At 40.4% G+C, this 72089-nt stretch overlaps 2 protein-coding genes across 2 annotated transcripts; both read right to left on the bottom strand.

Annotated features, from left to right (window-relative positions):
* Positions 1-1525: 1525 nt before the first annotated feature.
* LOC120877446 (cytochrome c) lies at positions 1526-7022 on the bottom strand. The gene is made up of 3 exons (XM_040259758.1): positions 6871-7022; positions 4973-5149; positions 1526-4862 (listed from the first exon to the last, which is right to left on the bottom strand). The coding sequence occupies exons 2-3, from the start codon at positions 5139-5141 to the stop codon at positions 4714-4716; spliced, it is 318 nt and encodes a 105-aa protein (XP_040115692.1). The 5' UTR covers positions 5142-5149; positions 6871-7022; the 3' UTR covers positions 1526-4713.
* A 7953-nt stretch (positions 7023-14975) lies between these two features.
* Positions 14976-56855, bottom strand: CUNH7orf31 (chromosome unknown C7orf31 homolog). Its single transcript, XM_040259759.1, has 10 exons — positions 56578-56855; positions 55720-55877; positions 45737-45913; positions 39659-39730; positions 37505-37534; positions 29769-29950; positions 25409-25497; positions 20011-20185; positions 19625-19716; positions 14976-16012 (listed from the first exon to the last, which is right to left on the bottom strand). Exons 2-10 carry the CDS (start codon positions 55851-55853, stop codon positions 15209-15211), a joined length of 1755 nt encoding a protein of 584 aa, XP_040115693.1. The 5' UTR covers positions 55854-55877; positions 56578-56855; the 3' UTR covers positions 14976-15208.
* Positions 56856-72089: the final 15234 nt, after the last annotated feature.

Genomic DNA, 72089 nt, shown 5'->3' with positions numbered 1-72089 from the left:
GGTATGCCCCAACTTATACCATAGGCAGGTGACTTTAAAGAAAATTAATTAATTTTCCCTGTCATCCCCAAACTGGAAAGACTTGTTATCTCTTGGTCCAGATTTATGACCCCTGTCCAATTCAGGTAGGGATAGTCACAATTTCATTAGACTTATATACTGAGTGAGAAAAGCCATGATTTCCAGAACCTGGGCAATCTTTTTTCTGTTGGAGTGTGGCTCCCAATGCGAAGTTCCTGCACCTCAGTGAAAATCAGTGCTTCTTTCACTTTCTACGGGAGAGGACAAAGGGGCTGGGAATGGGTGTTAGATCGACCATGCTGGAGCATCTGTAGTATCTGGAATTATGTTTTGATGTAACTGAACATTCCAAATCATAGCTGAATTAAGAACAACATTGTTGAAGACAGGGATGGGGGGGTGACCAAAACCTTCCTTGTATTCAAGAAGTAAATTACTATCTGAAATAGGAGGCAAGGTCATCTGCTGTGAGAGCAGGGAGCTGGGTGAGATAAGAAGCCTGAGGACTTCTAAATTAACAAGGAAGATGCAGAGAGAACAGATATAGGGTTTCTGATGGTTTAGTTGAATCAGATATGTTTACAGGCGTATTGATCTACAGAAGTGTGTGATTTTCTCAACCAGTACTCAGATGCATGTGGAAACTTGGGACAGTGTGGAAGAACAAGCAGACTCCACTTGTTGAGGACTGCAGAAGCACGGAGCCAGAGAAAGCTGTCTTTAATAACAAAAGGAAGTGTGGGAGTTCCATAAAGAGGCTGATAGAGATAACTATACGACATCTTCGAAGGCACCATGAGAAGGCAGTGTCAGTACATGTGATACTACCAAGGTAATGTACCCGGGTCTCTGACCTTTGGAAGTAACAACCTATTTACTTAGCTATAATATAGGGACAATTCTCCTGATGAGTTAGTGAGGATGAATACACCTTAACTATAAAGCAATTTGGTGATAGCTGGACGAGCGTTTGGGCAATGTCACGCTGACGTGGGTTACTAACAGATGGTTACAGCTGTATGAGCATAAAGATTTTAGGATGCCTATATATTTTGTTCCATGAATATGTGAAATTTGAATGAGGGAGGTAAAAAAAGTAAGAGCAGTCAAGGGTTATCAAATTCCTAGAGTTGTCAGGACCACTTGAGAACAGAAAGCTAGGAATGACAATTAGGTAATTACTAACCTTGGAAGCAGTAATTTTCCAATAGGTGACTTTGAGGGAATTTGATGAAGATAGTTTTTCAATGCTTACCAGTTAAGAGTTTTCACAGATGGCACTCAGTGAATGCTTATAGCAAGGCTTATGAAGTAGAGATTATTCCTATTCTCCAGATGGCAAAAGAATGCAGTTGTGCAAAGCTCTAAACCAGAGGCCAAGAACTTTCCTGTGAAGCACCAGTCAGTACTTTGGGCTTTGTGGGCCATTCGGTCTCTCTTGCAACTACTCAACTCTGATGTTGCGGCACAAAAGCAGCCCTACATAAGTCAAGTGAATATAGTGGCCATGTGCCAATAGTTTTATTTACAAAAAGCTTTGGGACTGCTTACTAACCCCCACTCTGAACACAATTTTTCCTTTCCCCAAACCCACCATTCTTCATTACAAAACAAATAAAATTAACTAGTCCAATGGTTGTTCTTCAGAGGATGCTGTTCAAGCTACACACACGTATTTAATGGCATGAATGTGGAACACAGGCACAACTCTAATGAGTAAAGAAAAAGAAAACTGCAAGCAGCTCATTCATATTTCTGGTAAAATGGAGTTAGACTAAGGCCACACTATGGTCAGAGTAGCTTGGTTGTGGTTTCAGCTGTCACTCATCTAGCTTTTCTTTTTCCAGTGTAGACAATATTGACTGGCAGATGTTGAGTACAAGAAAAATGGTAACAAATCCAGAGGGGCTAGAAAAGGAGGCAGGGCATTCTCCCCTCCCCTAATTAGGACTCTGTAATCAGGTCAGTGGAGCAAGAGCTGTGATTTTGGCCACTCTGGGCCCAGCACTCCTCAAAGCTCCCAGGCAGGACAACTCCTTTCAACATGTGGAAAGAAAGCAACACTCTGGAAATGGTATGGGCTGTGTCCCAGTCCAGATACTTGCCCCTACCCACAGCATACCTCAAAAACCTTCACAGCTCAGTGTAGGGGTGTTAAAGAACTGGGCCAAGCCTACCCCTCTCCAAACACAGGTATCTGCCATATGCCTGTTCCCTTCCTCTCAGTGACTTGCAAGGTTGGACTAGTAGGTCCTGCTAGGGGCCCAGCTCAACCAAATGAGTAGTTTCCATAGTTCCCTGAGCCTAGTTAAGGTTAATCTCACCTCTCATCTGTTCAGTTGGAATCAAAGAATCTCTGAGATCTCTTCCAGTTCCAATACTGAGACCTCTAATATGACTAAAATAGCCAACTTAACCAAAGCTTGAGCAAGTCAATCTCTTGTTGTGTTGAAAAACTGTTAATGATGTACCACTTACCACACAATGGCCCTATCATTATGTATGTGTGGAAAGATATGCTACATAACAAGACTACCAGTCAAGTTTCTAAAAACCTGGACATGTTTACCCTTTGAGAAATAGAATGTACCTGTTTAGCTTTCTGAATCAACCTGAATGAACCAAGAAAGCCTGGGGTTGTTATGACCAGAGTTTCCAAATAACTCAATCTCCAAATAAGACAACCTAGTGGAAATCTAATTTTTTCTATTATACTTCTGAGTATGTGAACACCATGACAATGGTCTGGGGAACAAAAAGAAATGCAGCCAAAGAAGATCAGTGTGTATTTCTGCACTGAAAAGTGTTAGTTGCTCAGTCATGTCTCACTCTTTGAGACCCCACGGACTGCCAGGCTCCTCTGCTCATGGAATTCTTCAGGCAAAAATACGGCTATGGGCTACCATTTCCTTCTCCTGGGGATCTTCCCGACCCAGGGATTGAATCCAGGTCTCCTGCGTTGCAGGCAGATGCTTTACCGTCTGAGCCACCAGGGAAGCCCTGAATTAACTATAGGAACTTGTAACTAGAGGCCCTTATTGAATATAACTGGCCTAGAACACAACAATTCTCTGCTAACACTGGCCTTAGTTGACTTAGGAAGCATAGAAATCAGTCAATTTCCTGGTCTCCATGTGTTCCCACACTGGTGCAGAACTCTTAGAAACTAACTGCTACGCTGACCTGGATACCACCTGGATTATAGCATGCTTCTGCTTCCCCAAATTGTTTTTGCCCATGTTTTCAGGCTATCTTCTTTGCTTTTTCACATTTCTTCAATGACTGAAAATGATTCACAAGTTACACAGTGCTCTATCAGGCCTTACAGACCTAAATAAACATCCCCATCACTTTTGACAAGGCCTTCTCCCAGTTCCCTTACTGTCACAGAAATGGCTCTCACCACTGGTACAGACTTATTTCCCCCAGTGAGAATTCTCTCAGTATTCTTTATGGCTTAGTTCAAGTTCACCATTCCATAAAATTTCTAGGGACTATACTAAACATGTATGGCACAAACTGTGTATGAATAATTTAGCACATAAACTATAACCATACACTGTACATACCCTAACACTATGATCACAAAGTCTTCTTTCTACATTTGGCATAAATGTTGCAGTGCTCATTCTGGCCAGAGAAACTGAGTGGATGACTGAGGTGTTGTTCTAGGGCAGGCTGTCCTAGAAGACCAAGTAAACACAATCTACCACTATGACTACTAACAATGCTGCCTGTTTGGGCTACTGTATTTTTCAACCATTTTGGTATGCCATTAAATCAAGTTAAAAAAACCACGATCTGTGACTTTGTTTTTTAATTCTTAAGCCTTATATCAGTTTATAAATATACAGTTTACAAATCTGAGCTAATGATATAGCCCCTCTAATCATGCTGAGTTGGCAAAAGCACAATTACCAGTCACCATATACAAGTAGCTCTATAGTTGTGTTTCTGAATTCCTGTTTAGGACAACCCTGAATTATAACTTAGTCTGACTCTGTGAAGAATTAACAAGCAAAGTTTGTTAGCATATCTTGTCACAGAGAATTTAAAAAGCATCTGATCTTAAAGATCATCTACAATATGTGAGGTGCTAAATACTCTTTATTTGATGCTATACATAAACCACACTAAAAATGCCTTTCATTAAGTAAAAGGCTAAATTTTAGAGAATTTTAATTAAATTGGCATAGTTTATAAAACCAAACAGATAAAGTGGACTTTGTCAGTGTATTTTCAATCCTTGCCTTAACAGGCTAACGAACACAACTTGAAACACATGTGAATCCTCCTCTGTTCTATGAGACAGTGAAGGGACCTTTTCAGTATTTAAATATATTAATATAACCAGTTATAGAAATCTAAATATAAAACCAATCTCTTATAGGTTTTGAGAAGGAATGCACCATCTCCCTAAAAAGTTTAATATTCCTTATTCAAGTTCAATCATCTCTTTAGAATGGGAAAAGTGACAGTACTTGTTGAACCGGAATTACTATCAAAATTAAAAAAGCTGACCATATTTGTTTAGCCACAGACCAATCTTATTTAAATCAGGACTGTCCAACAGAATTATTCCATCAGCCGTTCATGATCTGAATTCTAGTGGATGAGATCAATTTAAATATGGTACACATAAAAAGTCATGAGACACTTCTGTTTCATAATAAATAAGGCAGTGGCCAACTATTACTCATTGGTAGCTTTTTTGAGATAAGCTATCAAGTCCTCCCTCTCTCCCTTCTTCTTAATGCCAGCAAAGATCATTTTGGTTCCAGGGATGTACTTCTTGGGATTCTCCAAGTACTCCATCAGCGTCTCCTCTCCCCAGGTGATACCTAAACAAGGAAGGATATATTGTTGAGCATGTCACACTCCTGAAACAGTGTTTACCATAGGTTACATTCATACAGTTTGTGCTTGGGTTAGTTAACAATTCCCCCCTTACCTTTGTTTTTGTTGGCATCTGTGTAAGAGAATCCAGGAGCCTGACCTGTCTTTCGTCCAAACAGACCATGGAGGTTTGGCCCAGTCTTGTGCTTCCCTCCCTTTTCCACAGTATGGCACTGGGCACACTTCTGAACAAAAATCTTCTTGCCCTTCTCAACATCACCCATTTTTAAATCTAAAAATGAAAGATTCAGATTAGTAATATTTTCTCCAAGAAAAAGTACAGTAGATTCCAATCATCAACCCCAGTTACCGACATCAAACTTAAATAACAGGTTGAATTTTGTCTTACTTAGTTCACTTGCAACAGATTCTTTCATATCAAAAACACTATCTGGAAGAACTTCCTTGAAAAACACACCTCTGTGAATATCTATGCATGCTCAGTCACTAAGTGTGTCTGATTCTTCATGACCCCATGGACTGTAGCCCACTAGGCTCTTCTAGCCATGGGGTTTTTCCAGGCAAGAATACTAGAGTGGGTTTTTTCCTCCTCCAGGGGAGCTTTCTGACCCAGGGACGGAACCCACGTCTCTGGTGTCTCCTGCACTGGCAGGCGGATTCTTTACCAATGAACCACCTGGGAAGCCCCTCTGTGTGTATAAGTGCCAACTAAAACTTGGCACTTGCCATCAGCCTATACAAGGATTAAGGCACAAGCGGCTGCAGTCGCTGACCCTCAACACATTCTGAAAGGATTTCAGGGTGGAGCAGGAATGAGGCACTCTGGGCTCTGAGTAACTGGCAAAACTGGCCTTCAGATAGATCTTTTCAGGTTAAGATTTTATGAGCCCAATTCTTCCATCTCCTTATTTCCAGAAAAGCACTAAAATCCTTAATGGTGGTACCTGTTCCCGCTGACTAGCAGCAAACCTCTGGTAAAAGTGGGTTTGACTGCATAGTACTCCCATTCATGAAAATCATATACAATACTGACATTCCCCCCGCCCCACCTCTTCAGAGCAGTTTCTCATCTTCTAGGACATACTCATCGTTTTGCCCCAAAGAAAACTTCACTCACAACTCTCATGTTGTGCACTTTTGACATAAGTGATGAAAGGTTAGAGGTCAGGAAAGCAAAGTGGGAATCTAGTTCAGAGCCATTTCAAAAGATGAGACCAAGGTCACGCAAAGTCACAAATCCAATTAAGTTGAACTGCGATATTAAATCCAAGCGACCAAAATTCCAACTTTTAAGGCCTCATTATCTGTTCATACAATTTAAAGCCACTGCTCTCTGAAGAGAAGACAAAATACACTTTTACAAAAAGGGAAATCTTTCTTGATTCAGTCCGTTCAGGTGACTCTAAACTGCTTTGCTGTGGGTAGGAGGTCAGCAGCCGGCTTTGCGGTCACCCAGGGACCCCCATCATCCAGCTCTGGGATCCCCGGAAGTGACCACGAGGTCATCCATCCAGGCTTGTTTCAAGGAGACTGTGATGAAACCTACCCCCTCGGACGTTCCTCAGCAGGTTAAGGAGGGAAGCGACAGGTGGCCAAGAAATGGCTTATTGGAGGAGCAATCGTTTCTGTTCCTTTGGAAGGAGGACGTGAAGCGCTGCGCTCCATCCCCGCACTCCCGCCCTACCTCGGAGGAAGTCTTGTCTACCATTGCCCCAGCTCAGCAGTCCCTATAACCGAGAACCGGCGTCTTGGTAAGAATCGCGACCAAGCCGCCTCCGAGTTTTTAGAACCTTGACAGACCCCACTACCTAGTTGGGGTCTCAAGCCGTAGCCCACCCGGTTCTGGCCCGGCGCAGTCTAGCTGGGCGCCACTCCCTGCCAGCTCCCTGGCCCCCGCGCGCCGGCCTCAGTCCACCCACGCGGCCCCCATGCAGGCGCACGCATTCGTGGCTCAGTGTCCCGCCTGCTGCGGCCTCCGCGCCCTGCGCTCACCGTTCTTTTTCTGTGCGCGACAGAGAAGTTCCCGCTCGCAAGCCGAACGTCCCGCTTTCTAAGCCCAAGGACACGCCGGTACGTGCCTAAGTACCGGTGTTGGTGCAACCAAACTGGCTCCGCCCTCCGGTTCCCTGACGTGCGTCCCGGCGACCGGATACGTAGTTACGAAGCCGCGCCTCATTGGCTCGGGTCTCCAGGGCTGAGTCCAGACTCTGGGCGCGCGCATGCCGACTAGCATGCTTGGGGGATACCGCGTTGAGTGCCCTTCCTCTCCCGGCCTTTCCTTCCTGGCAATTACGACAGGCCGTTAAGAGGCACGACACCGAGGTTGTGCCGGAAGGGGCTGTCAGAAGTCCTGGCCTTGGTGTGCTTGCGTGTGCCGGGGAGGGTGGAGCGGAGTCGAGCGGTGGATCGATAGCGTTATCTTCTTGTAAGGTAACCAGTCTCGTGCTGGTTGACGTAATGCTCTTTGAGCAGTATGTTTTGTCTGCTCGGAGGGAAACGATCGACTTCGACACACCAGAGGTCTCTTGGCTGTCATCCCTTCAGCTGGAGACCTTTACCCAGACTCGGTCGTATTTCCGCCGCTGGCGCCAGCTGCACCCAACAGAAATAGCCCGCAACCAGGAAGAGTTGGACAGGAGCGCCTGACCTTGTACTTGTTTCGGCTACCCGCTGTAATTTTAGTTATCTTCTTCCAAATCGTCCCTTGATGGAGCAGCTGCTGCAGTTGAGGCAGAGACTGGATTATAGTTCTGGCCCCTCACCTGCTGGCTTCTTTTTTACCACGTGCTTTTCTACACGTGCTTCTAGCGTTTGTGTGCAAAAAGAGCAAGGGGTGTGTGCGACCAGCATCCAGAAAGAAACATTTTTACATGGCTAGCGAATCTTCAACTCTATAGAGGATTTGCCGTCCATCTAACCTAGGTGAAGCTCATGTTCAAGCAAGCTGAAGTGGTTGGAGTCGTTAGAAATGCAAGGGACTTCTGGTGGTCCAGAAGTTAAGACTCCGCGCTTCCAACGCCGGGAATGCGGTTAGATCCCTGTTGGGAGGACTAAAATCCTACATGCCTGCGCAGCAAAGCCAAAACTAAACAAACAAAAAAACAAGTTTGATCACTACAGCTTCCAGTAATTATACTTTTCCTCCACCTCAAGCTCTCATTCAAGACATGCCCAGTTTTGTCACTGGGAAATTTCTTGACTCCTGTCCTTCAAATTCAGCCCCCGAATTTGAATTTTTCTTCCTTTCGCATATTCTGTCAGACTGTGCTGTATTCATTCAGTCAAGTATTTATTGAATACATACTATTTGCTAGGCACTGTCTAGGACGGTGGAGTAAATCAGTGAGGACTTTTTCTCTGGCGGAGCTAATGTTCTAGCATCCTTCCTCCTCCCTCCAATTAAGCAATAGATTGTTATTTAGTTGTTCAGGTGCCTGGGACTCTTTTGGGACCACATGGGCTGTAGCCTGCCAGGCATTTCTGTCCATGGGATTTCTCAGGCAAGAATACTGGAGTGGGTTCCCATTTCCTCCTCCAGGGTATCTTCCCCACCCATTCATTGAACCCCTCCTTGGCAGGCAGATTCTCTACCACTGAGCTATCTGGGAAGCCCCAAGCAATAGATAGTAGTAGGTTAACCTAGATTTATTATCTCTGCTGTTGCTGCTGCTAAGTCGCTTCAGTCGTGTCGGACTCTGTGCGACCCCATAAACAGCAGCCCACCAGGCTCCCCGGTCCCTGGGATTCTCCAGGCAAGAACACTGGAGTGAGTTGCCATGTCCTTCTCCAATGCATGAAAGTGAAAAGTGAAAGTGATGTCGCTCAGCCGTGTCCAACTCTTAGCGACCCCATGGACTGCAGCCCACCAGGCTCCCCTGCCCATGGGATTTTCCAGACAAGGATACTGGAGTGGGTTACCACCCCTCTTAAACCACTGGTCCTATAATTTCTTCTCCGATCATCTGTCTCCTTATATGAATAGATTATTGTTTTCTGTGTCCTGATTTCCCATTTTCCTGTCTCTAATCTCACACACTGCTGCCAGAGCAGTGTGCGTAAAACAGAGAAGAAATCACAACACTTGAATATTCAAGACCTTTTGTGGCTTTTGGAGTGGACCAAGATAGTGTTTTAACTGTAGTACTGAGGTAGGCTCATTTGACTAGCTATCCACGTTTTTGAAAAACCGAGCTCAGTTAACACCTTGCAAATACGTTTGAAGCCAAGTCCTAATGTTGCCACCCATATCTCTTCAAGGAATACTTGGGCCTTAAATAGGTATTTGCCCTAATTCAAATCTTCTGTGTTTGTGGTATCAGAAGTTACTAGTCTTTGTGGGGAGTAGTGACAATTAGCAATACATCAAGTGGCCTAGTGAATTGATTGACATTTCAAATTTATTTCTATGAGGGGGAGAATAGAAAATCAGAAGTCCTTAACACCTTTCCCTAAGGAAATTGAGGATAAAAACTCTTGTTATTGAAAATAGTAGGAAAATAAGAAAGCAAACAAGAGCAAAAATGAACACTTGGCACATTCCTGTAGTAGATACTATAACATTTGTGCTTAATATCCATGTATTCAGGTTCTAAAGAGATTCATAGTGCTTATCATGTATTCAAGATACCAGAGAGAATTAATTGAGAACAGTACTATTCTACAAGTTGCCCAGTTCCATATTTCTATATCTATCTCCATCTTTTCCTATTGTAGTGGCTGGTAAGGGGTATAACTATTATAAAACAAATGCCTTAGAATTCTCCTTCCAGCAGCACAATGGGTGATATATTTTTTTAAATGTTCGTGATAAGAAAAAATCTAGTAAAATACCACCCCGTCAAACCAAAACATCTAATGAGGTTGCAAGAAAATGAGGGAAAAGAAGTCTGGTTGGAGGCAGGGGTGAGGCAGGCAGCAAGAACTGAAAACTGATAAGCGTAAGTTGACTCTAGAGACACCTTGTGGAAGATTGCTGAAGTGAAAGAGCCTTAGGCTTTAAGAACATCTCTAGTGGTTCAGCATCTGGTGGCTCCTTCATTGGAGAAGTTGTGGGTTCGATCCCTGGGTTGGGAAGATCCTCTGGAGAAGGAAATGGCAACCCACTCCAGTATTCTTGCCTGGAGAATCCCATGGACAGAGGACCTTGGCAGGCTACAGTCCGGGTTGTAAAAGATCTAGACACGACGTAGCCACTAGACAACTGCAGAATGGAAGTAAAGCTCATACAAAAGATGAGTAGTGGAGTAGGGAGGGGTCTCAGTTGGCTGAGACCCCTGCATAATGCTGAAGCACTTCAATCTAAAGGATAAAATAGTCTGCTCATTAGCAAAGGGAAGAACCAAATTAGTCTTGTCTGGCTTGGTCTTGGGTACTGGATGGGAGGAAAAAGTATCCTCTGATAATTCATAACCACAGGTCTGCCCACATGGAGGTTTAAGGTTTGATTTATTTTATTACCTGCATGGTCTAAGGAAGCTCTAGCAGAAAAATGAACAAAGTAGTTGTAGACAGGTGATGTGTTCTGGTGTCAGGCAAAAACAAACTCTCAGATTTCCAGAGAAATATCTCAATCAACCCAGGTTCCATGTTTAAGAAATGCTGTGCATGAAGATAATGAAAACCAACAAAGAGCAAAATTAGTCACAAAGGGCCACAGGTGTTGGAATTATTAGATACTGTTGGATCAGTAAAAACTTTACTGAAAAAGAGAGACCTCACATCACTATGGAAAGAAAGCAAACACATTTATTACTGAATAACCACAATATAAAATAGCTATATATAGGTAATCTAGAAGAAACTACCAAATCAAAATAAGACCTCACACAATTTATACAGCTAAACTAATAATCCTTTTATCTCATGCTGCTTTTAGCTAGCATATAAGATGAGGCTTGGTGGCTCAGACGGTAAAGTGTCTGTCTACAATGTGGGAGACCTGGGTTCGATCCCTGGGTTGGGAAGATCCCCTGGAGAAGGAAATGGTAGTCCACTCCAGGACTATTGCCTGGAAAATCCCATGGACAGAGGAGCCTGGTAAGCTACAGTCCATGGGGTTGCAAAGAGTCGGACACGACTGAGCGACTTCACTTCACTTAGGATCAGTAGGGCCCTATTTTCCATTTGGCAGCACTGTGGTCACTTATTATTTGGATTAATGGTAACCTGTTTTCCACAGGAGGACTGGACATCACCGTTTGTGGCCAGATCCTTCTTAGTTTTTTTCACATTATTTCACCCTAAGTTCACTTGGGAATTTGTGGTAGCCATTTGTTTAACGAGTTGTCCTCATCCAAAAGAAAAACAAAACTTATTTTCCTGAGCAATAAATGGTTACACCTGCATTAAGCTCCCAAGGTGAAGCTCTATCTACTTAGGTGTTTACATTTTTTGAGAGACCTATTTACATTCCAAATGGTTAGTGTGAGGATTTAGGCGGTTTAGATTTTCCTCCTTCCTCTTAGAAGGTGAGAGAGAGGGAAAAGCTCTCTTTTTCCATTATGTGTTAGTCACTTCAGTCGCGTCCGATTCTTGGGATCCTGGACTGTAGCCTGCCAGGCACAGTCCATGGAATTCTCCAGGCAAGAATACGGAAGTGGGTTGCCATTTCCTTCTCCACTTTTTCCTTTATAAACAGAGAAAATAAATTTTATTTACCTTTATAATATATAATGTGAAATGATATTTGAAAACATTTAGATAAGGAAACAAAAACATGTGCAACAAACAAGGGACTATCAGAAATAATGTGGCAGATTTTAAAAAGAGGCAAAAATAATTTCTGCAAATGAAAGTTAAAGTCACTGAAATAAACTTCATATATAGGGTAAGCTTTATACAAAATTCAAGGACAAGAAAGACTAAGCCATAGCTAGAACTAAAGGAAAGGATAATGCCTACTGTGATTCTGAGAGGACAGGCTGGGAAATGGAATGAGGAGGAATATAGCATGTGAGTTCTTGATATTTTAGTGACTGGATTATAGATTAATTGATTTTAAAAAATATATAAGTATATGGCCTTCCCCGGTGCCTCTGGTAAAGAATCTGCCTGCAAAGCAGGAGATGCAGGAGACTTGGGTTTGATCCTTGGGTCTGGAAGATCCGCTGGAGGAGGGCATGGCAACCCACTCCAGTATTTGTGCTTGAAAAATCCCATGGACAGCCTGGCAGGCTACAGTCCATGGGGTTGCAAAGAGTCAGACATGACTGAAGCAACTAAGCACACACACACACACACACAATAAGTAAATATGGCCAATCGTCCTGCCTTAAAAACTTGAAAGATGAGCCACAAAGCGCATTTTAAAAGCATGTTTTTTTAAAAAAGGTACAAATGAAAGAATTAATGAAATGGAAGGTAGATACAAAGAAATTGCTAAATGTAATTTAGAGAGCAAATGGTAGAATATATAAAAGAGAAATTAGAGAAGTTAAGACATAAGAAAGATAGTATAAGGAGGTCTATTTAGTTTCAAAAGACTAAAATAGAGAAAATTAGGGAGAGGCCTGTGTTTGAAAATATAAATCTGAGAATTTTCCAAAACTGATGTAAGCCATGAGTTTCAGATTCAGGAAGCACATGAATGCAAACAGGATAAACAAAATCAGCATTAAGACCTGGTGATGGAACATCAGAACTCTCTAGACAAAAAGAAGTATTTAAAATAGATGTAAAAGAGAGATTATCTACTTAAGAAAATTACAAATAGATATATATCACATCTCTCAATAGCAACATTTGAAAACATTTAGATAAGGAAACAAAAACATGTGCAACAAACAAGGGACTATCAGAAATAATGTGGCAGATTTTAAAAAGAGACAAAAATAATTTCTGTAAATGAAAGTTAAAGTCACTGAAATAAACTTCACATATAGGGTAAGCTTTATACAAAATTCAAGGACAAGAAAGACTAAGCCATAGCTAGAACTAAAGGAAAGGATAATGCCTACTGTGATTAGAGTACCTAATCACCTACGTAGATAGAGCTTCATCTTGGGAAGCTTCACCTTCAGAAGTCAGTAAAATAACTGAAGGGTAAACTTACAGAGTCACTGTCCAATCGGCCCCCCGCCCCCACCCCCCGCCCCCCCTCACTTCTTTGCTTTGTTGTTCAGTTGCTAAGTCATGTCTGACTCTTTGTGATCCCATGGACTGTATAGCCCACCAGGCTCCTCAGTCCATGAGATTTACCAGGCAAGAATACTGGAGTGGGGTGCCCTTTCCTTCTCCAGGGGATCTTCCCGGATTAGGGATCAAACCTGCATTGGCAAATGGATTCTTTATCACTGAGCAACCAGGAAAGCCCATCCCCCTCACCTTAGGCATACCCCAATATGTTACATGTCAGAAGATATGGAGAATCTTGTGATTAAGTCATGTGATTGACTTTCTTGCCCCCAGTTTTCCCCAACATTATTTCACCATGTGACTTTTTGTTTCCCACAATACCTAATTTAATGAATATAACTAGTGCTACAGAATAAAATTTGGAAAAAATTCCATAATTTTAGCCCAGAATAGTTTTAAAGAGGGTGTAACCAAATGACATATTGGTCATGAAACAAAAACAAATATTAAATCTCAAAAAAACACTCAGAAATTCCTCATGAACTTTCCATGGTAAACTGTCTAAAACATACCTCTTGGCATATTATCAATAAATGAGTTGATTCCATTTAGCAGTCATATAAATTCTTGGTGCACACCTTCTAAAAATCATGATATTTGGCTTTAGAATAATAGATATCAAGCCATCTGCTATGGTCTGAATGTTTGTATCCCCCTCCCTGAGAATTTATATATTGAAATTCTAACCCCCAAGATTATTAGGAGGTAGGAGTCTTTGGGATGTGATTAGTTTCTGCCTGCAATACAGGAGACCCCAGTTCAACTCCTGGGTTGGAAAGATCCAATTGAGAAGGGATAGGCTACCCCTCCAGTATTCTTGGTCTTCCCTAGTGGCTCAGCTGGTAAAGAATCTGCCTGCAATGCAGGAAACCTGGGTTCGATCCCTGGGTTGGGAAGATCCCCTGGAGAAGGCAAAGGCTACCCATTCCAGTTCTGGCCTGGAGAATTCCACAGACTGTATAGTCCACAGGGTTGCAAAGAGTCGGATACGACTCAGCAACTTTCTCTTTAGTTCATGAAGGCAGAACCTTCATGAATGGGATTCAGTTCAGTTCAGTTCAGTTCAGTTCAGTCGCTCAGTCGTGTCCGACTCTTTGCGACCCCATGAATCGCAGCACGCCAGGCCTCCCTGTTCATCATCATCTCCCGGAGTTCACTCAGACTCGTGTCCATCGAGTCCGTGATGCCATCCAGCCATCTTATCCTCGGTCGTCCCTTTGATTAGTGCCCTTAAAAGAAGCCCAGAGAGATTCCTTGCTGCTTTTATCAAGTGAGGTTGTGATGAGAAGATGGCGGTCAGTGAGGAAGCAGAGCCTCACCAGACACCAACCTGCCAGTGCCATGACCTGGGCTTCCCCACCTCCGGAACTGTGAGAAGGGTGTTTGTTTACATAAGCCACCTAGTTTGCGGTGTTTTGTCATAGCAGCCCAAACAGACTAAGGCACCATCCTTTCTTGCCATAGAGTTCATCAGTTACTAATTAAAACCATTTCTAGATCTTTGCAATAAAATCATTTTTTTCTTCATAAAAGAAATGATTATGTTTCTCTATCAGAAGGTGAAAGGAAAAGAAACATCCAACTTAGAATGTGTGCGCATGCAGAGCATTTTGAGTTTTGTCTTTTCTACTAACTTATTCTGTCCACGTGTTTACATAAAGGAACAGAGCCCACATATTTATTAAGGTAATGTAGTTTGTAGAGCTGTCAGTCCCTCAGTTAACTGGGCTTTTGAATTTTGTCTTTGTACCTAGTGTTATTTTATACAAACATTTACCTATGGGGACAGTGTCCATATATTTATTTTATTAAGTTACTACTATAGTTTGTATAGACATTTGTCAATTATCGGGAATTTGAGTTTTTTTCAAATATTTTTTGTAAAATTTTGTCATACACATTGTTTATCATGATTTTGGAAATATCCCTTGGCATATAATTTGAAAATGAGATTAAAGACTATAAATTTTTCTGGTTCTATTTTATTGCCAAATTGTTCAACTTTTGAAGAAGTCAGAACATCACCTTTTCTGGGTTCTTCTGACCAGACCCTAACTTAAATACCTGAAAACATAAACCTCATTAACAAGCTCATTATGGCTTCTCCAGAAAACAGAATCCAGCAGTGAGGAAGAAATTCTGTTATATTTTTTCTTTTCTTGCAAGAAGCTGGGTTTTGAAGAGAAGGATGAATAGCTCAATTGTAGAAATAATAGGAATTATGGCCATAGAATTGGTGTTTCTTCCCCAAGTGCTCTTTATCCCTGAGGTCTTTATAGTCTTCTAGAACTGATTTATGGAAACGTTTTTGTGCACCAGTTTTTGAAAAAGCATTCTTAAGCTCCAGCAGGTCCGTTTGAGGTTTGGCCACTCCAGCTCTAGGAATCCAACCCAGGATAGGTTTTGTTTCTTCATCATCCTCCATATTCAAGGTCAACTGTTCTTGCTTACTTAAAAAGTGTTCAAAATCAAAAGTTTTCAAATCTGGTTTACTTTGTAAAATACCAGGCTTACTAAGGCTAACAGGATTTTGGTACACATTATACTGATTTAAATGTTCATAGGGAATGTAATGATCTGGGTTACAATAAGGTATAAGTTGAGGTTTTAATGACAGCTGTCTCCAGTACAAATCTTCTGTCTTTTCAGTATCTGTGATTTTTGGAAATGGTTTTATGTCATAAGTATTAGCCAGATCTTTTGTTGGGTAACAGGATGGGAGTGCATAGGTAGATAGCAAGCTTTGTTCTTCCTTAATCTTTTCTTCAGTCTCCTGGTTTTTATGTGTCACATCTGCAGGTATGTTATCACTCAGAGCCATCATTTCTGTAGAACTGGGCACAAAGGTATGAAAAGTACACAGAACTCTAGGGGTACAGTCTGGACAGGAAGATGGTCTTTGCTCAAGAATAGCCTCCAGAGGACGTTGGTTCTGAATCAGTCGGGCAATTCGTCCTTCCAAGGGTCTGGTGGGCTTTAAGGCAGGATGGAATTTTTCTTGCTGTAGTGGTAGGATAAAAAAGAGAAAATCAACTAATTAATAGATCTAACATTGTCAGGATATTGCCACAAATGGCAGGTCAAAATCCATACCCATTTTCACTATCTGAGCAAACACAGGATGGGTTGGATTAAACACTGCAATGTTTACTGATATTTATTTAAAGACATTGAAATTTGGGTCCTAATAAACATGTTTTTATAAGGAAAGGGCACATTTTTACTTGGCTGTAAAGAAAATTTGCCATGTAGGAACTCTTTGCTTTCAGACTTTCCAAGATATAAAAGAACTTATTGGAATAAAACAGGTCATATTTTATGATGATGTCTGTCACCAACACAGACGATGTTAATTAAAAGTTAAGTGTAATTATTTAAATCTCAGCCAAAGCCTTCTTTATTAGACTCAGGCAAGGGTTTTTAAACCTTGGTTGGTTGACTCAGAATCAGCTTTGGAGTTAGCAGAAAATACAATTCCCAAACTTGGTCCTCTGAGATTGTGATGCAGAGGATCTGCAGTAGGGCTTAGGAATCTGCTCTCTTAATAAGCATCTCGAGTGATGCTAAGGCCAGTCATATGCTTGGAGAAACACTGGTCTGACAGGGGTTTGTCACAGCTGTGCTTCTTTTTTGAGATGTTTGACAGATATTGTGTACTTAATCATGTCTGGTAACTGCAAAAGCAATGAGTGTGTTTAAGGGGTTATTAATAGATATATGACTGGGGGGAGGGGCAAGAGGAAGAGGGAGGAGTTGACTTGGAAGGGGCATGAGGGGACTTTCTGGGAGAATGGTAATGTTGAATATATTGATAGAGGTTTGGGTTACAAAGGTGTATGCATTTGTCAAAACTTATGGAATGTACACTTAAGGTTTGTGTAATTGTAATGAATGTATGTGAAGTGAAGTGAAAGTCACTGAGTTGTGTTCGACTCTTTGCGACCCCATGGACTATATAGTCCATGGAATTCTCCAGGCCAGAATACTGGAGTGGGTAGCCTATTCTTCTCCATTGGATCTTCCCAACCCAGGAGTTGAACTGGGGTCTCCCGTATTGCAGGAGGATTCTTTACCAACTGAGCTATCACCTTAAAAGAAAAAACTAATTTAAGTCCAATTAATGGTATGCATTTTTGAGGTTCCCTGTTGGCTCAGTGGTAAAGAATTTGCCTGCAATGCAGGAGACTCGGGTTTGATCCCTGGGTCAAGAAGATCCCCTGGAGAAGGGCATGGTGACCCACTCCAGTGCTCTTGCCTGGAGAAATCCAATGGACAGAGGAGTCTGGCAGGCTACAGTCCATGGGGTCCCCAAAAGTCCACTGAGCACACATGCACACATACACACACACATGCTGAATGTTTAGGATTAATGAAATGCAGGAAAAATAAAGTGAATTTATCGATGTTTGGAGTGATGGCAAGATAGACGTGTAATAAAATAAGTATAGTAAAATGCTACGGTAAAATCTAGACCATGGGTATACAGGTCTTAACTGTAAAATTATTTAGACTTTTCTGTATGTTAACATTGAACATTTGAACATTTTTATAATCTGTTTAAGAAAGAAAACTAAAAATGAATGTGTGACAATGATGGAATTGATAGCAAAGATAAAAATAAGAATGGTGAAAATATAACTCTAGTTTGGAATTAGAAAAAAAAAAAAGAAAAGGACTTGGGAACAGCTTTTTGAAACCTAATCTGTTCATAGTTGGAAGAGTTTCTGTACTGTTATCAACAAATTTGTTATTTCCTTTAACTAATCAGGTTTGAGTAGATACTATGAAAACAAGAAAAAAATTTCTTTGAAATACACTGTTAAATTTATCATGAACAAAAAAGTATATATCTTACTTTGATGGTATCCTTATATGTGAGAAACAGCCTTTATACCTTTACTTTATTCTACAACAAAATATTTCATACACATATTTATCACCAGTAAAACAAACCTTCTCAGACTCCATTATTTATGTTTTAATTAGAAACCAGCAAGATTCACTGAAACTTTCTTTTAAACTTCCAACTATTTAAGGCATATTTTATCTTGTTATTAATAAAAAATTTAGGTGTTATTTACTTATATGATAATTTTGCATATAAAATACTTGACAAACATCCTTTGTATAACTGTACATGTATTTCCAGGTAAAAATGATAAAGCTGCTTCCTGAGGGACTGGACTCTGCAGGCTTAAATCTGTGGAAATCTGGACGGCTGTTGAACACACCTAACACTGTCAGAGTATATGTACAGTCTTCTCTAGCCTTAGAGAATGTTTGTTACAGGTAAAAAATAGAGAAAATTAAAAACCTTTTAGTGAATGATAAAGCACAGTCCGTGGAACTACTTCTAGTGTTATGATTTATTATATCACCCTGAGAAATATTGAAGTATATAAAATACATTTGTTCATTCAGTCTAAAAAGAGTTCATGTTGAAATACCTTAACATTGTTTTTTAGGTGTCTTTCCACAACCTACATCTTTGGAAATATTAATCTTGTTTAAAAAACTGAGTTTTAGAGGATAAAATTTAGGTCCAAATAAAACAACATAAATGTATCCCATTAGGTAATTTTATTTCACTTGCATAATTAAGCTAAGAGATTATAACTTCTATCACTAAAGGGCTTGATCATTTCTTTTAGGACATTTCACATAATCAATTAAGAAATCTCTTGTTATTTGCAGAGAATTTATTGGCTTTTGTTTGTAATTCAGCCAACTCTCAATGATTGTGGATATCAGGAGGAAGCCTTTATCTCTTCAAAAGCTGCGAAAATGTACAAGATATAAAATATGCAAAGATTCACAGGATTTAAGAATCACATTATTACTAGGTAAATGTTCATGAACCAATTCCTCTGTAAATTTTAGCAACAGTAGCATAGTAGAAAATCTGTAAAACAAAATAAAAATAACCCAGTACTGTGATGAAGAAAGGATTGTCAGCTAGCGCTAGTGGTAAGGAACCTGCCTGTCAGTGCAAGAGACATAATGGGACACGGGTTTGATCCCTGGGGCTGGAAGTCCCCTGAAGGAGGGCACAGCAACCACCCCCCCCAGTATTCCTGCCTGGAGAATCCCATAGACAGAGGAGCCTGGCAGGCTGCAGTCCATAGGGCTGCAAAAAGTCGGACACAACTGAAGTGATGTAGCATGCACCCATGTGATGAAGATACGAAAACTTGCTTGTTCTTCAAAATAGTGGACAAGTTCGAATCAATTCAGAATTAACTTCTGAACTGAGTTAAATTTTCCCTTTGCTGGCTTGGTCACTAATGTTCAGGAAGCAAATAAAAAGTGAGTAAAGCAAGAAGGAGCCCAGAACCTAGATGTGTGTGTGCATGCGTACTCACTCACTTCAGTCGCGTCTGCCTCTTGGGCACCCTATGGACTGTAGCCGGTCAGGCTCCTCTTTTAATGGGATCCTCCAGGCAAGAATACTGGAGTGGGTTGCCATGCCCTCCTCCAGGGGATCTTCCTAACAGAGATTGTACCTGAGTCTCCTGCATTGCAGGTGGATTGTTTACCCACTGAGCCACCTGGGAAGCCCCCAAATCTAGACACTTTCCCCCTAAATAACTGAGAGTTGACTGCAATTACTTACAGGCTCTGGGTCAAATCCTATCTGTCCAGTTAACTCTGCTACCTCCTTTTCATGGTAATCATCCAGTTCAAGGGGATTCATGGGCCCCAGACCTTAATGGAAACATCACATCTTATTATTTTGTTAAAGTAAATGAAGAATGCTACATAAATTTAGACCTTTTATAGAAACACTTACCTGTTCCCCTTTGTAATATAATTAGAAATGATAAAAAATGAAAACAAACATAACTTTCCAATTAACCTCTAAGAGGAACTTACCACCCACCTTATTCCTATTGCTACTTAGATTAAGAAAACAGGGGCAAATATTAGAAGATTAAGCTGTAATAGCACTTTTTAAATATTCTAAGTTTGTTTTTTTTACTCATTAAAGTGAACTCATACCTGTAAAATCATGATTATATGAAGTGATCCAGTGGGACTTCTCGAGATTTCTTTGTATGTTGACTTCTTTTAGAGAAGTAATAGGGTCCCATGAATTTAAAGAAGCGTTAGGAGCGAAGGTTTTAGGTGGTTTTGGGTAGAACACTGGCTTGTTTTTCTCAACACATTTAGGAAGCTAGAATATGAGTATAAAAGGTCACTGCTGTTAGCAAAGATCATAATACTTTTCCTTCATTAATTACTAAAGTTCTGCAACTGTAACCTAAACTGTATTTGGAGTTAAACACAGTATTTTTATCAAAGGAGGTCTTTTTGAAAGTTCCTTTACTTTAGCAGGGTGTCTGAAAGTATACTTTGGAGAAATGTAATGCAATTTTATTAGAGAAATAAAGGACTCTGAGGTACAGCCAAAATTGTGTGCCTCCTACTTCTCCTTCCCTGCCTAAAATGACACCATATGATGTTATTTATGAATTTCTGATCAAGGCTAACTCACTGAAATTCAAATAAAAATTTCATTCTGTAGACATAACTGCTTTACAAATAGAGTCAAAAGGAGGTATGCACATAAAAGTGAATGAATGGGTTTCAGTGTAGTCTTTTTGTTTACTTAGAAATTCACTTTTTCTCAGATTGATGATTCTCAATACATATTTACAGAGCACCCACATGTGTAAGGTAGTGGCAGACACATGGATGGATCAGAAACAAATCTTGTCATCGAGGAGTATACTGGCTAGAAGGGGAGATAAGGCGTGAACATAAATGACTATAAGATGGACAGTAACTGCTACAGGAGAAGTTAAGCCAAAATGATTTGGAAGTTCAGAGGAGGGAGAAATTGATTCCAGCTGAATAGGGAAGTGGTGCTGGAAGCACAGGGTGGGAGGAGACAAGAGACCATGTTAGGTGACACCGCAGAAAGTAGGGCTTGAGTGGCACGCAGAGATGGAGAGGCTAAAGGAACAGCAAGAGCAGAGATGGGGTGGTGGTGGGAAGTATGGAATAAATACTTCTTGAACCTTGAGAACTTGTCCTTACAGCCAGACCCACCCTTAACACTTGCAGGTCCTGGGATTTTAGTACAATGAGAGCCCACATTCCATTAATCTAAATAGTTCAATTTGTAAATCAAGCAAACAAACTGTCAAGTAAGTATATTTCATTCTCCTACCTTGATAAGATACTTTCATAACAACTTGGAAAACCAGGTTCAAATTTAAGACTTCTTAGACTATTCCAAGTCTTCTTAGGCTGTCCCAAGTATTGCACTGGGACATGGTGGCTCAGAAAGAGCCAACTGCTAGCCCCTGGCCCCTGACTGCTTTCTTACCTCACTTTCTTACCCTCACTTCCATTCCAAACTATGAGGTGCCTTTTATATGAGGGTACCTATCCCTTAAGTTCAAGTTCCATATACCTATTACCGCCTCTTCCAGCACAGAGCCACCTCTTGGCCACCCATCTGGCCTAGAGGGATATACTAGCTTGGCAGCACTGTCAACCCCTGGGAGGATGGACCTGGGGAAGAGACCCCATAAAGGGCCTGAAACTGGGTTCAAAACCACTTGTCAGGAAATGTGCAGTCCAGCATCAATCTGGGGCAAAAGACTGGGGAGCACGGGTTCAGATGGACACATCCTCTTGTTCCCATAAACTTTCTGCCCCACAAGGAGGGGCACAGTTAGCCAGAGCTGGGCCTTACAAAGCATGGGCATTCTAAAGTTCCTGGGCCTCAGGGCTGCTGCTGCAACTCTGTGAGGTTGGAGGGAACCCCATTTACATACCTAAAGTAGTAATGCTAAAAGTCACTTGGTAAAAATCTGTCTCAAGAAGTATTAAATAACCAGCTCTATAAACCTTTCATGATTATGTGGCCTGCTTATCCAGGTCTAAATAAAGCCCTCTTTATTTCTTTATCATGACTTGCAAAGCCAGCTTGTTTCAAATATTGTTCTGAGGGGCAAGATTAATTCTGTGTTTTAATCTGGCCCAAAGAGTTGATGCTTTTGAATTGTGGTGCTGGAGAAGACTCTTGAGATCAACTGCAAGGAGATCAAACCAATTAATCCTAAAGGATATCAACCCCAAATACTAACTGGAAGAACTGATGCTGAAGCTGAAGCTTCAATACTTTGGCCACCTGATGCGAAGAGCAACTCTTTGGAAAAGACTCTGATGCTGGGAAAGATTGATGGCAGGAGGAGAAGGGGACAACAGAGGATGAGATAGCTGGATGGCATCACCGACTCAATGGACATGAGTTTGAGTGAACTCCAGGAGAGAGTGAAGGACAAGGAAGTCTTCAGTTCATGGGGTGCTGCAGTTCATGGGGTCGCAAAGAGTTGGACATGACTTAGTGGCTGAAGAACAACAATTTGGTCTGTCTAACAGCAGGGATCTACTGAAATGCAATCACAGGCACAGAGGAAGAAAATAGGGAATGTAAAATTTCATTGTAGCCTGAATTATCTTGGGAAGAGTTTAAAGGGTCGGGATACTTTTGAAAGTGGAGAGTTAGCCAGTTTTTAGTGTGTTAGGTAATGTCATACTGCCAGGACAGTAAGAGAGGGATTGCTGGGGGTCATTCACTCAATAGGTATTCATTGGTTGAATATGGGGGCTTCCCAGTGGCTTAGATGGTAAAGAATCTGCCTGCAATGCAGGCAGATCAACCTGCAGACCCAGGTTCGATCCCTGGGTCAAGAAGATCCCATGGAGAAGGGAATGGCTACCCATTCCAGTATTCTTGCCTGGAAAATTCCATGGACAAAGGAGCCTGGCGGACTGTTGCAGAGTTGGATGCTACTGAGTGACTATCACTTTCACTTTAGGTTGAATATACTATTCACAGGTGATAGTTAGGATCTAATATGGAAGGTAAGTACAGAGTAGAAAGGAATTCCAACTTCTGAGATGTTAACCTCTCAGCAGACACTCTAAGTCTACAACAGAGTATGTTAGTTGTTTCAGTTCAGTTCAGTTCAGTCGCTCAGTCATGTCTGACTCTTTGTAACCCCATGAACTGCAGCACGCCAGGCCTCCCTGTCCATCACCAACTGCCAGAGTCTATCCAAACCCATGTCCATTGAGTCGGTGATGCCATCCAACCATCTCATCCTCTGTTGCCCCCTTCTCCTCCTGCCCTCGATCTTTCCCAGCATCAGGGTCTTTTCAAATGAGTCAGCTCTTTGCATCAGGTGGCCAAAGTATTGGAGTTTCAGCTTCAACATCAGTCCTTCCAATGAACACCTTGGACTGGTCTCCTTTAGGATGGACTGGTTGGATCTCCTTGCAGTCCAAGGGACTCTCAAGAGTCTTCTCCAACATCACAGTTCAAAAGCATCAATTCTTCAGCACTCACCTATCTTTATAGTCCAACTCTCACATCCGTACATGACTACTGGAAAAACCATAGCCTTGTTAGTTGTTTAGAATTTGGAATACATTCTCAGAGGAGGAGTGCTATATAAATGGTTGTTACATTCCCAGCAGAGCTGATAAAAATCTATGAAACTTGTAAATTATTTAATAAACATTTACTGAATACCTGATACAAGCAAAACTATGTGCCAGCTTTTAAGTGCCCTGGGCTAGCACCAAAAACTCCATAAATTGCCATAAAATAACAGGAATTAATACAGTCATAACATGTTAAAACAAAGCACTAAATACAATGTGTTATTTTAGTCTTGAGTGGTGGGGCTTACTAAGGTTTAATGGAGAGAAGAGGTCTATTATGGAGACCACTTTGCTCTTTGGAGAGACATTAACACTGGGAACACATTGGATCTTTATTGGATCATATTTCACGTCATTGTGTCAGCACTGTTTTTACATTAAGAAGCCATGATTAGGAACTTTGTCATTTGCATATGAAATGAATAGAGGAGGGAGAGCAAATAAGAGCGGCAAAGATATGTTTCTTTGGTATCTAGTTAGGACTTTGGAACAGAGAAAGTTGAAGGCATCAGAGGATGCATGGTAGGAGGAAGGCTGCCTGGGGCAGAATGGAGGAAAAGCAAAGGCGGCAAGACAGTGAACAGAGAGCATGCCCGTTAGAGAGCACATGGCAGACACAGCGGGAACTAGAACACAGTCTTCCTAATTTGGGCCCCTCTCTGCTATGCAACAGAAACAATGAGGGTTGAGCTGAGCCTTGAAGAAAGAGCAAGTCTGAGATGACAGAGAGGAGAGCATTTCAGGAAGAGGAAGTGGCCATGAACCTGCTCAGGGACCAGCGAACAGAGCCAGGCTGTGAGAAGGAAGGGAGGAGGGAGGCCAGAACCAAAGGGTCAGTGTAGCTCAGTCAAAGCACTGGGATTCACACTTGGGTAAAGGGGTGCTAATCAAAGTTGCCAAGGGGGGTGACACGAGTTACAGCAGTATTTTAACCAGCAGGTAGAAATGAGAGGAACTGGAAGAAGAACAACTTCTCATATTTCTAGGTTACTTTGATATCAATTTTGCCTGAAAGAATAAAAGTCATCTAGTCATATAGATGATTATTTAAGGATTTTTCTTGACATATAATGTTACAAAAAACAAACAGATGCTTCATAGATGACTGTATGACATTGCAGTGACCACACTCTGGCCTGCCACAGTAGTCTTTCCCAGAGAAATTCAAATGTTTCTAGGTTTCCATCATTATTTCTTGCCTCCTTCACAGACTACTAGATGCAAGGACATAATATATGGAAAACACTTGGTATTGCCTCTCACAAACTAACTGGCCAGTGAATGTCAGCTATTATTATTTTTAAATATATATTTTCCTTCATGATTTAAAAGTGTTCTCTTTGTACTATGTGGAGTCATGGTAGAGAGGTTAAGAACAGAGGCTGGAGTCTCATGAGCCTTAGTTCTATGATTGTGAGATAGTTACCAACTCTTTGAGCCTCAGTTTCCTCATTTATAAAATGGGAATGACCATACTAACCTTTTGAGTGTATTGTAAGGGCCAAATGACACTCTATATATAAAGAAGTTAGGATGTAGCAATTTTTAAATAAATGGTGGCTACTGTTTTATTTTTGATTCTGCACAAAGGTACTACTGTAATTGGCACATTAAATTGTAAATCTTTCTGTAAACCTCCCATTTACTCTATGTATATTCGAAGTTACTTGGAACATTATGAATCATAAGAACAGAGTTGTAGAGACAGTGAATGATCTACAGTCCTCATTTATTTCACTTTGTGGGGAACTATTTGTAAATATGGAAATGTTACATAAAATCAGCTAAGAAAACAAAAAATGTGAATCATTGTCAAAATCTCAATGTTTCCATCTGTATAGAAGATAAAAGTAATCTATCTTTTGGATTTTTATAAACATAGAATGCAAAAGCATCTTTTACTTTGTTTTAAACACACATTTAAAAAGATACTTACGTCAAAATACACACGCTGACCCGGCCAAACCAATGCTTTCTTCTTAGAATCCATTGGAAAATCAAGCAGTTCATATCTGTAAGGGTTACCTGAAATTTTCCAGAAAAGCAGACTTTTAATTAATAGGATTTATGGGTACAATAAATACAAACAAGATATCAGGAGGTAGAGAGGAATTCGGGTGCACATTTGAGCTTTATAGTTATAGCTCTGTTTGAACTCTTGCCCTTAGTAAACAGCATGTGGACCACACAGAGCAAGAATGAGTCTCTAAGCCTGGTGCCTTCAGCAGATTGAGGGGGCAGCAGTACTGCTCCTTTCTTGTTTTTTTAAAAAAACATGATTTAAGTAAATCATAGGTAAAGGGATTCTTAGGTAAATCATAAATCTCTTCCTAGATGCTCTTTTTGGTCTCTGAAAGCTCAGCAAATACATTTCTATACTACCTGTTTTAGGTTTTCTCTGTTTAAATATCAAGAAATGGAGTTAGTATGTGCTTATCAAAAGAAGTGTTTAAATAGAACATTTAAAGAATACAGCTTTTTAGGTATTGGTGGTAGCTGGAGAAGCTTTACCAAATACAGCCTGGCTTCCTCTGGTCCTATGATAAACTCCACATTAAAGCATGCTCTGAACACCCATCACCATATGTAATAAGAACAAAGGCTGGCATTTATTGAACATTTACTATAATGTTAGTATTATACTGCTAGTATTGTACTGAGTGCTATGAGGAAAGTACTATTATTTCTACTTTAACAAATGAGGAAATTGAGGCACAAGGAAAATAAGCAATTTTCTCAAGGTCACACAATGAATAAGTGCAATTATTCAAATTTAGGCAATCTGGTTCTAGAGCTTCTCTCTTAACCTAGATTCTACTTATTTCTAAAAAAGAGTTAAAATAAGTGGAAGGGTAGAAAACCCAAGGTAGCACTAGTTCCTGGGAAGGTTTACTTTATTAGGGTTATTAGAATATATTCATCTTTTTAAAACCCCCCAAAGATGACTAACTGGTCAAGGACAGGTAGATGCTTGAAACAGAAGATTAAGGTGGTAACTTATTTCTTCAATCCCTGGTCTACAACTGCACTGAAAAGTTTTTATAAATTCAACACATATTTGTGTGATTTCTTCCTAACTGTATGCATTTCATGTAATTTCAGAATTAACTAATTTCAGTTCAGTTCAGTTGCTCAGTCGTGTCTGACTCTTTGTGACCCCATGAACCGTAGCATGCCAGGTCTCTCTGTCCATCACCAACTCCCGGAGTTTACCCAAACTCATGTCCATTGAGTCGGTGATGCCATCCAACCATCTCATCCTCTGTTGTTCCCTTCTTCTCCTGCCCTCAATCTTTCCCAGCATCAGGGTCTTTTCAAATGAGTCAACTCTTCGCATCAAGTGGCCACTTCAACATCAGTCCTTCCAATGTATACCCAGGACTGATCTCCTTTAGGATGGACTGGTTGGGTCTCCTTGCAGTCCAGGGGACTCTCAAGAGTCTTCTCCAACAGTATGGTTCAAAGTCATCAATTGTTCAGTGCTCAGCTTTCTTTATAGTGCAACTCTCACATTCATACATGACTACTGGAAAAACCATAGCCTTGACTAGATGGACCTTTGTTAACAAAGTAATGTCTCTGCTTTTTAATATGCTGTCTAGGTTGGTCATAACCTTCCTTCCAAGGAGTAAGCATCTTTTAATTTCATGGCTGCAGTCACCATCTGCAGTGATTTTGGAGCCCAAAAAATAAAGTCAGCCACTGTTTCCACTGTTGCTCCATCTATTTGGCATGAAGTGATAGGACCAGATGTCATGATCTTACTTTTCTGAATGTTGAGCTTTAAGCCAACTTTTCACTCTCCTCTTTCACTTTCATCAAGAGGCTCTTTAGTTCTTCTTAACTTTCTGCCATAAAGGTGGTGTCATTTGCATAGCTGAGGTTATTGATATTTCTCCCTGTAATCTTGATTCCAGCTTGTGCTTCATCCAGCCCAGCGTTTCTCATGATGTACTCTGCATAGAAGTTAAATAAGCAGGGTGACAAAATACAGCCTTGACGTACTCCCTTTCCTACTTGGAACCAGTTGTTCCAAGTCCAGTTCTAACTGTTGCTTCCTGACCTCCATACAGATTTCTCAAGAAGCAGGTCTAGTGGTCTGTTATTTCCATCTCTTTCAGAATTTTCCACAGTTTATTGTGATCCACACAGTCAAAGGCTTTGGCATAGTCAATAAAGCAGAAATAGATGTTTTTCTGGAACTCTCTTGCTCTTTCCATGATCCAGCAGATGTTAGCAATTTGATCTCTGGTTCCTCTGCCTTTTCTAAAACCAGCTTGATCATCTGGAAGTTCACGGTTCATGTATTGCTGAAGCCTGGCTTGGATAATTTTGAGCATTACTTTACTAGCGTGTGAGATGAGTGCAATTGTGCGGTAGTTTGAGCATTCTTTGGCATTGCCTTTCTTAGGGATTGGAATGAAAACTGACTTTTTCCAGTCCTGTGGCCACTGCTGAGTTTTCCAAATTTGCTGGCATATTGAGTGAAGCACTTTCACAACATCATCATTCAGGATTTGAAACAGCTCTACTGGAATTCCATCACCTCCACTAGCTTTGTTTGTAATGATGCTTCCTAAGGCCCACTTGACTTCACATTCCAGGATGTCTGGCTCTAGGTGAGTGATCACACTATTGTGATTATCTGGGTCGTGATGATCTTTTTTGTACAGTTCTTCTGTGTATTCTTGCCACCTCTTCTTAGTATCTTCTGCTTCTGTTAGGTCCTATATTGAGCCCATCTTTGAGCCCTGTATTGAGCCCATCTTTGAGCCCTGTATTGAGCCCATCTTTGGGCTGTCCTGCATTGAGCCCATCTTTGCATGAAATGTAGGGATTGAGAAAATTAATTTAATTTGATGATTTACCTAATGAGATCATAAAAATTCCAACTGCTTAGATATCCTATACATATATACATCAGTTCAGTTCAGTCGCTCAGTCGTGTCCGACTCTTTGCGTCCCCATGAATCGCAGCACGCCAGGCCTCCCTGTCCATCACCAACTCCTGGAGTTCACTCAGACTCACGTCCATTGAGTCAGTGATGCCATCCAGCCATCTCATCCTCTGTCATCCCCGTCTCCTCCTGTCCCCAATCCCTCCCAGCATCAGAGTCTTTTCCAATGAGTCAGCTCTTCGCATGAGGTGGCCAAAGTACTGGAGTTTCAGCTTTAGCATCATTCCTTCCAAAGAAATCTCAGGGCTGATCTCCCTCAGAATGGAGTGGTTGGATACATGTGTGTGTATATATGTATATAGATATATATCTATATATATATTTAATATAGCTTTCACTACCTTTTATGGAATGATTCAGCATGCTATACACATACTAAAATCATTATATATAGCAAAGTATGTAATACAAGTAGTAGCTGCTAACACAATCTCTATTATCTATGAAGTAAGAATGAATATTCCATTTTACAGATTGTGAATTGGAGGCAGAGAAGTTAAGAAACTTTCCCATGGCCCGTGGTGAGTAAATGGCAGAGCCAGAATGCTACCCATGCAGTTGGGAGTCCATGCTCTTAAACACTCCACCATATCTTTCAAAATTTACTGCCTCCTAATACGATGCCGAGGTTGATATTGATCATGGCAGTATTCTCTTCTTAGACTGGGTCCAAATATTCATGTAGAGGAACTGCATTATAGTGTAGTTCTTGGGTCTTACCAAAGTTCATTCAACAGATATTTACCTCTGTCTGCCATGTCCCTCTTTTGTCATCTTCAGTTACCGGCCCTCTAGTATCTTGTCTTTCTCCATAGATTTATTCTCTGTTTTGAGTTGTCTAGTATGGGATAGAATCGATGGCTAGTGTACGAGCGTACTATCCTCTTTAGTGAAACATATCTGGGAAGACCCCAAGGTTTGCATCTGTGAAAAGACACTCCAGAGTTTTCAAAGGAATTGATTAAATTGATCTTATTACTTCCTGAGTCTTATTTCAATGATTTCAGTTTTATCACAACAGCTACACACATGTCTAGACTGAGCCTCTGAGCCAAATGTTGTCCCTTGTGCTGTTCACTTGAGCTAGAATGAAATTTGTCAAAGCTAAACCATACAGAGAATGGAAAGGAAATAAACATAGAAAATACAAGTAGAATACAAGCAACTAATTCTACATTTGGTTTCTGGTTATATCATCGGAAGCTCTGTAAAGAAAAGTAAAGAGCGTCTGCAGAGAATTTGATTTAGTCTGTAATGGGGTCCTTTGTTTAATTTTATTATTGAATAAACTTCAAATATAAAAAGAATGAATACTGTTCTGATTTGAAATCACATTACCTCTTGTCTTCAAAACTGTTGTATCATAAGGCTTTGTTGGCACCGTGGGAGGGAATGGCTGTTGGGTTCGGGCTTTAATGCCAGTATAGAGATCCTTGGGTGATGTAAAAGTCGGGAACATGGCTCCACGGGAGATGTGTGTATGGTACGGGTGTTCAATTGGATATGGGGAGCAGATTTCCCTGAGATTTAGTTGAGAAAACAAAACAGAATATAAAGAAGTGCAATGGAAAACACTTAATCATCCAATATTTATTGGGACTCTCCTTGTGGCAGTACTGTTCTAATCCCTGGTATATGACAGTGAGCCAAAGTCCTTATCCTCATGGAGTTAGCATTCTAGTGGAATAGATATCACAAAACATATGAAATTTTCTTAATTTTGCTAAATGAATAAAAAAACGTTATTTTAAGAATTAATCTCAAAAATATACAAGCAACTCCTGCAGCTCAATTCCAGAAAAATAAACAACTCAATCAAAAAATGGGCCAAAGAACTAAACAGACATTTCTCCAAAGAAGACAGACAGATGGCTAACAAACACATGAAAAGATGCTCAACATCACTCATTATCAGAGAAATGCAAATCAAAACCACAATGAGGTACCATTTCACGCCAGTCAGAATGGCTGCTATCCAAAAGTCTACAAGCAATAAATGCTGGAGAGGGTGTGGAGAAAAGGGAACCCTCTTACACTGTTGGTGGGAATGCAAACTAGTACAGCCACTATGGAGAACAGTGTGGAGATTCCTTAAAAAACTGGAAATAGAACTGCCATATGACCCAGCAATCCCACTTCTGGACATACACACTGAGGAAATCAGAATTGAAAGAGACATGTGTACCCCAATGTTCATCGCAACACTGTTTATAATAGCCAGGACATGGAAGCAACCTAGATGTCCATCAGCAGACGAATGGATAAGAAAGCTGTGGTACATATACACAATGGAATATTCAGTTCAGTTCAGTAGCTCAGTCGTGTCCGACTCTTTGCGACCCCATCAGTCGCAGCACGCCAGGCCTCCCTGTCCATCACCAACTCCCAGAGTTCACTCAAACTCATGTCCATCAGAGTAGGTGATGCCATCCAGCCATCTCATCCTCTGTCGTCCCCTTCTCCTCCTGCCCCCAATCCTTCCCAGCATCAGAGTCTTTTCCAGTGAGTCAACTCTTTGCATGAGGTGGCCAAAGTATTGGAGTTATTCAGCCATTAAAAAGAATACATTTGAACAAGTTCTAATGAGGTGGATGAAACTGGAGCCTATTATACAGAGGGAAGTAAGCCAGAAAGAAAAATACCAATACAGTATACTAATGCATATATATGGAATTTAGAAAGATGGTAACGATAACCTTATATGCGGGACAGCAAAAGAGACACGGATGTATAGAACAGTCTTTTGGACTCTGTGGGAGAGGGAGAGGGCAGGATGATTTGGGAGAACGGCATTGAAACATGTATATTATCATATGTGAAACAAATCACCAGTCCAGGTTCGATGCATGAGATGGGGTGCTCAGGGCTGGTGCACTGGGATGACCCAGAGGGATGGGATGGGGAGGGACGTGGGAGGGGTGTTCAGGATGGGGAACACATGTACACCCATGGTGGATTCATGGCAATGCATGGCAAAACCACTACAATATTGTAAAGTAATTAGCCTCCAATTAAAATAAATAAATTTATATTTAAAAAATAAAAAAATTGTAGTGAATTCTTTATCAGTGCATATATTTTGCTACTGATATAAAAATATGAAGTGGAAGATATATGAATTTTGTAGTTTTTGGAACACTACAGGAAGAATTTCTAGTTGCTTTCCATTTCTGCATTTTATTTTTAGAGAATCCCCATACTTCATTTTATGGAATCCTTTTAGGCATTCAATTTCAATGGGCAAAATGATCCCTTACCGTCTTGGACTCAACCAGGCCATCTGTTTCTTTAAGCAATCAATCAACAAAATATACTGCCTGTTTATCTACACAGTGTACATAGTACTGTTTAGAGATCAAAAAGCCAAAAATAGCTAGTATACTGAATGAAAAAAAAAAACAACCCAACAATTTAAAAAGACAACAGGGATACAATTTTCTTCTCATTTGAAGAACAAGCAGAGTTCTAACAAGAACTAGCAGAGGTTTAGAAAAAACTGTGTGAGAGTTATTTAAATTAGAGAATCAAAATTAGGAAGTCCAAGGCACAGAGAAGTGTTATATATAAGTAGAAAATACAGTTTTAAAACACGTTGAAATCTTCATCTCGAATTTCTAGTCTTCAGAACTGTGAGACCATAAATTTGTTTGTTTGTTTTTTTCCCCAGCAAATATAACCAGATAATTCAGACCTCCAATAGAGCGTATGCAAACTGAAAAGAAAACACGCTCCAGGAGTACAGGTGCTCCGGGCTTTTATGGGAGAAGAGCTAGGGAAAGGGTTTGAAAGTTGAACTGCATTTCTAGTGCTCACAGTGAGAACTCACAGAAATTACGGGAAGGCTGTGTGATGTCTGTATTTACCAGGCTGAAATAAATGCATAGGTTATGCCACAAATGTTTATGTGAAAGTCTTGTTACTGAAATTTTTCTATCACTATTTTCCATCTAAGTATTGGCAGGATTTATATAATAGCTTTTGCAAGTTCCTATGGATGGTGTGACTATGAAAGAATGAGAATAATTTCTATAAGAAACATTTTTAAATGTTTCATTGCTTTTGCGTCATAGGACATTTTTCAATAGCAGTCATTTTTGGTTAGTTTGGCCATCTGTTCTCATCACCCTGATTCAAACCTCTACTGAATTCAGCCGCCCTGGCATCTTGGTGGGCTCTCTGAAATACCTCATAGCTTAAGATTCTTAACAAGTTCCTGGTCTCTTACGGACACCACAAGAAGTTAAGATTGATTTGTAAGAGAAAAAGCCTAGACTTCGGGCATAAATCATTTGGGAGGCCAGTCAGCTATTTTTTTTTGTGTGTAAAGTGGCCTGGTTTCCTTGCCCTTGTGGCAGGCTCTCCCACTTGAAGACACTTTTGGATCTGGTACGGCATTATTTTATTGCTAGCCACTGAACACTAGTCCAGTTTATAAGTGCCACATCGTTACTGGACAGCCTGGAACAAGGTATAAGGTCATCAACTCTATGACGACATGAGGACACAGAAGCAGGACAGTCCTGGATTCCAGCTAACTGATGTCCCTGGGAATCATGAAAACACAGAAGTAGTGACTGCTCTTTCACTGTAGCAATACTGGTTGTACTTCATTTTATATGCTATGCAATGATTGTCATTTCTTCTAGATAAATACTTCCAGTGCCTGCTTCAATGGTTCTATAGTGAACTATGTCCCCTTTGTAAGAGGAATTAATTTCTTACCATTATGCTTGAATGTAAGTGAGCATTTAAAGTTTGAGCAAATAAAGCAGGAACAAACATGTTTGTGCTCATGGAGAGTGTCCAGTCTGCTTGAGTCAGGTAAGGCTGGAGTTTCCTGTAGGCTAGTAAAACCTACGTTCTAAGGGAGCGTTTTGTTCAAGGCACATGCAAAGCCTTGAGGGGTTGGCTCATTCACCTTCAGGTAGGGCACTCAGGAAGCAGGGGACCTGGATGAGAAACAAAGAGATCCTAGGGACAGTGAGGAATGAATGAGAAAGGCTGGGCTTCTAATACTGTCCGATAGCCAGGAGACCTGAGTCATAAAACATACTGGGAAGAATGGTTAATGGAGTAAATTAAATGCAGTAATTGTCTTAGTGCTAATTAACTTTTCATGTATGTAACTTTTCTGGGTAGAAAATTTATTTTGATTCTTCTGGGTTCTTTCCAGGATGTACCAGGTTGAGCTGAGGTGTAAGAACCAGTGGGAATGTGGAATTAGTGGGATTAAATTTGGAACTTCTGTTACCATTTCCCATGGACTTGATGTGGTTTAAGGAAATGTGGTTATGAGTATTTCAAAAAATGGTCTTATCTGCTCCCTGTTCCTAGAAAATATCCCAGTAAGCCATCTTGGAAGGTCCTCAGACATTGTAACTACTACATGAGTAGGAATTATGCTCAGAGAACTTGGCCTTTAAATGTTAACTACAATGACAGTAAAACACATGCCAGGCCCTCTGCTAACTGCTTTCTCTACATTCTTTCTGAGAGAATAATCTGCTGATAAGTATTTAGCTCCAGGTCAGAGGCCAGGGCAAGGCGACCCCATGTGTTACTAATTTGATATTGGTAAGAACTTCCTGAACAAAAGTCATTACATTTCTTTTCATTATATCTTGTTTTTGTCACAGAGACACCAGAAAGCAGAGATTAATTTGTTAATTTAGAAAATAAATTCTAAAGAGTTTGCTGTTGTGCTCTGTGTGTGTATTCAGTTGTGTCCGATTCTTTGCAACCCTATGGACTGTAAATCACAAAAAAGAATCACAAGAATTTGATAAGCTTTTTCCTTCTGAGATTGGTCCTCTTAATAGAAAGTAAAATTGCAAAATGTGTATCTGTAGTTCTTAGGATCTTTTGGTTTGGGGTGTGGCCTGGATTTTGGCTTTGTGTAGAAGGGGTAAAAGTAGGACTAGGAAGGTAGCGAGGGGCCCCCATTAATTATCATCACTTAGGATTAAGGCAAAACTTTTTTCCCTTCAGATTCTAGTAATATATATTTCCTAGCAAACAGTATTAAGTTATATCTGGTAATGATTTAAGAAAATGTTTTTTACTTTTAAGACCTGAAAGCTGTGGACTCTGTGTTTCTTGAGTTGAGGTATATTATGGAATTTCATTTAATATCTTGTATATATGTTATTTTTGTTAGTTAAAAAATTGCAAATTATACCCTCAACTAAATTTTCAAGTTGTAACCCATTCAAGTTTTGAGTACCAATGACCAGAATGTGTATTTATTCCTTTAAACTAAGACTGTGTAGAAAATAATTATATTCCTGTTACATTAAATGATTTATAAATATTACTTTTCATTTTGTGTCCATAAATAGAGAAGAAATAATAAGGAAAAGGCAGACTATCAAACACTCACTTAACTACATACACATTTAAATAAAAGAATTCAGTTTCTCTTTGCCTAATTCAGATAGAGGCATGAGCTATCTCTGGACTCTGCCCTATTGAGCAGCTCTACCAAGATTTTTATCAACACACTACACAGCTCTTCCAAGGGGATGTTTGAAGAGTTGAGGTCAAAGGAAGAAGAGACTTTGGAACTTATCAGGCTATGAGGTCATATGGCAGACAGTGGAGAGGAACTAAAAAGCCTCTTGATGAAAGTGAAAGTGCAGAGTGAAAAAGTTGGCTTAAAGCTCAACATTCAGAAAATGAAGATCATGGCATCTGGTCCCATCACTTCGTGGGAAATAGATGGGGAAACAGTGGAAACAGTGTCAGACTTTATTTTTTTGGGCTCCAAAATCACTGCAGATGGTGACTGCAGCCATGAAATTAAAAGACGCTTACTCCTTGGAAGAAAAGTTATGACCAACCTAGATAGCATATTCAAAAGCAGAGACATGACTTTGCCAACAAAGGTCCGTCTAGTCAAGGCTATGGTTTTTCCAGTAGTTATGTATGGATGTGAGAGTTGGACTGTGAAGAAGGCTGAGTGCCGAAGAATTGATGCTTTTGAACTGTGGTGTTGGAGAAGACTCTTGAGAGTCCCTTGGACTGCAAGGAGATCCAACCAGTCCATTCTGAAGGAGATCATCCCTGGGATTTCTTTGGAGGGAATGATGCTGAAGCTGAAACTCCAGTACTTTGGCTACCTCATGCGAAGAGTTGACTCATTGGAAAAGACTCTGATGCTGGGAGGGATTGGGGGCAGGAGGAGAAGAGGATGACAGAGGATGAGATGGCTGGATGGCATCACGGACTCGATGGACATGAGTCTGAGTGAACTCCAGGAGTTGGTGATGGACAGGGAGGCCTGGCATGCTGTGATTCATGGGGTTGCAAAGAGTCGGACACGACTGAGCGACTGAACTGAACTGAAGGTCATATGAGGAAAAAAATAAAACCAACAAAAAAGGACTACTTTTTGTTTTTCATGTCACAAAGAGAATTTGAAAAGTCCAAAACAGAGGTCTTCATATAGTTGTTTTTTAAAAAAGAAAACCCCAAAGAACCTAGACTTTACTTTTAATAGCCTTTTGAGCAGATCTTTGCTTTAACTGGAATGCAATTTTTAAATGCCAGCTTAGTATTTCCAGTTCAGATTGATAGGAACTCCAACAGCATCAGGGACACCAAGCACTCAGATAGTGGATTCTAATACCATTCTCCAGTGGAAGGAGCTGGGCTCCTTGGAGAAATGGCTGGTACTAAACCTGGGGCAGGACATAAACAGGATGAGCCTGGAGCATCTTGTACTCCAGAAGCATCATGGAGCATTTTGTACTGCCAGAAAGTAAGGAAATGCTAAAAGAAAAAGCCCCACAGTGATAAGTGATGAACTACTTAAAAACAAAGAAACAAACAGAAAAATAAACCCAAACCCCTCATACACAATGCCCCCAATGATAGGGGTATGGGCATAGAAGCCAACTGAAAGAGCTCTTGTGGCCAATTTGAATGACAAAATAAAGTAGTACAGTACTGGTACTAAAGTATTGAGTACAAAATAAAATCCATGAGTCTATACTGGTTAAATAAGTGATTAAATAAATGAGGAGGAATAGACACATTTCCCTTACAAAACAATACCAAATAATTTATGCAGATACCCTGCCTTCAAGGAGGTGGAGTTTAATTCCAGACTTTTAAGTGTGGGCTACACATAGTGATTTTCTTCTAAAGAGTGTAGGATGGGAAAAGGAGAAAAAAAGGTTAACTGCACACTGGGGGAACCTCATAAATACCACATCAGCTAGGTAATCAAGGTTACCATCAACAGTGATAAGTTATGCATTGGATAGGATATGATGAAAATGGCAGTTTACCTCTGTGGTCCTCCTCCCTAAGACATACTACTATAATCTAATCATGAGGAAAACACCAGACAAATCCTGATTGGGGGACATTCTACAAAATACCTGACAGATAATCATCAAAACTATTGAGGTCATTTAAAGTATTTATTTTTATTTGCCTTGTGCCAGGTCTTTGTTGCAGCACATGGGATCTAGTTTTCCTGTCCAGGGATTGAACCCTTTGCACTGGGGGCACCAAGTCTTAGCCACTGGACCACTAAGAAAGTCCCCTGAGGTAATTTAAAAAAAAAAAAAAAGGGAAGTCTGAGGAACTGTCAAAGCCACAAGAAGCCTATGGAGACATGACTACTAAAGGTACTGTGGTGTCCTGGATAGGATCCCGGAATAGCAAAAGGACATTAGGGGAAAATTGAGGAAATCTACAGAATACTAATGCACCACTATTGGCTCATTAATAGGACAAAGGTACCATACTAATATAAGGTATTATAATAGGGGAAACTGGGTCTGAGGCAAATAGGAAATCTCTGTACTATTTTCCCAATAATTTTGTAAATATAAAATAGTACTAAATTTAAAAGTTTACTTTAAAAAAATCAGTCGAGAATATAATTGGGGGAAATCAGTAATGCTGTTATTTTGGACTTGTATCAGCCTCTTCTCTTGCCTGATTAAGAAAAAAAAAAAAAACTATGAAAAGTATAACTTGTCCTTACACTGTCTAAGACACATAGATGGCCAACATTTTTTTCTTGATTATAACAGGGAAGCAAACTATAGTTGTCTACTTACCCTACTGTTGAATTAGGTGGTTTGGGCAGCCTAGAATAAAAACAGGAAACAAATCCTAATTTATATTAAGGACTTTTAAAAGCTCACATTTCTATTAGCAACTTGCTTAAGAATAAAGAAGTATCCCATTTGCAAACTACAGAGTCTTTATGATACTGATTAACTTACTGGAACACTGAGTATTAACCAGACAGATATGATATTATCATACCTCAGTTGTCTGTTGGTCAATTTTTTCCATTACGCTTATTCTAACTTCAGCCCCACTCACCACTTGTTCTGCATTTCTAACTTATTCTAATGATAATAGAGCCTTAGTTCTTACTGACTTCACGCTCATAGGCAGAACACTGAAGTGCTCTGAGGTAGCCTGACACCATGCATGTGGTGCAATTATATGACCTAAAGTGACCTGAGTGTGGCCTGGCTGGAAAAAACATATAAGTACAGTGTGTGCTTTGCCCCTTTGCCCAGAATTACTCACCTCTCATGAGAGTAAATGTTGCCCAGTTGCAGAGAGGCTAGAACAAAACTGAACAAGTTCTCAGGGGCATGCCTTTCTGAATCACTTCATTATTAGAAGGTTGTATATTTACTAATTGCTCTGAGCTCTACGTGCCAAGAAATAACACTACAGCCTAGGGACAAAGTCCACACTAGAGAAGGACTGTCATCAACTTTCATTGGATTTCAGCAATTAGTTTCAGCCTACACAAATATTTCTGAAATATTTCAGTTATGAAGAATGAACAGAATGCTATCAGTCAATAGTAAAGGCAGTAAAATTGAATATACGGTTTGCTTTTTTATATGTTCCTCTATCTAGAAAGTGGTACACAAGCCATATAATTTTATTAGTCTATAATGTATTGTAAACACACAATCCACATGCACTTTAAAAGGTTTATGTCTTTATTTGGACTCTAAGTTTGTTGGAACTAAAAAAAAAGCATGCCTTCCAGTTAAATTTCTGGTTGAGTAGGGGATGGAAAGCAATGAATATAAGAATTTATGAGATCAAGAGCTACCAGATTGACTGTTATATATGAAACATTAAATCAGCATTTAAGATTTTTCTCATTTAGCTGATTTTGACAAGTACTTATCTAAAATTAATTTGATTCAACATGGAAAAAATTGTGTGTGTGTGTGTGTATGTGTATAACTGAAATCACTTTGCTATACACTTGAAACTAATACAACATGGTAAATGAACTATACTTCAATTAAAAAAACAAAATGGAAAAATAAGAATAAAAATTTTAAAAGAAAAGCTTTCTTAAAAATTCAAAGTTTGAAAGGATAAAGTGAAAATAAAAAATGCTCAGAGACACGAATTCCTTGACCTGAACCTATCCATGATTTTACTGCCACTCTCTACTTTTCAATTTATTAATCCCAAAGGGAAAAAGGCCTAGCAACCACAAATTTCATAACTCTTTTGGCTCCCTCTTGTGGCTGAACTCTATATTAACTTATGACCTATAAACAGAACTAATATTAGTATTTTCATTTTTACATCAGTGTGTCAGTATTTTCTCTGAAAATTACAAAGTAGGCCTTTGTAATATATATAACAAACTATTTCAATGAGCGAAAATTAATATACTAGAAAATAATTCCTCTAAGGAAAGAGTGAATTAAGTATTCTTTATCCAAAAGAGAAACTTACAGAGTAATTTTATTAAGAGTTATTTGTAGGTTCTCATAACAAAGCACTTTCATAAAATTCTGATTAAAATTTTTATTGAGGGCACTCGGGCTTTTTCTATGACCCTCTTAAGAAATGTAACAGATTCTTATTAGATTGAATAACAAAGTCAAAGGCAGGGAAATGGGTCAAGAGGACCTGTATGAATCTTTTTTTTTTTTTGTATGAATCTTTTTGAACGTTACTATTCCATCTTTCCAATTTTTTTTTTGTTTAAATGCAACAAACTATTAGTAGATTTTAGTCTATTTATTTTATTCTTGTTCTTTTGGTCTTGGTTTCTATAGTCAATGATCTCTATTTTAAAAAAGGAAGACTTTTGTTTTTCTAGAAGTTCCCTAGACTTAAGGAAAATTTTGGGACTATTAAAATTTTGCATATGACTCATTTCCATTTAAAAATGTTATTTGATTTCACAAAAGAAAAAGAAACCTCAAACTTACAAAGAATCATTTCCGTAGATGTCACTTTTTTTGTTCTGTGACAAATAATAAAATTGTTCAATAGGAAGCTTTCTGAAAAGAAAGAAAAGATTAAATTGGACATCTTTTTAATAGCAGTGTAATGTGAGATAGTAAAAGATAAACAGACGAATACAACCATGTATACGTTAATTCAGTATATGAAAAGATGGCATTTTAAATCAGTGGGAAAAGGCTTATTTTTTAATAAACAATGCAGGAAAAATTCACTAGCCATTTGGAAAAAAGGACTTCAACTTCATACTATTCAAAGAGATAATTTCAGATGGATTAAAAATCTAAGGAATTGGTGAAAAGCATACAAATATTTAAAAAATATAGGAATATGTTTTTTTCTTGGTGGTAGGGAAAACATTTTAAATAAGATTCTTAAAAACTCAAAAATCAAAAGGAAATTTGACAACATCAAATGAAAAATTTTTCAAAAGGGCTTCCCTGGTGGCTCAGTGGTAAAGAATCCGTCTGTCAATGCAGGTGACATGGGTTCGAGTCCTGATCTGGAAGATCCCACATGCTGAGGAGCAACTAAGCCCATGCACCCCGACTACTGCGCCTGTGCTCCAGAGCCTAGGAGTCGCAACGACTGAGCCCACAGGCTGCAACTACTGCAGCCTGCATGTCCTAGAGCCTGTATTCCACAAGAGTGTGTATGTGTTAGTTGCTCCGTTGTGTCCAACTCTTTGCGACCCCATGGACTGTAGCACACCAGGCTCCTCTGTCCATGGAATTCTTTGCAACAAGAGAAGCCACCGCAATGAGAAGCCCATGCACCACAACTAGAAAGTAGTGCCCACTTGCCAAAAGTAGAAAAAAGCCTGTGCAGCACAGCCAGCACAGCCAAAAATAAATAATAGAAAAAAAAATTTTTTAAGATAAGGAGAATTTATAAAAAAATTTAAGACATTATAAAAAAGCTCAAATAAAACAAAGATTAGAAAAAATATTTATAATAGATACATATGGAGTTAATATCCAGAACATAAAGAACCAGTAAGAATCTATAGCTAAAAGACAAGCAATAAAAATGAGCAAAAAATAAGAACAGAAAGGAAATATAAACAGTCAAAAATAAGAAAACAAATGTAAGAAAAAAGTGCTCAGTCTAATCAGAGAAATGCATTCTGATGATCAAGATAAACTTTTTATTCTTTAGATAGGCAAAAATTATACAGTTTGATAATGTTAGTACAGTTGGCTAAGAATATGGCAAAATGGATACTTTTAGATACTACTCTGGGAATATAAAGCATTTGGGGGCTAAAATTAAAAATAATTCATATATTATGATCCATAACTTCTACTTAGAATTTTCCCTGGAGAAACTTTGTGTATTGAGTTCAAGGAAGCCTGTATAAAGATATTCATACATTTAGTTAATACAAAAGAAGAAAAAGAAAATACAAGAATGGCTAAATAATTTAATACATCCATACTGTGGAACACTATGAGAAATTTAAAGAATCAGATTATATCCATATTTACAATCTTTAGATTGCAGTTTTAGGTTCATGGCAAGGTTGAGAGATTTGAAGGTAGAGAGATTATCAAATACCCTTTAACTCACACGTGCTTCAGTTCAGTTCAGTTCAGTTGCTCAGTCGTGTCCGACTCTCTGTGACCCCATGAATCCCAGCACGCCAGGCCTCCCTGTCCATCACCAACTCCCGGAGTTCACTCAAACTCATGTCCATTGAGTCGGTGATGCCATCCAGCCATCTCATCCTCTGTTGTCCCCTTCTCCTCCTGCCCCCAATCCCTCTCAGCATCAGGGTCTTTTCCAATGAGTCAACTCTTTGCATGGGGTGGCCAAAGTACTGGAGTTTCAGCTTTAGCATCAGTCCTTCCAGTGAACACCCAGGACTGATCTCCTTTAGGATGGACTGGTTGGATCTTAGCCCCCCCCATTATTAACATCTCTCACAAGAGTGGTACATTTGCTAGGATTGATGAACTTCCACTGACACATCATTATCACCTGAAGTCCATAGTTACCATGGCCTTCATTCTTGGCGCTTGTGATATTCTAATATATACTGTACTGCTGAACTCAGTTTCTTTTGAACACCCATCCTACATCTCATCTACCCAATGTAGACTCCAAAATACTCGCTTTCTCAGTCTTTGAGATTGGTCCTAGAGTGTGAGGGTTATTCTTACCCCACAAGAATGCTCACCAACAGAATCTCACAACTGAGGATGTTCTCAATTAGGTAGATACTTTGTGGGCATCCGTCAGGCTTTCTCCAGTCACCTGGTGCTTTCTCAGTGCCTTCATAAACTAAATTATTACAGGGGCAGGAACAGAAGTTCTCATGTATGAACTCAGCAACATGAAACTCCCCTTCATCATAACTGGCCTGGCTACATTTGAGTTTACCAGAAGAAGTTACCTACCAATCCTAAGTAATTCATAGAGAAAAATCTCCCTGGGTGTACTAGTCACCCACCTGGTGGGTGGTTGACTACATTAAACCCCTGCATCATGAAAGATGACTTATTCTCACAGGAACCTCTAACTAAGGATTTCCCTTTCCTCCTCACTACATTGCTGCCAGTTACATCATCAATGGAATGTAACTAAATGCCTTATTCACTACATGATATCTTAAACAGTATTACTCTTGACTAAGAGTATATTGCTACTGCTACTGCTAAGTCACTTCAGTCGTGTCCAGCTCTGTGTGACCCCATAGACGGCAGCCCACCAGGCTCCCCCATCCCTGGGATTCTCCAGGCAAGAACACTGGAATGGGTTGCCATTTCCTTCTCCAATACATGAAAGTGAAAAGTGAAAGGGAAGTTGCTCAGTCGTGTCCGACTCTTCACAACCCCATGGGCTGCAGCCTACCAGGCTCCTCCATCCATGGGATTTTCCAGGCGAGAGTACTATTAGTCAAGGGTTATTTAGTTTATGAAGCCACCGGGTGACTGGAGAAAGCCTGACGGATGCCCACAGAGTATCTACCTAATTGAGAACATCCTCAGTTGTGAGATTCTGTTGGTGAGCATTCTTGTGGGGTAAGACTAACCCTCACTAAGTAATACTCTTGACAATTAATCACAAAAAGAAATAAGGCACTGGTTGAATTGAAAAGATTCACTGGCCTTGTCATATTTACAGAATGCTGGAATAGACTATTGATGACTCAGCTATGGCTCAGTGTTGTCCTGAAGAGTGTGGCACATGCTCTGAACTGGTGATCAATAAATACTTTTCTCTGTAACCAGAATACATGGTCTAAAAAGTACGAGGGGAAGTGGGAGTGATGCCCCTCACGGTTTTTATTACACTTGAGAAAATTTTTACTTCCTCCCCAGCCACCTTGAGCTTTGCTCATTTAGAGGTTAAGGGAGAAATACTACCACCAGACAACAGAACAATGGTCCCACTGAACTGGAAGCTGAACTGATGATGTAATCTGGGGCTCCTTATGACTCTGGAGAAAACAGGCAAGGAAGAATTATTCCAAGTAGGCTGGGATTATAGATCCTAAATGTGAAGGGCAACAGGACTGCCACTATACCATGCTGGGGAAAAGGAGTATTTCTAGAACCGGGAGTATCTTTTAGACACCTCCTAACATAGCTCCCTGGAGAAGGCAATGGCACCCCACTCCAGTTCTCTTGCCTGGAAAATCCTATGGACGGAGGAGCCTGGTAGGCTGCAGCCCATGGGGTCACAAAGAGTCGTACAAGACTAAGCGACTTCAATCTCACTTTTCATTTTCATGCACTGGAGAAGGAAATGGCAACCCACTCCAGTGTTCTTGCCTGGAGAATCCCAGGGATGGGGGAGCCTGGTGGGCTGAGGTCTCTGGGGTTGCACAGAGTTGGACACCACTGAAACGACTTAGCAGCAGCAGCAGCAGCAACATAGCTCCCAGTGGCATAAAATTCATAGAACAGAGTAGTAGCTGCGCAAGGCAGAATCGCTAACAGCTTAATTTTTTTTGTTTTGTTTTTTAAGATTTACTTATTTATTTTGCTGTGTTGGGTCTTTGTTGTGTGGGGCTACTCTCTGGTTGTGGTGTGCAGGCTTCTCATTGCAGTCGCTTTTCTTGTCTCACAGCACAGACTCTCGGGCATGTGGGCTTCAGTACTTGGGGCTTCCAGGTTCTAGAGCACAGGCTCAGTTGTGGCCCATGGGCTTAGTTCCTCCTTGTCACATGAGATCTTCCCTGATCAGGGATCAAACTCGTGTCTCCTGCACTGGCAGGCAGATTCTTTACCACTGAGCCACCAGGGAAGCCCCAAGGGAAGCTTAGAAATCTTTCAGGAACAAAATTTGGGTTTGCTCCACCAGGTAAAGGCTTCCCACATGGCTCAGACAGTGAAAAGAATCTGTCTGTAATACAGGAGACCTGGGTTTGATCCCTGGGTCAGGAAGATCCCCTGGAAAGGAAATGGCAACTCACTCCAGTATTCTGGCCTGGAGAATTCCATGGACAGAGGAGCCTGGTGGGCTACAGTCCATGGGATCACAAAGAGTCAGACATGGTTGAGCGACTAATACACACACACACACACACACACATACCAGGTAATAAATTCCTGCGGGCTGAGGGCAAGGGAACTTGAAATATTTTTAAGAGATAAATATGATAATGATAAAATTTAAATGATAAAAATGATAACGTTTAACACAAAAGGGTGTGACAAGAACCGAATATATTAACCTGCATTTCTGAGTCAGGAGTGATTAACATTCTAATTGGAACAAATATTTCCTTTCCCAAGTATCCTAGGGCTGCATTCCATAAGACACTAAGACTTCTTTCTCATAAGAAGCTAGTCTTTTGCTTTCTTTTTACACACTATAATTCTGAATATACTTCTAAGTCTTTTAGAATATTGTACATTTTTTAATATACAAATTCTGGGGACCAGAACTATAAACTCCATGAGGAGCTATACCTTAATCTCAACAATGCTTGCTATATTCAAATGACTGAATAAATGAATGGCTGGAATGAGTGAATGAATGAACAAATGAAAAGAATGTGGACTATGGAGTTAAATAAACCCAGATTCAAATCCCCATTCTGAAACTTCATATTGTCTGACCCAAGGAAAGGTACTGAGCCTCTTGGGTCTCTATTGTAAAACCAGGATAACAATTTCCACTTTACTAAGATATTAAAAATCCATATTATATTATAAAGTAAGTTCCACGAGAGTGGGGGCTTAAACAAATTTGTTGAATGAACTGATGAACTTGAGGTCCTATCTTCATTGTGTCAATATTTGCATCTTTCCAATTGGACTTTTCATTTGTCTGCTTTTTATTACTTTACTGAGGCTTTCATAAGGCTACCGCATGTCTCTATTGGTATTGTTTTCCTCTTTAGCTGTGGCCTATTTATTTAACTGCTTTAGAATAAAAAACTAGTTAGCTAGATTGTCAGTAAACTAGGTAGCCAGGATTGTTAGATAAAATAGGAGTTAGCGGGCTCTGTGTGGAGAAGCTTCAATGGATTTTGTTTTGAATAAATTTCATACTTAGTAGTTAATGTTGTGACATTTAATTTACTGCTCAGATTTTCTGTGTGTGTGCTTTATCTTCAGATTTAACTGGCCTTTGAATAAATTTGCTGAAAGGGTAACTTTAAGACATAAATGATGATTGAAATATTTTAATACTTGAAAACAATGCCCATTAGATCCTAATGACTATAGATGGTTTTAAAAAAATAGAATTCAAAAGTCAACAACATTTGTAGAAATTAGGCCATCTATTTGCTCAAGCCAAAAAAATTAATCTCTCTAAGGAATGTTACTTAGTTTTAGATAAAATATGATTAGTAAGGGGATTAGATTAATCAAATTTTTTGATCACATAAACATCTCTAAGGAGAGCAAAGATATTTATATTTTTTACTGACTTCACAATTAGAAATTATATAATTAGTGTTCCCATCTGTATCTTTTCATAAATAATAAAAGTTTAGAAGTAGATTTAATTTAACAAAGGACTCACAATAGAAATACAGAAAACTGAATAACAATGACCTCTATGTGAGGGACTGAAAGTTTATTTACCTTGGCCAGATTTCTCCACCAAATCCATAATGCTGATGTCCTTTGCCCATGACTCTAGGAGGTTCACATTTCGGCCTGTGTTCCTCAGGGAGCGAAATGGGTATCATCCCTCCATATTCCCTTTCAGCGCCCCATGGAAGCCTACATCGTTGGAGTGACTGTCTTAATGTCTGATACCTGCATAAAAAGAGATTTTTGAAATATTAATGGGTTCAGAGTGGAATGCTAGGGTCTGAATGTTTGTGTCCTTCCTGCCCCCAAACTTATGTATTTAAATCCTAATGTCCAATGTGACGATATTAAAAAGGTGGGATCTTCAGGAAGTGACTAGGTCAGGAGGAGCAGTCATGAATGGGACTAATGCTCTTGTAAGAGAGATTTCAGAGAGCTTGTTAGCACTTCTACAATGTGGAAGTAAGCTAGAGTGAGAAGGACCTTGTTAGAAATACAAATTCTCTGGCTCCATCCCAGATCCAGGAATCAGAATTAGTGGGTGCAGTGAGGTGTTGAGTCCTATAATCTGTTTTTCTTTATTTTTTAATTGGAGGAAAATTGCTTTACCATGCTGCATTGGTTTCTGCCATACAACAGTGTGAATCAGTCACAATTTTATATATATATATATATATATATATATCTCCCCTCCCTCCTGAGCCTCCCTTTCCTCTCCCCATCCCACCCCTTTAAGCTGTAATCTGTTTGAAACAAGCCCTCCAGATGATTCCTTTGCATGCTAAACTTTAGAAGTACTGACCTATTCAACAAATTACCTTCCATAGAAAATAGTTCTCCAATTGTTCCACCCTTTACAACTATACCATTTGGTAGGTTGAAGACACGGAAATTTCCTAAATTGGCTGGTAGGGCTAGTCTCATCTTAAAAACTGGTAGTTCAGATGACTTTCTCTGCTCTTTCTCAACAAGGGAATGAAGGGCCAGGACACATATTCACTGTTGTAAAAATGCTTCACAGGAAGTACTCAATGGATGTCTGTGAAATGAATTGCATGCCTGAGCAAATGAAAAAGGCCAAAGAGACTGATTTGTTTCCTGGACTGCTACTTATTACACAATATGAAAACTTTAGGCTAGGGAAAAGCCCTCACAAAACTCTTAATCTGGCTAAAGACCTGTATCCTAATTAGGAAGGATTTCAGGTCTTCCAGTTTCCACTAATGGCAGTCAATTATTTAGACTAACCATACCACTAAAAATAAATTTAAATGCTGGAAAAAGAGCTTTGGGGTTGGTGACCATGTGGAGGTGGCGGTCGGGGGAGAGTGGGGCCCTCAGACTTCATGGAAGTTCAGTGCCCCAATCCACATACCTTGCCCTATGTACCTCTTCTACCTGGCTTTTCTTAAGTTACATCCTCTTATAATAAAGCAGTAATCTGTCACCAAGAAATGAACAGCACAATGTTCTAGAGAACAAAGAACAATGATTCATCACAGTTTCCACAGCACAACAAAGAGGACAGGTCACTGCAGGCAAGACTCTGGCACACTCACCATGGAATCCCCAGGATATGGCACTGTGCCTTGCAAATATATGCTCAATAAATACTTACTGACTAGTTGGTTTTCCTTGAGAGCAGACAATAACATGATAATTTTAGAAAGGGGACCCACTGAACTTTGAGTCAAATTTTTTTTGGAGAAGTTTAATTCTATTTTTATTAGACTGCTTCGATTTTCCTTGAGCAAACAACACAAAATGTTGAAAAGAAAAGCATCTTCTTAAAAGCAACTCATTGTTAACAAGACAGAAAGAGACCCCAGGGTTCCGAAAGAGGGGAAATAGGAATCTGGAAAGGTAAACAAGCACAGAAGCCACTTTTGCCCTTAAGGCAGTGCTAATTCTGACAGATTTCGTTTTAGCTTTAAGGACATTGCAGGTGGAGAAGCACAGAAATCAGCCAGGTGAGGAATCTAAAGGAAGCCATCCCTACCGTAAACTGGGACCCTAAAAGACTGCCCTCTCATGTTAAAGGTGAGTCAGGAAAAACCAGCTCTCTCATTTTCTCCCCAAATTTGCACTTGCCCATGACTTGAACTTGAATTTAAGTGGTCAGAGATAGATAGCATACCCCCTATTCATATATATGCAAGCCCAACAGGATTCCCTTCTGGAGGTAGGATTCTTGGGTGAATCCCTGTCTAGGATGAGTTCTAAAGGATGAGTAGGACTTTTCTGGGTGCAAGAGAGGGAGGACTCTAAGCAGGGGCAATATCATGGAAGAAGGCCTCGAGGGTTGAAAGGTTATGGAACTGAAAATTCCTGACAGTGTTGGCTCCAGAATCCTTCTTGGGCAAGACTTGCTTGTTTGATCAATTATTTTGTTCGGCCACTTGGAAAAGAGACAGAGACTCTGCAAGTACAGGTGTTGATAAGGACTCAAGCAACCCAAGATTTATTAAGCTGCTCAGCAATGGAAAGGATTTGGTGTTTCCCTCTTGAGAGAGGAAGATGAGGGGAAAGGGAAGTAGAGGGAGAGGAAGAAAAGAGACCAGCAGGATGCTCAGGGATCACAGTCAGTGCAAGCCATTGGGGGAACTCTGATGGTAGCTGGGATAAAGAACTTTTAAATACAGAAGCTATAGCTTATAAGGAACTTTTAGTTATATATTTATGGTATGATGTGATTCTTCCTTCAGGCCCTTACCTGATCAGTGAAATTTACCAGGCTCACAAATGCTCTGTGTGGATGAGCTCTCTGGAGGAAACTAAAAAATGACTGTTTCACATCTGGGTCAAAATGTTGTTGAACAGAAGCAGAATACGTGGAGTCAGGTACCCAAAGTCAGTTACGGCCATCCCCACCCCATCCTGGGAATTTCGGTACATTTTGAGGAAGGCTTTGGGTTACCAGAATGTATGGAATAAAGATTTGAGTGGAATTTAGCTGAATCTTAAGGGCTGAAAAGACAGCTGAATTTTGGGCTATATGAGAAGAGCTGATACAGAATATTGAAATTTGAGGCACAGTAGAGAAGAGCTGCTTGAGAGGGGAAGCAAGTGAGGAAGACAAGGGTAACACCCTGCATGATCTCATGGGCCCTTTGGACGATACCTTCTGAGCAACGTGGACCCAGTTAGAAACACGGGAAGGGAACTCAGAGATACAGATGTGGACAGTGGAGCCACTTTCTTATCTGCACCCATGCACTGGCTTAGTGTTAACCTCCTGCACAAATTTGCTGAAAGAAGAACTAACACTTGGGACTGTCATACATGGAATGTATTATCTCAAAGTCACTACATAGGGGTTGGCAAACTATGACCCACAGGCCAAATCCAACCTACTGCTGTTTTCATAAGTAAAATTTTATTGGAATACACCCATGACCATTCATTTGTATACTGGCTATTGTCTATGGCTGTTTTTCTGCTACAACAGCAGAGCTGAGTAGTTCGACAGAGACTGAAAGTGAAAAAAGTGAAAGTGTTAGTTGCTCAGTCGTGTCTGACTCTTTGCAACCCCATGGACTGTAGCCTGCCAGGCTCCTCTGTCCATGGAATCCTCTAGGTCAGCCAGGGTCTCCCGGATTGTAGGCAGATTTCTTACCATCTGAGCCACCAGAGAAGCCCTTGACAGAGACTATAGAACCTTAAGTATTTACTATCTGGTCCTTTAAGGAAGAAGTCTGCCACCCCTTGCACCAGCTAGTCAAGGAGAATCTGGTGTCCGCTGATTTGTGGTACTGGAGAAGGGATGCAGATATTCCACTCTCAGACCTCTGAGCTATGATCTATGACTATAATCAACAGACACAGGGTGGGGGCATGACAAGTGAAAAATATTTCAATACATTTGATTAATGGCAACCTAAGCTTTAATATCTAAGTTTTTAAAAGTTACATTTAAATTAGATGAGTCAATTTCTCAGCATCTGACCCTCATATATTACACTAGCCTAGGAAGATGAGCCAGTGGAATATGTTAATCAATCATTTGGGTTGGCATTCATCTAAAACCAGTAAGTTGCAGGAAACCATTTAAAATAAAAGGCAAAGCATAAAGAAGTCATATTTCTCTTTCATTGTAGGGTCTCATATCCCTACCCCTTAGCTTAATATTAACAGAATTTACAGAAGGAACTAATTAAATGAACTATTAAAGTTTCAGTATTAAATAATTTTATAGCTTAAATAATACATATCTCCTAAGCAAATAACAACATATTATTAGTGCTGAAATCTGTAGCCACATAAAATTAATGTTTACTCATTTAAGAGAAAGATATGTTCCCTGTAGATGAACCAATATCTTTCTTTGGAGTCACCTTATAGGATTTTGATCTGGGGGACTGAATTTAGCCAATAACGATTGGAAGGCATGATTAAAGGAAAGGCTAGAACAAACATATGCTTATTTTTTTACAGGAAGCTAACAGTTAAACACAAAACAACAAACAAACCCCCAAACCTCAGGAATCAGAAAGCAATGGGACGAACACAGAAATAAAATGGAACTTGTAATTAAATCTTAAGCAATTCTCAAGACACTTCCTTAACTGATATTTATCTTCCTAATGGACTAGGAAGGAGATGTCAGCTGAATGGAAAAAGGAGGTAGGCATCTGTGATTTTGAGTATCTGTACCTGCCAGTGTTAAATTTTCAATGGAAAAAACACAAAAGAATGCCACTTACTTATTAATATTTTTTAAGGAAATCAAGTAATCATACATAATAGTGATTAATATAATTGTCCCAAAACATACCAGTGAAGAAAGTAACTGATGTGCAAAGATTAACTTGCCCTTGGTCACTGGGTAAGCCAGACCGCAATCCTGGTTTTCATGTTGTGTTTCAGTGCTTTCTGCTGGGCCAGTGATTCTCAAAACAAGCTGAAAAACTACTAAAAATGCAGATCCCCTAGATCCAACCCAGACCCAGTGAGTCAGAGTCTCTACAGATAGAGCTTGAGTGCAGGCTAAGACACTTTAGTGGCGTCTGACTCCTTGTGACACTTTGGACTGCAGCTTTCTGGGCTCCTCTGTCCACGAGATTCTCTGGACAAGACTACTGGAGTGGGTTGCTGGGTTGCCATTTCCTTCTCCAGGGGAGCTTCCTGACTCAGGGATCAAACCCTTGTCTACTGCATCTCCTGCACTGCAGGTGGATTCTTTACCGCTGAGCCACTGGGGAAGCCCAAAGACAGAGCCTGGGGATCTGTATTTTCAGAACACTTGTCGTGTTATTTTGATGTGCCCAGATACCAGACTAGTGGTGGGTAACACCTGATTTAGACTGTGCTGCCTATTCTGGAAAGAAAAAAAAAAAGGTGGATGAGAGGAAACAATTTTTCATACCTTTTTAAATTGCCGAGTTAATTCAAAATGCATTATAATATTTAAAAAGCCACCCCTTTAATACAGCCACACTTAGAAAATTAAGCTGCCGAGAGCTAATACATTATGACTTGTATTCATCCTTACCATTATGAAGAGTAATCCCTAAAATCCAGCAGATTTTTGTTCTTCATTGTTTTGTTCTGTTTTTGAGATACCTTGAGGTTTGAGTTGGGAGCCATATACCCTGAACCTGGTTTGGAAGAAGTAAGCCTCAGTGTGGATAGGGTAGAGTTACCAATGTTGCCCTGATGATACCTTCTAGAGAAGTTGAGGAATACTACTGAGAGAAAAGAGAACTTCTATTTCTGTAAGGTGCCCAGGTACTATTTAAAAGGGAGTTAAATGGGAGGGGAGGTTCTGAGAATATAGGATCATCCTGGTTTTCCCATTTGGGGACTAAGAGAAAGGAAAAACCTCACATGGAATAAAGTGAAAAGCAAATTTTATTTATTAGGAACTAGGAACATGGTTGTACCTAGATACTGCTTCAAATAATACCTTATTATATTTATAGGTAATTGAGTATATGCTGTGTTTAATTTTGTAGTCAGTTAAAGAAACTATACACAAAAAAATATTAATGACCCAGATAACCACGATGGTGTGATCGCTCACCTAAAGCCAGACATCCTGGAGTGTGAAGTCAAGTGGGCCTTAGGAAGTATCACTACAAACAAAGCTAGTGGAGCTGATGGAATTCCAGCTGAGCTATTTCAAATCCTAAAAGATGAGGCTGTGAAAGTGCTGCACTCAATATGCCAGCAAATTCGGAAAACAGCCAAGGCCACAGGACTGGAAAAGGTCAGTTTTCTTTCCAATCCCAAAGAAGGGCATTGTGAAAGAATGTTCAAACTACCGCACTATTGCATGTATTTCACATGCTAGCAAGGTAATGCTCAAATTCTCCAACAGTACATGAACCGAGAACTCCCAGACGTTCAAGCTGGATTTAGAAAAGTCAGAAGAACCAGAGATCAAATTGCCAACATCCACTGGATCATAGAAAAATCAAGAGAATTCCAGAAAAAGATGTACTTCTGCTTCATTGACTATGCTAAAGCCTTTGACTGTGTGGATCACAATAAACTGTGGAAAATTCTTAAAAAGATGGCAAAAGAAGACCAACTTAGCAGCCTCCTGTGAAACCAGTATGCAGGTCAAGAAGCAACAGTTAGAATCAGACATGGAACAATGGACTGGTTCCAAACTGGGAAAGGAGTACATCAAGGCTGTATATTTTCACCTTGTTATATGTAGAGTACATCATGAGAAATGCTGGATTGGATGAAGCACAAGCTGGAATCAAGATTGCTGGGAGAAATATCAATAACCTCAGATATGCAGATGACACCACCCTTGTGGCAGAAAGCAAAGAGGACCAAGCAAGCAAGAGCCTCTTGATAATGGTGAAAGAGGAAAAGGAAAAAACTGGCTTAAAACTCAACGTTCAGAAAACTTAAGGTCATGGCATCTGGCCCCATCACTTCATGGCAAACGGATGGGGAAACAATGGAAACAGTGACAGACTTTATTTTCTTGGGCTCCAAAATCACTGCAGATGGTGACTGCAGCCATGAAATTAAGACGCTTGCTCCTTGGAAGAAAAGTTATGACCAACAAAGACAGCATATTAAAAAGCAGAGACATTACTTTGCCAACAAAGGTCCATATAGTCAAAGCTATGGTTTTTCCAGTAGTCACATATGGATGTAAGCGTTGGACCATCAGAAGGCTGAACATTGAAGAACTGATGCTTTTGAACTGTGGTGTTAGAGAAGACTCTTGAGAGTCCCATGGACTGCAAGATCAAACCAGTCAATCCTAAAGGAAATCAACACTGAATATTCATTGGAAGGACTGATGCTGAAGGTGTAGCTCCAATACTTTGGTCACCTGATGCAAAGAGCCTACTCATAGGAAAAAACCCTGATGCTGGCAAAGACTGAAGGCAGGAGGAGAAGGGGACAATAGAGGATGAGATGGTTGGTTGGCATCAGTGACTCAATGGATATGAGTCTAAGCAAGCTCCAGGAGATTGTGAAGGACAGGGAAGCCTGGTGTGCTGTAGTCCATGGGGGTCTCAGAGTCAGACATGAATGAGTGACTGAAAACAGCAATGAAAAGCAATATTTTCTCTGACATTTCTCTTAGATTTCAAGTCTGTTTAAGGGTTTTGGAGCCAATTACTAACCAAACCATAGGACCATTTAGGTAGAGGTTATCAACATTTCAGTTAAATGCCTCTGTGAGTGCTTTTGCAGGCACAGTGAGTTCCATCAGATACAGCAGCGTTAAATTCCTACTCAGATCCCTTTTGGCCAAACATAAAACCTCACACTGCTGCTTTTGATCCAGGGACCACTGCCTATCCCCATATCACACACGATCTGCTAAGAGTTTCCTCTGGTTCCAGGAAAGCCCTGTCTGAGCTTATGGTCCTTGGAGCTGAGCAGATAACAAAGCAGGTGCACCAAGGAATGAGTCTGTAGATGTGAACTGAACACACTTTCCCACAAATATGAACATATTTCTTTGCATTAAGTAAAAAACAGCAGTTTACAAAAAATATGTTGAATGGAATCTTCAAATTAAAAAAATGGAGGAGACATATTAAAATATTAACAGTGGTTACTGTTTTTGGATAAAGGAAGTACAGAAAGTTTTCTTCCTGTGCTTTAATTTCATTTTTTCTTCCATTGGAAAAATGGAAAATTTATTTTATTTTTGGATTTTCATGATTTCCAAGTTATTCATACAGAAATGTCAGGTTTTTTTTTTTTTCAGTTAAAATTTTTTTCTTTATATCTTTTTTTCTTTTTTCTTGTGTGCTAGTTTTTAATTGGGAGAAAAAGCTTTCTTTTTATTTTTTTTCATATAAAGAGTATGTTTACAAATTGGAATAGATCTGTGGAAGTCTGATCTAGACAGTGAAAGTCTTGACACAGGAAGAAAGAAGAGTAAAGTCTGTTGAAAATGAGTGTTCATCTGGCAAAAAGAACTCAGACAGTCAAAAGAATCTTCAGTCTCTTGAGGGGTTGCTATTATAAAGATAACGTGTGTGTGTGCTCAGTCATTTCTGTCATGTCTAACTCTTTTGACTACCTTCTTACATGAGAAAGACTTCTTAAATGAGAGATTTGACAATGTGAAATTATAAAACAAGCAAAAGCAAGAAAACAATTACACAGGTTATTATTTCTCACCCATGATTTTGAGGATTTTTTTCTTTCCTAAAAATGATTCAAATAAATATTGATACAATACAGTAAAGCTGGCACTAATATCTTGGAAAATTACTTGCTTGTACTCTGTTCCTTCATACATAAAATGGGGATAATAATAGTATTTATCTCATAGGGCTGTTGTAAGGATTAAAAGAATTACCACATTAGTAAAACATTTGATACAGTGCCAACACACAGTAATCACTCACATATGTTAAATCCTCATGGTGGCTCAGAGGTTAAAGCCTCTGCCTCCAATGCGGGAGACCCGAGTTCGATTCCTGGGTCGGGAAGATCCCCTGGAGAAGGAAATGGTAACCCACTCCAGTATTCTTGCCTGGAGAATCCCATGGACAGAGAAGCCTGGTAGGCTACAGTCCACAGGGTCGCAACTGAGCGACTTCACTTTCACTTTCACATATGTTAGATGACATTTTAAACACAATCTGCAGTGCATTACAGAAAACTTGGTAGAGCATAAATAAAGTCTGAATAGCAGGTTCTGGGAGTATTTTTGAGCAGATGGTGTTAGAGAATTATAAGAACCTACTATGCTACTCTTTGGGCTTCTCTGGTGGCTCAGATGGTAAAGAATCTGCCTGCAGTGCAGGAGACCCAGGTTCACTCCCTAGGTCAGGAGGATGCCCTGGAGAAGGGAATGGCAATCACTCCAGTATCCTTGCCTGGAGAATTCCATAGACAGAGGAGCCTGGCGAGCTACAGTCCATAGGGGTGCAAAGAGTTGGACATGACTGAGCAACTAACACACATACTACTCTTTATAAAGTTCGATTCAAACATTAATTCATAGGGCTTCCCTGGTGGTTCAGTGGTAAAGCATCTGCCTGCCAATTCAGGAGACACAAGTTTAATCTCTGGTCCAGGAAGACCCCACATGCTGAGAAGCAACTAAGCCTGTTCGCCGCAACTACTGAGCCGGTACTCTGTAGAGTCCAAGAGCCACAGCTGCTGAGCCCTCCCACCCTAGAGGCCATGCAAAAGAAGCCACTGCAATGAGAAGCCTCAGCATCGCAACTAGAGAGTAGCCCCCATTCTCTGCAATTAGAGAAAAGCCCACACATAATGAAGCCTCAGCACAGCCAGAAACAAAGAAACAAAATTAATTCAAAATGAAGAAACAGATCATTCTAGAGTTCTAGAATGCAGTAGATGAATTTGATGTTTGCCTTTTAAAAATATACACTTAACTTTTTACTTCTTGCCAAGTTACTAATAGATATGGACACTTCAAAGTTTAGTTCATTGTCCTATTATGCCTTCCCGGTGCTGTGATACACAGAAGAGGTCCATAACCTTAAATGCTTTTTCTCACAAAACAAAAATACAGTAATATATTAAAACCTTTTATAATTGTTTGCATTATCCAGTCTTTGTTTTACCTGTCCTCTGAGGCAGTTGGGCGAGTAGCCGTTTGTAGTGGAGTGTGCAATTCATTAGAGTAAAAGGTGTCTGACAGTATGTCAGCTCCTTCAAGCTCCCTACAGTAGTAGGGCTGGCCATGAATTACCTCCATGCTTCTTGGCTAAAAGGGCACAACCTGGAAAAAGAAAAGGAGGGCACAACCTGGAAAAAGAAAAGGAGGGCACACTTGGTTAAAGAGTCACTGAGTTAGTTTCTGTCACACTGACCCTCCCTCAGGGCAAGTAGGAAACTTGCTTTGTACTTCTTGGTAGTTCAACCCAAGTCTGCTTAGAAATCATGGGCTCCTATCCTTGGGGTGAGCCCCATCTGTGGGCCCTCAGGTGTCCTTTCAGTAACAGATAGCAACTTAAGTTCTATGGAAACGAATTTCAACTGAAACAAACCCACAAAGTGGAAGAGGTTCTAAAGTAGAGTATGAATGATAAGCGGATGACTTGTGGACTCTAAGGCATCTACCTCGCGGCCATTGACTGACCTTCCATTCTTGCCTCAATTTTAACCGTAATTATTCAAGAAAACTCAGCTGACTCCCCCTGCCCTGGTCTTTTTTTTTTTTTTTTTAAGCAGGGCGACTCAGCATTCAACAGAATTAACACCTGTGCTTCTAAAGTCGTCAGGGATTCTAGTCTAGAGGTTCTTTGCAGAGAGGTGGAGAATCAGCGGTGCAGCACAAGCGAGACCCCAAAGTGAGAATTCCACCCCTCCTTAGGACTTGATGAGGGAAGCAAAAGATGCGCCTTGGCCAGGGCCGGCCTAAGCCTAGCCTCCAGGGCCATCAACGCCCTGCCGATCGGTGCCTCGGGGTTCCGACGCACCTTGGGACATCAGCCTGGAAGCCTTAGGCGGCAGAGCTCCCTTTCCCCTCTCTAGAGCTGGAGGGCCTCTGCGGGGCGTGGAATTCCGCCGTCGTCCGCACCTGCGGCCCGGGGAAGCTTGCGTGCAGGTGCGGGTGAAGGAGAAAGAGGGCCGGCGGGCAGGCCAGGGGGGTGGGGTTGAGGGTGCCTGTGACGGCGACCGTGACCGTGGCAATAGGTAATGCATGCTTGCGGGGCGGCGGGCTTCGGGGAGGAGAGCAGGGGCGGCGGGGGGCTCATAGAAGTTTCGGAAGAAGCCAGCCCACGAACTCTTAGAACCCGTAAGAATTGGAAGCCGGAAGGAAGGTGGGGAACTCCCAGTCCCCGCGCGAAAGTTCTTCCGGCATCCCAGTCCCTCGGCCCCGCCCCTTTATTCGCCCCTCCCTTCGCCCCTGGCCCCGCCCCCTGGTGCCCTCTGCAGGCCGTATCACATGCTCCTTCGAGGGTTGCTTGGTCCTGGCGGCTCCCGGACCTGGAGCCCGCGCGTTCTCTGCTGTGCACTGGGCGGTGGGGGAGTGCGGTGCCAGGGAGACTCTGATGAGGTGGGAGCCTCCAACACATCCGTGTTTCTTACCCTCAATGGGGAACTGTGCGGCCTTATCGAGGGTGGCTTCCGCAGGACTCCTCACGTGCAGTTCAGTTCAGTTCAGTCGCTCAGTCGTGTCCGACTCTTTGTAACCTCATGAATCGCAGCACGCCAGGCCTCCCTGTCCATCACCAACTCCCGGAGTTCACTCAGACTCACGTCCATTGAGTCAGTGATGCCATCCAGCCATCTCATTCTCTGTCGTCCCCTTCTCCTCCTGCCCCCAATCCCTCCCAGCATCAGAGTCTTTTCCAATGAGTCAACTCTTCGCATGAGGTGGCCAAAGTACTGGAGTTTCAGCTTTAGCATCATTCCTTCCAAAGAAATCCCAGGGCTGATCTCCTTCAGAATGGACTGGTTGGATCTCCTTGCAGGCCAAGGGACTCTCAAGAGTCTTCTCCAACACCACAGCTCAAAAGCATCAATTCTTCGGTGCTCAGCTTTCTTCACAGTCCAACTCTCACATCCATACATGACCACTGGAAAAACCATAGCCTTGACTAGACAGACCTTTGTTGGTAAAGTCATGCTCTGCTTTTGAATATGCTATCTAGGATGGTCATAACTTTTCTTCCAAGGAGTAAGTGTCTTTTAATTTCATGGCTGCAGTCACCATCTGCAGTGATTTTGGAGCCCCCAAAATAAAGTCTGACACTGTTTCCACTGTTTCCCCATCTATTTCCCATGAAGTGATGGGACCAGATGCCATGATCTTCGTTTTCTGAATGTTGAGCTTTAAGCCAACTTTTTCACTCTCCACTTTCACTTTCATCAAAAGGCTTTTTAGTTCCTCCTCACTTTCTGCCATAAGGGTGGTGTCATCTGCATATCTGAGGTTATTGATATTTCTCCGGGCAATCTTGATTCCAGCTTGTGCTTCTTCCAGCCCAGCGTTTCTCATGATGTACTCTGCATATAAGTTAAATAAGCAGGGTGACAATATACAGCCTTGCCGCCGCTGCTGCTGCTGCTAAGTCACTTCAGTCGTGTCTGACTCTGTGCGACCCCATAGACAGCAGCCCACCAGGCTCCACTGTCCCTGGGATTCTCCAGGGAAGAACACTGGAGTGGGTTGCCATTTCCTTCTCCAATGCATGAAAGTGAAAAGTGAAAGGGAAGTCACTCAGTCATGTCTGACTCTTAGTGACCCCATGGACTGCAGCCTGCCAGGCTCCTCCGTCCATGGGATTTCCCAGGCAAGAGTACTGGAGTGGGGTGCCATTGCCTTCTCCGATACAGCCTTGACGTACTCCTTTTCTTATTTGGAACCAGTCTGTTGGTCCATGTCCAGTTCTAACTGTTGCTTCCTGACCTGCATATAGGTTTTTCAAGAGGCAGGTCAGGTGGTCTGGTATTCCCATCTCTTTCAGAATCTTCCACAGTTTATTGTGATCCACACGGTCAAAGGCTTTGGCATAGTCAATAAAGCAGAAATGGATCTTTTTCTGGAACTCTCTTGCTTTTTCGATGATCCAGCAGATGTTGGCAATTTGATCTCTGGTTCCTCTGCCTTTTCTAAAACCAGCTTGATCATCTGGAAGTTCACGGTTCACGTACTGCTGAAGCCTGGCTTGGAGAATTTTGAGCATTACTTTTCTAGCATGTGAGATGAGTGCAATTGTGCAGTAGTTTGAGCATTCTTTGGGACTGGAATGAAAACGGCCCTTTTCCAGTCCTGTGGCCACTGTTGAGTTTTCCAAATTTGCTGGCATATTGAGTGCAGCACTTTCACAGCATCATCTTTCAGGATCTGAAATAGCTCTACCAGAATTCCATAACCTCCACTAGCTTTGTTTGTAGTGATGCTTTCTAAGGCCCACTTGACTTCACATTCCAAGATGTCTGGCTCTAGATGAGTAATCACACCATCGTGATTATCTTGGTCATGAAGATCTTTTTTGTATAGTTCTTCTGTGTATTCTTGTCACCTCTTCTTAATATCTTCTGCTTCTGTTAGGTCCATACCATTTCTGTCCTTTATCGAGCCCATCTTTGCATGAAATGTTCCCTTGGTGTCTCTAATTTTCTTGAAGAGATCTCTAGTCTTTCCCATTCCGTTGTTTTCCTCTATTTCTTTGCATTGATCACTGAAGAAGGCTTTCTTATCTCTTCTTGCTATTCTTTGGAACTCTGCATTCAGATGCTTGTATCTTTCCTTTTCTCCTTTGCTTTTCATTTCTCTTCTTTTCACAGCTATTTGTAAGGCCTCCTCAGACAGTCATTTTGCCTTTTTGCATTTCTTTTCCATGGGGATGGTCTTGATTCCTGTCTCTTGTACAAAGTCATGAACCTCTATCCATAGTTCACCAGGCACTCTATCTATCAGATCTAGTCCCTTAAATCTATTTCTCACTTCCACTGTATAATCGTAAGGGATTTGATTTAGGTCATACATGAAAGTCTAGTGGTTTTCCCTACTTTCTTCAATTTAAGTTTGAATTTGGCAATAAGGAGTTCATGATCTGAGCCACAGTCATCTCCTGGTCTTGTTTTTGTTGACTGTATAGAGCTTCTCCATCTTTGGCTGCAAAGAATATAATCAATTTGATTTTGGTGTTGACCATCTGGTGATGTCCATGTGTAGAGTCTTCTCTTGTGTTGTTGGAAGAGGGTGTTTGCTATGACCAGTGCATTTTCTTGGCAAAACTCTATTAGTTTTTGCCCTGCTTCATTCCATATTCCAAGGCCAAATTTGCCTGTTACTCCAGGTGTTTCTTGACTTCCTACTTTTGCATTCCAGTCCCCTATAATGAAAAGGACATCTTTTTTGGGTGTTAGTTCTAAAAGGTCTTGTAGGTCTTCACAGAACCATTCAGCTTCAGCTTCTTCAGTGTTACTGGTCAGGGCATAGACTTGGATTACCATGGTATTGAATGGTTTTCCTAGGAAACAAACAGAGATCATTCTGTTGTTTTTGAGATTGCATCCAAGTATTGCATTTTGGACTCTTTTGTTGACCATGATGGCTACTCCATTTCTTCTAAGGGATTCCTGCCCACAGTAGTAGATATAATGGTCATCTGAGTTAAATTCACCCATTCCAGTCCATTTTAGTTTGCTGATTTCTAGAATGTCGACGTTCACTTTGCTATTTCCTGTTTGACCACTTCCAATTTGCCTTGATTCATGGACCTAATATTCCAGGTTCCTATGCAATGTTGCTCTTTACAGCATTGGACCTTGCTTCTATCACCAGTCACATCCACAGCTGGGTAATGTTTTTGCTTTGGCTCCATCCCTTCATTCTTTCTGGAGTGATTTCTCCACTGATCTCCAGTAGCATATTGGGCACCTACTGACTGGGGGAGTTCCTCTTTCAGTATCCTATCATTTTGCCTTTTCATACTGTTCATGGGGTTCTCAAGGCAAGAATACTGAAGTGGTTTGCCATTCCCTTCTCCAGTGGACCACACTGTGTCAGACCTCTCCACCGTGCCTGCCCGTCTTGGGTGGCCCCACAGGGCGTGGCTTAGTTTCATTGAGTTAGACAAGGCTGTGGTCCTAGTGTGAGTAGATTGACCATAATCACAGAAAACTAGTAAATCTAGTCAATCAGCACATGCAGCCCCTACATAATGCCGGGCTGAGGCTCTTCCCCTTCTAGCTGGGTGTGGACAGGGCAAACAGGCTGTGTGCCTGCGGTGGTCTACCCGATCAGCAAAGACTTCGCCCCGCTTCCATTACCTTTGTTACCACCCCCCCCCACTTCCCTGCCCTCAGGCCTCCCCGAAGAAACGAATGTGAACCACAATTCTGCAACTACAGGACCACGAGCTTCTGTGATGCCTGAGGCAAGAACTGCTGAGAAGGACCCTGATGTGGGAAGGTTGGTTACTTTTTCGGGGAGAGGCTGGAACTGAGCCCACAGGAACACAGGGGAAGGTGGGAGCAAGAACGACCACCTCTCAGAAGGGAGGTGTAACGAGCTGTTCTTTGCCTGTTTCCCAACTTTTTAATCAACCCACTAGTGGGTATTCATTTTGTGCTGTGCTTTCCAGGTGAGTGTTAGCTGGTGTGAGGGAAAGAAAGCTGCGTTAGAGTAGACCAGCTGGTAATTTTGTATTCCTGGTCTGTTTCTTTATCCCTGCACCTTTCTCAGAGTCCAGTAGTTACCAGCCACTAAACCAGGAAACATAGATTGTTCAGGAGGCAGAGTTGTGAATTAGGTGAAGTTTGACTTTCTTTTTGACCCTGTTAACATTTTTTTACACAAAAAATTTCTCATAGAAGTGCACCTCAGCCTTTTTGCTGCTTTGTGTGTGCTGGATACCCATGACATTATCTTGTCAGCCCAGCCTATTTTATGTGCCTGGCCTCCCAGGACTTTACATACGTCACCTTTCCCCATGCTTGACCTTTGTCCAAATTTCCTCATGGCTTGATTCTTCCTGGGAGGTAATAACTGAGTGTCATAGGTTTAATCAGTGACATCTGACGAAGCTGTGTCACTAGCCACATGTTAGTATGTAATGGGTGTTTGTGATACCAGGAAAGTTGGGGAAACTGAAAGTTGATTGACCAGGATATGTGGTGATAGCTTCCTGGTGGGTTTGAAATTTTATTTCGGTCAAATGACTTTTGTTGTTTAGTCGCTCAGTTGTGTTGAACTCTTTGCGACCCCATGGACTGTAGCCTGCCAGGTTCCTCTGTCCACGGATTGTCCAGGCAAGAATATTGGACTGTGTTACCATGCCCTCCTCCAGGGGATGTTCCCAACCCAGGGACCTAACTCATGTCTCTTAATGTCTCCTTCACTGGCAAGTAGGTTCTTTACCACTAGCGCCACCTGGGAAGCCAGAGAGTAAAAGTTAGGAAAATTTAATTATTTTTGCCTGTGTTATTTTCAAGTAAAATTTACAGGCAAGAATAAGTTTTTTTGCCAGATCTTTTAAAAAACAGTTGTTGTCTTTGGAAATGTTTTTACATCTGCAAGATTCTAAAGGATGTCAGAATTGGGCCTATTATTTGACCAACACTCTTTAATCTAGGCTTTTATGATTTAATTCACATCGTCTCAGCCAACTGGTGATATGTATGTGACCCCCAACGATACATGTCATAATTGTTGTTTAGTCGCTAAGTCGTGACCGACTCTTTTGCAACTGCAGGGACTGTAGCCCACCAGGATCCTCTGTTCATGGAATCTCCTGTGCCAAGAATACTGGAGTGGGTTGCCGTTTCCTTCTCCAGGGGACCTTCCCAATCCAGAGATCGACCCAGGTCTCCTGCATTGCAGGCAGATTCTTTACCATCTGAGCCATGAAGGAAGCTCCTTTACTGCCCTAGAGTGGGTCAAAGATATTTATTACCATAAGGGAAAAAGCCCTGGATCAAATTCTGTGTGGATTTTCCCTATAGACTGTGTAGAAATCCCTATAGACTGGAGTGGGTTGCCATTTCCTTCTCCAGGAGATCTTCCTGACCCAGGGATCGAACCTGCATCCCCCACATTCCAAGCAGGTTCTCTAGTGTTGAGCCAGCAGTAGCCTCCTATCTAGATGTGTGCAGCATGATTGAGCAAATCCCCTTTTGGCCTGCCATATTGACTTCTCTTTCACTACCTCATTTCCCTTAATGTGTTTTGTTTACCTTTTGTATCACTCGTAATTCTTCCAGCAGGGAAGGTGAAATTTGAAATGAAAAAAAAATGTATGCATAGAATATTGCATCTGAGTTGATGAAAATTCCAAACTACTAAAACCAGACCTTTAAATGTCAAGAAAAGAATATGCAGGAAATATAAATAATGTAAAGCATGGGTTATATTCTATAATCTTTTTAAAGGATGTTATAGAGACTTTTAACCCAGTGGCATTTGATAATGAATAAAACTTTAAGAGACTTAGTACCCCTTAGAAGATATGAATATTTTTATTTTGATCATTTTTCCAGTTTTATTAATATAATTGACATACAGCACTATATAAACTGAGGTTTCCTTGATGGTTCACATGGTAAAGAATCTGTCTGTAGTGCAGGAGATGCGAGTTCATTTCCTGTATCAGGAAGATCCTTTGGAGAAGGGAACGGCAACCCACTTCAAAATTCTTGCCTGGGAAATCCCGTGGACAGATGAGCCTGGTAGGCTACAGTCCATGGGGTTGCAAAGAGTTGGACACGACTGAGCAAGTAATACTAACTGTATAAACTGGGGATCCCTGGTGGCTCAGTGGTAAAGAATCTGCCCACTAGTGCAGGAGACTTGGGTTCAATTATGGGTTGGGAAGATCCTGTAGAGAAGGAAATGGGAACCTATTCCATTATTTTTGCCTGGGAAATCCTGGCAAAAAGGATTCAGGAGAGGAGCCTGGAGGGCTACAGTCCATAGGGTCACAAGAGTTGGACACGACTTAATGATTAAACCACTACCACCACCACTGTATAAATTTAAGGTGTACAGCATAATGACATGATATGTTTTATGAAAATGAGGGACTTCCCTGGTAGTCCAGAGGCTAAGACATCGAGCTTCCAATGCAGGGCACCTGGGTTTGATCCCTGATTTGGAAACTAGATCTTGCATGCACCAACTAAGACTGGCAAAACCAAATATTCAATTAATAATAGATAATAGATAAATACTTTAAAAAAGAAGATGAATAAAGGAAAGCCTCATTCAAAATGGAGTTGGGAAGACCTAAGGGGGAGCTTTCATACACATAGCACTCATCACAGTTTACACATTCTAGCCAGAAGAAGCTTAATTTACAGCAGGAAGAAGGAAGATTTTCTTCTTGCCTGGAAATAATCCAGCCAATGAGAAACTGTTACAACCCTGAAATCTCCTCCAGTGAACTTTTAAACAAACAGCCCCTCCCACCTTCCGCTTTTCCACTATTCTTCTGTAAAAGAATACTCCTTTTGGTCTCTCAACTATGGGATTCACTGGTGGCTCAGACGGTAAAGAGTGCCTGCAATGGGTCAGGAAGATGCCTTGGAGAAGGAAATGGCAACCCACTGCAGTATTCTTGCCTGGAAAATACCATGGACAGAGGAACCTGGTGGGCTACAGTCCATGGGGTCACAGAGTTGAACACGACCGAGAAATTTCACCTTTCACCTTTGGTCTCCAGACTGTGGTTTGCCATAGTTTCCACGGCCCAAAGGGCAATTCATGTGATATTCCCAAATAAATTGGATTTTGCTGGCTAAACTGTTACCATTTTCTTTTAAAGGTTCACATTACTTGGTGTCAAAAGGGGTATTCGAAGGAGTTGAATCCCTGAAGAACTAACGATGCTGGGAATCATGCCTGGTGCCCCCTTGATCCCTTGTGTCCTCCACTCTTTTGGTCTGGTAAGTCTCCTCTCAGATTCAAGCTCATTCCTTTTGACTGAGCTCTCCAGCTTTTTAGGGGGATCTGGTTTTGTTTTCATGACACTATTGCCCTCTGTGTGAACACTCATTTGTTTTCTGAACCTCTGGTTTGGACATATGGGATCCCAATTCTCTAAATTCTCTCAGGAGAGTCCTCCTTCTGGGACCATGGCTTACTTTGTGTTCAAAAACTGTGGCCCCTTCTTTTGCATATTTTCAACTAAATGGACCAACTTAATAAAAAATAGTTTAGAACTCCAGTGGTCACTATGGGGAACTTTCAAGCTCTTCATTACTGATAACTGTACATGTATTAAACCACTGGTCTGTGGATAAAATAATAATGTTTATGAATCAATACTAGTGAGGAAATATTAATAAGGCCTCATGAAGTGCCTACTTTGCTTGTCCCACCTGTTCAAAATATACTCCTGGAAAATTGTCTGCACTGCCCCTGAATACTTTATTTTAAAAAAATTTTAACGTTAAAACATTCTTAATTTTATATTGGAGTGTAGTTGATTTACAGTATTGTGTTAGTTTCAGGTGTACAGCAAAGTGATTCAGTTATACATTTACATGTATCTATTCAAATTCTTTTTTCTGAACATATATGAAATGATATTTATTATATGAAATTGGCTTAAGCAATATGGTGGCTAGTAAGTGCAAATCTGCTGCCCTTTGTGAACAAGCCTGATAAGCAGACTCCAGCCACCCCTCAATCACTTAGAATTGCTCAACTGACCATTCAAATTTTTGGCAAATAAATTTTATACAACTCCCCATGTCTCATGGATATATAATAAATATATTTTTCCAGATATTTATAATGTCTATTTTTGTTATATTTTATATTGGACTCTTAATTCAGTGATACAATAAAGGAAGGGTATGAGGAAATAGACTCTTCTATTTTTTTCAAGGGAGTACAAATTGGTATGATAGAAAGGAAGGCAATTTACCAGCATCAGTTAAAATTATAACTGTAGCATGGACACAACTGAAGCGACTGAGCATGCTTGCATGGCATTTTGGCCTAGGAATCCCTCTTCTAGGAATTTTCCTACATGCATGCACACATAGGGTTTGAAAACATGCATAACAGGTCTCTAATGCACTCAGATTATTCAGTGTAACACTGTGCATAATAGGAAAAGATTTGACATAATTGTTCATCACATAAATCATTATTTCCATGCAATGGGATACCAGGCAGCTATTAAAAAGAATGATGACATGTTTTACATATTGTCTAGTAACAACCTCTGAGATATATTTTAATGGAAAAAAGTCAAAGTACTGAAGAATTGTGGAGTATGTGCTATTTGTGTAGCAAATGAAATTATATGTTTTCTTATAAATTATGTGTATGTGTGTGTGTGTGTATATATTTATAATATTTATTATATATAATAAATATATTTAATATATTATTTATTTATATATTTATATTACATTTCTTATATATGCATACTATTCCTAGAAATATGCACAAGAACCTGCCACTTTAGTTGCCTCTGAGAAGGGGAACTGATAACTGGACCTCAGTGGTTGGAGGGAGGTATTTGACCATATTCCTTTTTTGCACTTTTTGAATTTGAACCATAGTACCTATTTGTTGCAGATTGCATTTTCTGGAAGCAGATGCTGAGATGGAGTTTGGGGTCTAAGTTGTTTATTAAAAATCAACACCTGTGAAAGGAAGAAAAGGAAGCAAGACTGGGTAGAGGGACAAGTCCATCAGTGATATGAGCCTGACAAAACCTTGGCTAATCTTCCGTGGAGCTCTGGAGCACTGATGACATCTCAGAGCAGCCCTAGGTTGGGTGCGAAAAATTGTTTTCACCCCTGACTCAGTCAGGCATTGACTGCTTCTGATTTGGGAGGGGTATTATGGTGGGGCCAGATAGCTAGCTCTCTGCAGCTGAGTCAGCCCCCGTCAGGGTTGACAGCTTGAGTGGCAAGTCTTGAAGGGAGATCTAGGTAGTGTGTCTCAGCAATGACATTATATTTCCTATCCCTATGCTTTGTGAGAATTTGAATGGATATAAAATCCCAGCGTGTAAAGGAGGAAGTCATTTTCAGATGAATAACTCTTCAAACAATATACCTTCCAGGCAACTCTTTCTATCTGTTTAAGTCAATGATTCCCCGCACCCCCGCCCCCCAACCTGGCCTTTGCATTCTAAGGCACTGATGCAAGTAGTATTTTCATGTTTTGTTTGTTTAGAAATTTGAATCCATATAGAAAAATTTCTAGACATATTGAAATTAATTGCTTCTGGGGAATAGAAATTGGGGGTGGATGTGGTTGGGGCTTGGAACATTAGTTTTTCATCCAACTGGGACAATTTGGAGAGTAAAAGGGAGGGCTATTAATACTTACACTGGGGTAACAGGCATAAATCTGAACTGTCCCTGGGAAACTGGAAGTTTTTGCAGTCACCTCAACTAAAAGCCTTGCAGAATTCTTTTGACTTTTTAAACTTGTGCAGGTATCTCTTTGCTAAACATAAAATAAATCTTAAAAGAACATTGATAAAGTTTTGGAAGTTAATTAGTACAACTTCACACAAGCAGAAGTGACATCTGTGATATTCGTTTTTGATACCCCTATTTGATGAAAACCATCCGGTCTCTGCTTAAACACCTTTCCATGACTCATGTGAGTCAGATCTATTACTGGATAGTTATCGTTGTTAGAACCTTTTGTAACTTTATACCAATAGTCATAGCACAGAAGCCGTTCCCTCTGACTAGCCCTGGTTTTACATGTGCATTGCTTTCGTTAGTCCAAGAGAAGTGACACCTCTTGCTGTCCCTCCTTAGCTTTTCTATACCACTGTGCTGTGTTTATTGGTATTAGAGTAAACAATGCCCGCAGACTTGAAAAGTGGGGACAGCAGGTTTGCTTAGGCTAAGAAACAAGACGGCAGAAATGATTTAGTGTCTTGGGTAGGGTCAGCAATAACCCTACAAGGTAAAAGCCTTGTCAGGTTTGATTGGCAGGTGAAAGGCTCATGCATCATTGAAGTTGCTGATTCCAGTGATATAATCCCTGGCTTCATTCCTGTTCTCTTCTTCTGTCAGGCTGCCACCATTGCCCCCTCTCTGTCCTGTGATGTAGGACATGACCAGGATTGACAGAGAGAGAAGGCAGAGGGGGCAGTTGTTAAAATGTTACCCAGACAGATTGAAATCCAAATGCCTTAATTCACCATGATATGTTTTGATTAATGAGAGTGAGAAAATGAAGAGGTTGTGATTTCTAATCAAAGAAAGTAATGCCTTAGTTACTGAAATGCAAATGCCTTAATTGGGAGGGACAAAAATTAATAGAAATAATTAACAAAAATTAATGAGGTCAAAAAGATATATTAAGAGGAAACTTAAAGCATCTTTGTCACAATTAGAAATACATTTGGTTTGTGGTAAAAGAAAGTACATAGAGAAATTAGAGAGTCAAATGTAAATATTTTAGCGTTTGATCAATTTATGACTTCAGCTACTATTTTAATTTTATGATAAACAACCTTTCCATTCCATTGTAGATGTTTTAATGTAGAAAGAATCTTGCTGATTCTTAATGGGTACTGCCTGTTTTGTTAAGTATTCTGACTTTCCTTAAAGATGTGCTGATTCCTTAATGCTAATAAGCCTTAACTCACAGCTAGACTCAGGCTGTAAAAATGTTTACTTTTGTCTACTATAAACTGTTGAATTGAGGTGATTGTGCATTAGTTTAAAATTTTAGTTATTAAGTGAGCCTTTCATGCGCAGTATATTGTACAATATAAAGCAAGAGGATCTTAAAGACTTTCTGTTGTGGTGGGGTGGTGATTATTGTTTTTGGTTTAAGATTTTAAAATCAGTTATGTACAAATGTGGAACATTTTCTGCCCTCTAGTGGTTAAAAGTAACTTTGCAATATCAGTTACAATTCAGTGCTTTAAATTACAAGGGAAAAGCTGTGTGACATTTTAAAAGCAGGTTGAAAATTATGTTGGTATATTGCCATAGCTAATTAGTATTGCTACATATTTTAAGAAAGTTAAACAATAGTTTTATGTTTTATTAATAACAATATACTAATGCCTGGAAACTGGCAAGAGGTAAAATAAATTTTGAGATAATTTTTCTTCAGGATTAAAATAATATTTCTCTATCTCTACAAAGAGACTATTAATTCCACATTAATCTTATTAAAGTATTACTCCACTGCTCATTCTAATAGTGATTTTCCAGTTCAACTCCTTTCATACTTCAGTTCCTATATTTACGAAGAGAATAACGGGGGATAATACTTCTCATTTCCTAACCTACACATAGGATAGTACACATTGCCTTTGTGTTATGTTCTAAGAGGGAAATTTCATGATATAGGGAAAAACAAAAATGGGCTATTAGAAAGAATGTGATCGTGCCCTGAAGTTCAAGCAGAAGTGCTAATAACATAGTATGTGTATGACTATTGTCCGTTATCCATTTCCCCGGGAAATTAAACTAATCAAATGCTTCATCTACATTACTGTTCTGAAATAAATGTGTTCTCATATCTGACTGATAACAGAAGCTTTTGCTGTTCCAGATACTTGTAAAGAAGCACTAACTTCTGCCCCAGGTGAATACAAAGCCATATAAACTAGTGAGATGATAAAATAGTTTGGGAGAAAAAAAGATTAGCAACAATTACTTCCTTTCAAAATAAGCTTCCAGGGAATATAGGAAAAACTTTAATGTTCTGGTGAAAATCTAATATTCCTAAATAAGCTTGTTAGAATCAGAGCATCTCTAAAAAGCGTCAACTTTATTGTTGTCAGAGGCATTTTTTTCTTGTAGGCAACATAATGTTAAAGCTTTGAGTATGGTTATTTAAATATTAATAGTGTGAGTATAATTAGAGAATAGTACTAGACCTTGTAAAAAGGCAAGTGAAATGGACTTATGCCACTGAACTGTACACTTAAAAACAGTTAAAACGGTAAATATTATGTTATGTGTATTTTACCACAGCAAAATAGAATACATAAACAAGGCAAATGAAATCTCCCTGGTTGTTTTCATACTTCTAACAGCAAATGAAATGTACAACATCTAATAAATATTTTAGGAACTCAAGGCCACTTAATAACTAGTAAGTTAAAATAAACATTGGGTATTATGTTCACCAGATAATATTTTCCTAATTCAATTTAACTCCAAGCAGCAATGTGATATTTTCCACAGGGCATTTAGTAACAAACATCAATCTGTGAAAGGCAGGGAAAGGCTGTAGTAGTCCAGCACTCCCACAGTTCATATTGGTGGACTGGGACAGGCTTACCTTGGATTTACTTTAATTCCTTTATTGCTTTGTCCCACTTCATTAATGGGGTTGGTAAGAGACTGCAAATAACCCAGGGAGTGAGAGACGTATCCCGGTAGAAGTGTACTTACTGATACCTTTCCCAGCTCCACTGGCCAATGACTGCATAAATATGCAAAGCCTCTCTTGACCAGTTTGGTTCTCCCACTGAAGCGGAAACTGATAGTTGATGAAATTGATAATTGATGATAGTTGAGTTTCATCACCAACTATAGCACTTTCTTTGCTATAGAAAAAAAATCATTAGTTGCTTCTTTAGAGTCTAAGTTAAAAATGGTAGAGCATTTCTTCTGTGATGTTTTTAATCTTTATGGTCATTCATTACTAAGGTGGACACTTTCTTACTTCCTCTTAAGGTAAATACCTTAACAAATGGCTAGGTTAAAGCTGTCCAGGCATCTAGGTCTTTTTTTTTTTTCCTCTTTCTTCCTCCTTTCCTCCTTCCTTCCTTCTTTCTAAAAATCTGTGCATAATGTTTAAAGCATTGAGGCTTTCTTCCTGTACTCCAGTGTGCTCATGTTTTCTTTTGAGAGCTTCATTCAACAAACTGTTTCCTGACTACTCACTATGTTTGCGGGCTGGATGGGAGGTGATTGACGGGGTGGTGGACAGGAGAGTGGATGAAGGAGGAAAAGCACACACTTTGAAATGAAACAGACCTTGGTCGAGTCCATCTGTTAGTTCTCATGTCTTCAGAATGTTCTTTGTGAGCTCAGTTCTCATGTGTAAAAACGAACATAACAAGAATGCTTAAAACAGTATTAAATTTAAAACAGACAGAGTTATCATAGCAATCAATAGTCACTATTATTATTAAGCTGGGGATGGGATACAAAGAAGAACAAGCTAGTGCAGTGGTTCCTAATTAAGGATGATTTTGCCTTCGAGGGAACACTTGGCACTATCTGGAGACGTTTTTAGTTGTCTTATTTATCGGGTGGTGCTACTGGCATCTAGTGGGTAGAGGCTACTGGTGTTGATAAACATCCTATGATGTGCAGGGCAGACTTCATAGCAAAGAATTATCCAGCCCACAATGTCAATAAGTGTTGACCTTGGTTGAGTAAAGGAAAAACATTAAAATATGCTATATATTTCAGTAATATAAATATATATTTATGTGATATATATTTCATGTATATTTCAAGGAAGTGAGCTTGAGGAGAGGCTGGGCAGACCTGTCTGATTGCCTGTCCAATATCCATGCTTTTTTTTTCTGTCCTAATGCCATTAATGCAGTGTGCTCAAAGGATAAACTACATTTCCCAGCTTCCCTTACAGATTGGACCAACCAATGACATAAAGAAGAAGTTGTTGGATGGGGTCCTTTAGAAAAAGAGCATCCCTATGCTTTGCCCCCTTTTTTAGCTGTGAAATGGCCTCATGGGAGTTGAGATGGCCTGGTGGGAGTCATGTGATTGGAATGATGGGTCCTTGGTGAAGAAAGCTGAGCACCGAAGAATTGATGCTTTTGAACTGTGGTGTAGGAGAAGACTCTTGAGAGTCCCTTGGCCTGCAAGGAGATCCAACCAGTCCATTCTGAAGGAGATCAGCCCTGGGATTTCTTTGGAAGGAATGATGCTAAAGCTGAAACTCCAGTACTTTGGCCACCTCATGTGAAGAGTTGACTCATTGGAAAAGACTTTGATGCTGGGAGGGATTGGGGGCAGGAGGAGATGGGGACGACAGAGGATGAGATGGCTGGATGGCATCACTGACTCAATGGACGTGAATCTGAGTGAACTCGGGAGTTGGTGATGGACAGGGAGGCCTGGCGTGCTGAGATTCATGGGGTCGCAAAGAGTTGGACACGACTGAGCGACGAACTGAACTGAACTGAACTGATGACCGTGGAATTCCCACACCAGCCTAGAACTGCTTCCTTCCAGACATTGTTATATCTGTGGGGGAAAAAAGCATCTCTTGGTTAAAAGTATGTTGTTTAGGTTTTCTATTATATACAGTTGCATCCAAATTTGACCAGGATTGGGCCTTGAAGGATTTTGATAAGTATTAAAGGGGCCTTTGAGCTGAAGGAATTAGTACAAATGAAGGCACAGGATTGTGCATATTTTTGTGAACAATGCGTATTTCTAGGGCATAACATCTAGTTTGGTATGGTTATCAAATAACATGATAAGTTACATTGGAAGAATGTAGAGTAATGTTTGCAGGAAGGTCTTTAGAGAAAATGAAAAGAAA

Source organism: Oryx dammah, unplaced genomic scaffold (genome assembly GCF_014754425.2).
Source record: "Oryx dammah isolate SB20612 unplaced genomic scaffold, SCBI_Odam_1.1 HiC_scaffold_18, whole genome shotgun sequence".
NCBI classification, from domain to species: Eukaryota; Metazoa; Chordata; class Mammalia; order Artiodactyla; family Bovidae; genus Oryx; species Oryx dammah.
This window is presented reverse-complemented; position numbering and strand designations above follow the sequence as displayed.

Coding starts and splice junctions, on each gene's coding strand:
- LOC120877446 (XM_040259758.1), bottom strand. CDS start 5,141: ATGGGTGATGTTGAGAAGGGCAAGAAGATTTTTGTTCAGAAGTGTGCC. Junction 4,863..4,972: donor AGATGCCAACAAAAACAAAG/GTAAGGGGGGAA, acceptor TTCCTTGTTTAG/GTATCACCTGGGGAGAGGAG.
- CUNH7orf31 (XM_040259759.1), bottom strand. CDS start 55,853: ATGGAGGTAATTCATGGCCAGCCCTACTACTGTAGGGAGCTTGAAGGA. Junction 19,717..20,010: donor ATATAATCATGATTTTACAG/GTATGAGTTCAC, acceptor GTTTCCATTAAG/GTCTGGGGCCCATGAATCCC. Junction 16,013..19,624: donor TAGGATTTGACCCAGAGCCT/GTAAGTAATTGC, acceptor CTACCACTACAG/CAAGAAAAATTCCATCCTGC.